General features: G+C 56.0%; 5 protein-coding genes across 9 annotated transcripts; 3 read left to right on the top strand and 2 right to left on the bottom strand.

The window, feature by feature from the left end:
* Positions 1-4267: 4267 nt before the first annotated feature.
* On the top strand, positions 4268-10415 carry SPINK8 (serine peptidase inhibitor Kazal type 8 (putative)). Its single transcript, XM_028133696.2, has 6 exons — positions 4268-4397; positions 5258-5336; positions 6504-6550; positions 7624-7745; positions 9245-9287; positions 10210-10415. The coding sequence occupies exons 2-6, from the start codon at positions 5270-5272 to the stop codon at positions 10219-10221; spliced, it is 291 nt and encodes a 96-aa protein (XP_027989497.1). The 5' UTR covers positions 4268-4397; positions 5258-5269; the 3' UTR covers positions 10222-10415.
* A 447-nt stretch (positions 10416-10862) lies between these two features.
* On the top strand, positions 10863-17663 carry NME6 (NME/NM23 nucleoside diphosphate kinase 6). Of its 4 annotated transcripts, none has more exons than XM_054729636.1 (6): positions 10863-11080; positions 12364-12460; positions 15569-15671; positions 16372-16411; positions 17017-17177; positions 17449-17663. In XM_054729636.1, exons 2-6 carry the CDS (start codon positions 12371-12373, stop codon positions 17631-17633), a joined length of 579 nt encoding a protein of 192 aa, XP_054585611.1. In that variant the 5' UTR covers positions 10863-11080; positions 12364-12370; the 3' UTR covers positions 17634-17663. The 4 variants fall into 4 exon arrangements, with proteins under 4 accessions (XP_054585611.1, XP_054585612.1, XP_054585614.1 ...); XM_054729637.1 differs by having other exon boundaries at positions 12358-12460; XM_054729639.1 differs by lacking the exon at positions 10863-11080 and adding an exon at positions 11162-11390.
* Positions 17664-21939: 4276 nt separating this feature from the next.
* CAMP (cathelicidin antimicrobial peptide) lies at positions 21940-24332 on the bottom strand. Its single transcript, XM_008155908.3, has 4 exons — positions 24116-24332; positions 22964-23071; positions 22775-22846; positions 21940-22230 (listed from the first exon to the last, which is right to left on the bottom strand). Exons 1-4 carry the CDS (start codon positions 24317-24319, stop codon positions 22087-22089), a joined length of 528 nt encoding a protein of 175 aa, XP_008154130.1. The 5' UTR covers positions 24320-24332; the 3' UTR covers positions 21940-22086.
* Positions 24333-38037: 13705 nt separating this feature from the next.
* LOC103299047 (LYR motif-containing protein 4-like) lies at positions 38038-38373 on the bottom strand. The gene has a single exon (XM_054729943.1). The coding sequence runs from the start codon at positions 38354-38356 to the stop codon at positions 38081-38083; it is 276 nt and encodes a 91-aa protein (XP_054585918.1). The 5' UTR covers positions 38357-38373; the 3' UTR covers positions 38038-38080.
* A 2178-nt stretch (positions 38374-40551) lies between these two features.
* CDC25A (cell division cycle 25A) lies at positions 40552-60432 on the top strand. Of its 2 annotated transcripts, XM_054729873.1 has the most exons (15): positions 40552-41159; positions 43038-43111; positions 44371-44413; positions 45628-45664; positions 46280-46381; positions 48106-48216; positions 50886-51020; positions 51362-51436; positions 52997-53170; positions 54915-55013; positions 55507-55569; positions 55663-55761; positions 56325-56455; positions 58369-58480; positions 58704-60432. In XM_054729873.1, the coding sequence occupies exons 1-15, from the start codon at positions 40987-40989 to the stop codon at positions 58842-58844; spliced, it is 1569 nt and encodes a 522-aa protein (XP_054585848.1). In that variant the 5' UTR covers positions 40552-40986; the 3' UTR covers positions 58845-60432. The 2 variants fall into 2 exon arrangements, with proteins under 2 accessions (XP_054585848.1, XP_054585849.1); XM_054729874.1 differs by lacking the exon at positions 48106-48216.
* The last annotated feature ends 3282 nt before the right edge of the window (positions 60433-63714 follow it).

Genomic DNA, 63714 nt, shown 5'->3' with positions numbered 1-63714 from the left:
CCCTACTTTGAGGAAGTTGGGAGTCAGCGTTTCCATCCTCCCGGCTCTCCCTCCTCCGCCGTCCGGCCCAGCAGCAGACAGGGGACAGGAGGCCGCACAGCGGGCCCGCCCGCAGTGACCTGCTGGCTGGCGTCCGGCGGGTACAGCTCCTCCTGGACACTCACCTCTGCTCTGGGTTTGTTTCCGCTCCCCACGCGGCAGCACGCGGCCCCGGGGCCGGACACGGGGACCTCGTCTCCGCGGTGAGAGCCATTTGGCGGCTCACAAAGACCTGCTCACGTCGTTACGTTCCCTTTGTAGCCATGCTAGGACCGGACACTGAATTCCAAGCATTTTCATTTATTGTTGTTTTAAAAGACAAATCATTATCCCTTATGTGTAAATGTTCTAATTTTTTTAATTGTTCATTCCTCTCCTCACATCGGCTAGGACAGAAAAATAGTAAAAAAAACATATCGAAGTGATAATGCCACTCAGCTTTGTTTCTGCCTTTGTTTTATGACCCTAGTGTCGCAGGCTTATGTAGTCTGGGGACAGTTTAGTTCTCAGTTTAATATTCCTTTACGTCTGTTTTAACCTTTCATGGTTATTCAACAGTGAAATGTGATCTTTCATAGACAAGATGAATTAAAACACCAACAGCAACAGAAGAAATAAATAGTCAACAAAAGAAAGAACAGCCGGCCCCGCGTGGCTCAGTGATTGACGTCGTCGTCGACCCGTGAGCCAGGAGGTCACCGTTCGATTCCCGGTCGGTCGGGGCCCAGGTTGCAGGCTCGATCCCCGGGGGGGGGGGGGGGGGGGGGCGTGCGGGAGAAGCCGATCGATGGTTCTCTCCCATCAGTGATGTTTCCATCTCTCTCTCCCCCTCCCTTCCTCTCTCTGAAATCAATAAAAACATATTTTAAAAAATAAATAAATGGCCCTCACCAGTTTGGCTCAGTGGTTAGAGCTTTGGTCCGAGCACCGAATGGTGGCGGGTTCAGTACCTCGGTTGCAGGTTCGATCCCAGCCCCAGGCGGGCACGAGTGGGAGGCAGCCAATCGATGTGTCTCTCACCTCGATGTCTCCCTCCTCCCTCCCTTCTACTCTCTCTAAAAAAATTAATGGAAAAAATATCCTCAGGTGAGGGTTAAAGAATAAGTATAATAAACTAGAAAGAATGCAGTATTTTCCTATATTTATAAGAAACTGACAAAAATATGGCATTTCTTTATAGTAAAAGATGTTAAATTTGATAGATGGCTTCATCATAATTCTGTGTCTGTAAAATATGAAAAAACAGCCCTACCTTACACCGTATTTAGAACTAAGCTTCCGATATTTAAATTAGAAATATCCAGATAACTTAAGATTTAATGTAAAAACATAAAACAGAATTTTACCAAAAAAACACACACAAAACTGTGTGACTACATCCAATGCTTAGGGACGGGGTAACCATATCAAACAAGACATGAGGCGGAAACCCGGTAACAGAAAATATAATTATTTTGTCAATTACAAAGTCAAACCGTGTGACACCACGTCCCCCCAACACAGGTACCTCACGCAGCTGGGTCAGGGGGTGCACTGCGGTTACCAGGTTTTCTTAGGGAACCCCAGGAAAAGGGGGGGCACGTGGACTCGGGAAGAGGGAGCCGGTCACCGCCTGGGGAAGAACATCGCGCTCCCCACTCCCTCCCCCTCCCCCCTAACCGCCCACCCCCATCCCTGCACCCCGCAAACCCCCTCCCCACCCCCCTAACCCCCACCCCCACCCCATCCCTGCACCCCGCAAACCCCACCCACGCGGTCCCGCGGCAGGTCCCCGCTGCTGCGCCCCAGCCTGTGGTCGCCCCCCTAGAACAAGGGTCCCCATCCCTTCCTCCCCCGCCTCCCAGCCGGGGCACCAGGAATCAAGGAGAACGTGCCCCCCGAGGCCTGGGTCCGAGATGCGGGGGGCGGGGGGGGGTGAAGCTCAGGCGGCGGACCCCCCAGCAGCTGCCGGAGCCTGAGAGCCGGGGCGGGGGGGAGGGGCGGGGGGGGGGTGCGGGGTGAGGGGCGCGGGGGTGCGAGCCTGGAGTGGAGGTGCCCCCCCCCCAAGGCCGCTCCGCTCCAGCGCCCGGATCCCCGCCGTGAGGACCGAGGGCAGAGCTCGGCCTTGGCCTTGGCTCCGGGGAGGACCTGGCGGACTGGGGGGGGCGGGGGCGGGGAAGGGGGGCAGGATGGGGGGCAGGGCAGGGCAGGGGGAGGAGGGGGGGGCAGAGTGGGGGGCCTCTTCCCAGCCCTCCCGTTGGGGGAGGGGGTGGGGGAGGAGGAGCCCAACCTCCAGGGCTCGGCCCCCCACGGGCAGCCCCAGGGCTGGGGCGGTGGGAGTGGGGCGCAGGGGCCCCTCCGGCCGCGGTGGACCTGAGACGGGGGAGCCGAGGGGCCGATGGGCGGCCCGCGGTGGCGGTTGGGCGGTTCCAGGTCAGGCTGAGGCCACGGGTCAGACCCAACCCCGGTCCGGCTCAGGGGTTCGGGGTTCGGGGAGCGAAGGAGCCGCAGGGACCCCGCGGGCCGCCAGCCGCAAACCCCGCAGAATCAGCGAGACGTGAGATGGATTCCACATCTTTAACATTTTTTTAAACAAAATTTAAAAAACTAAAATGTATGCCCTGGCTGGTGTGGCTCAGTGGACAGAGCAGCGGCCTGCGGACTGAGGGGTCCCGGGTTCGATTCTGGTCAAGGGCACATGCTGGGTTTGGGGGCTCCATCCCCAGTGGGGGGCGTGCAGGAGGCAGCCGGTCAGTGATTCTCTCTCATCACTGCTGTCTCTGTCTTTCCTTCTCCCGTTTTCTCTGAAACCAATTAAAAAACAAACAAACACTAAAACCAAAATGTGAAAAGCAAGACCCAGCCGTCCATCGGCCGGAGTGACACCTGCTCCCCTTTGGGGCTGTAACTCCCCAGAGCCCAGCCACCCAGCAGGAGCCCGCTGCACCCACCTGGCTCCTGCGACCCCTCAGCCCCCACTCTCCCCCGCACCCCACTCTCCCCCGCACCCCTCTCTGCTGGCTTCCTCACTGAGCGCCCTCTCTGTGTGTGACCTGCATGGGACGCTATTGGCTTCCTGGGGAGGTCTCCCCCTGAGACCCCCGCGGATGCGGAGATGGACTAGTCTCATTTGTGTAAATATGGGTGCAGTCCTGAGGACAAGCCTCGCAATCGCGATGACAGCGTAGGGTGAAGCCCCGGCCGGTTTGGCTCAGTGGACGGAGTGTCGGCCAGCGGACCAAAGGGTCCTGGGTTTGATTCGGTCACAGGGCACCTGTGCCGCGCCAGCACCATCAGGGGCGGAGGATTAAAGCAGACAGACAGGAGAAGAAAGCGGGGGCTGGGTGGGACGCCGCCCTCTGACTAGAGAGACAGCGCCACGGCCTGCAGGCCGATCCCACGAGGCACAGTGAGGGGGGCCAAGAGGTTTACTTCCTTCTCCCGGGTTCCAGTCTACTCAATCACAGGCACCTGAACTCGATCAGTTTGTTTTGGCAGCACTTGCTGCGCCTCCCGCAGCCCACCTCACTCAGCCAGTGGGACCACGGGTTCGGACCATAAGGTCAAGCTGACAGCCACAGCCTCCGGCTGTAACTGTGCTGGGACGTGCCGTGGCTTTGCCACGAGAGCACCGTGTCCTCTCACTAGCCCGAGGCTGAACCTGTCCAAAGGCTGTGGCCGCTGCCCACAGGCCCTGCCTGGGCTGCAGGCTCCTCCCCGGCCCCGGCCCCGGCCCAACCCATCAGTGTGTGTTTCTCTCTGCCTTTCCCTCTCCTCCATGCTCTCTAAAAATCAATGGAAAGCCCTGGGTGGTGTGGCTCAGTGGATAGAGCGTCAGCCTGCGGACTGAAGGGTCCCGGGTTCGATTCCGGTCAGGGCACAGGCCTGGGTTGCAGGCTCGATCCCCAGTGTGGGGCGTGCAGGAGGCAGCTGATCCATGATTCTCTCTCATCATTGATGTTTCTCTCTCTCTCTCTCTCTCCCTTCTCTAAAATCAATAAAAAAACATTTTTTAAAAAATCAATGGGAAAAATACCCCCAGGTGAGGATTAACAAACAAAAAAAAAAGTCGGACTTCAAACACTGGCTATGACGTTGCCGAAGTGGTAGGTTTGGTTTGGCAAGGACACCTGGCTTCTGGGGTGGAGGTGGACAGTGGGGACCCGCTCAGAAAACTGCGGCAGGAACGCCGAGGTCAGCACGCCGAGCTTGGCGGGGGAAGGGCCAGCTTCTAACTTTAAAGGTCATTCTCGTCCGCTCCCAGGCAGCAGCCCCGGAGACTGGTCCTGCTCGGCGGTCACGCTGTCGCTGCCTGACAAACACCCGAGAGGAAGAATCCCGCCCAGCCAGTTCCCGAGAGCCTGTGGCAGCCGCAGCAGGTAACGTGCTTTGAGGAGGAAAACAATTATTTATTTTTACTCAGGGAAGGTCTTGGGTAGAAATGACCTGGATAGGTAATTTAATCGAAAATGTATAGAAAAATGTACAGAAACCTGCAGATAATGCCCATCGGCTCGTCCCATAACATTTTCCATGATGCAGGTAAGCTGTTGGTAAATAGGCTATGGTTCTCATTGCAATCATGTTATTAGTTACTAAATATTAACCCCAAAGTAATCGTGTGAAGGAAGATTCGAAATAGGGGGCAGTTTGTTGTTCCGTCCGTTCCTGTTACTTGCTGCCTGGACTTCCCTGTGGCACGGAACTTTCTAGTGCCCACCCTTTTTATCTCAGAGAGAAGTACCAGCGTCTCAACATTTCACTGAAACATTTTTGGTGCTTATTCTTTTTTAAAATATATTTTTATTGATTTCAGAGAGTTAGGGAGGAGAGAGAAAAACATTAATGATGAGAATCATGGATCGGCTGCCTCCTGCACGCCCCCCACTGGGGATGGAGCCCACAACCGGGGCCTGTGCCCTGACCGGAATCGAACCGTGACCTCCTGGTTCATAGGTTGACGTTCAACCCCTGAGCCAGCCGGCCGGGCGAGGCTCCCTGGCAGATATTCTTTAGGACGTCTTTTTCTGGCATCTTCTGAAATCCTGTGGAGATCCTTTTTCCCTGTTTATCCTTAGCAAATAAATGAGGCCAGTGCATTGCCTGACACCGTGCATTCCCAGTAACGCCAGGACAGGGCCGCCCTGAAGCGTGTGGCTCCGTGTCCTGACCGGCGAGACCTCTGTGCGTCCGCACTGGGCGCAGCGTGCCCGGCTCTCACCAGCTCCTTGTTCCCCAGCTCCTCGCCGCCATGCCGGGGGCCCTCCTGAGCGCCGTCCTCCTCCTGGCCATCTCCGCGCCGGCTGCCCTGGCGGTGGGTGAGTCGCCTGTCCTTGCTCTGCCCCATTGCTGCCGTCTATCCGGATCGTGGGGAGGGGAGAGGTGGATGTGGAAATGCCATTTGTCTTATTTACTCCTGATTCCACATGTTACAGATGTAGCCTGAACCCCCCGCCCCGCCCCCCAAAAAAGGAAGAAATAGAGCTATCTAGGAGCAACATTTCTAAATGTCACTGAACTTACGAGTATGAATCGGAGGCACATTCTGATAAGTTAGATATATGTGGTAAGGAATAATGCAGCCACTACAACTATCCAGGCCCTGGCCAGTGTGGCTCAATGCCTCGAGCGCTGTCCCACGCACCTGGAGGTCGCTGGTTCGATTCCCGGTCAGGGCACATGCCTGGGCTTCGGACTTGATCCCCAGGAGGGGGCGTGCAGGAGGCAGCCGATGTTTCTCTTTTCCTCTCCCTTCCTCTCTCTCTGTTTCTCTCTCTCAAATCAATTTAAAAAATCATTAGCCCTAGCCAGTTTGGCTCAGTGGATACAGCGTCAGCCTGGGGACTGAAGGGTTCCGGGTTCGATTCCAGTCAAGAGCACAGGCCCAGGTTGAGGGCTCGATCCCCGGTAGGGGCCGTGCAGGAGGCAGCCAGTCCATGATTCTCTCTCATCATTGATGTTTCTATCTCTTTCTCCCTCTCCCTTCTCTCTGAAATCAATAAAAATATATATATTTAAATAATATAAATATATATATATATATATATATATATATTCTGAAAAATGGTGAAAAAATTATTATGGGAATTCCAGTGTTACACTCGATTATATTCACTTAATGCAGCAAAAGAGGACTAGGGAAGCAAAAAGAGAGGAGGCATATCGAAAACAAAAAGTAAAATGCCAGATACAAATCTAACTAGATCATGAAACTTTAAATGTGAATGAATCCCACAACCCAGTCCAAAAGGTAGAAATTATTTGGCTAAAATATTAAAAACAAGATCCAAGTTTAGGGAGTCTCCTCTCACATGGGTGGCGGGCGGGAGCTCCCCACTTCTCCAGCCTCCGGGCACCGGGCCTGGGGCGAGGTCAGCCTCTCCTGAGGGATCGCAGCTCCCGGTGGCCGGCCAGGCCCCCTCCCCCAGCGCTTCCCTGAGGCAGAGGCAGAGCAGGAACTTTCTGAAGCGAGTTTTGTCTTCCAGACTTCCTCGTTCCCGCCGGCGAAGGGGCGAGCCTCCCAGAGACAAAGGTGAGCCTGCCTCCTGGCCTCCGAGGAACAGCAATGGGGGAGCCCCGTGCCCGGGCCCCAGCTTTCTGCCGGGGGTGGGGGGCCGGAGGGGGCTGGCGTGGGAACCGTGTCCCCATAAAAGCCGAGTCGTCAGCTATGCGTAGCACGTTTCCTAGTCCCTGAGCCCTCTTCCCATTCCTCAGCCCGTCGCTTCGCACAGCGCTCTGTGGGCTAGGAGGCAAGCATTTCCATCCTGCAGTGGGCGACGCAGGCCTGGCTGACACTCAGGTCTGACCTCTGTCACGGGGACATTCCGCTGGCCTGTGCGAAGGCACACAGCCTGCCTCCCACACAGCACGGCCGCGTCGTATTCGCTCGGGCCCTTTCCGTCTCCATCCTCACGCCACCGTGCGGAGTTTGAGCCCCCGCTGTCTGAAGCACCCACACACGCGTCACTCAGTGATGCTCCTTCGGATGGTCCAGCCTTGAGAGACACTTCCCTTCTGTGACCGAATGTTACCCGGAAACCCCCGGGGGCGGGGGCGGGTCAGGCTGCCGTCACTGTCACTGTGTAAGGCGTTTACTGGGAAGGCCAGCCAACCCAGAAGGCCGGGTGCTCACCGCCGCTCAAATCCGTCACCCTGTAAGGGGAAGGGGCGGGCGAGGCTGGGGACGGGATGCAGCTGCGTGCTGGCCCGGAGGTGCGCAGACGGCAGCTCTGGTCCTCAGGCGCCAGGCGATGAGAGGATGGTCGTGAGATGAGATCGGTCTGACCGAGCTGATCAGTTCGACGTGCTGGAGTCACCGCTGAGTCACCTCCTCCATCGCCTGGCTCAGGCCTTGGAAAGGAAACCCTATTCACATATAAGAAACGTAACCCCCTACTCATATATATGTTCTAAGGTTTTAAAATTAGCATTCTCCCGATTAATCCCGGTGTCCTAGCTATCAGATTACACCACCATCACCACACCCCCCGCCCCCCTGTCACTAACAGCCACCACTCGGGGGGGGGGGCTGCGCCTCCCTCTCCCCCAGCAGCAGTGCTAACGGTCGGGGGTGGGGGCACCCACGTGTCCGGGTCTCACCTTCAGGTCATCTGCATCAACAACATCAACCATTGCTGGTTTGTCTCCTACATCAAGCCAAGTGAGCCCATCTGTGGCAGTGACCAGATCACCTACAGCGGGGAGTGCCACCTCTGCTTCGCCGTTCTGTAAGTCTCCTCTCCTCCCTCCTCTCACGGCGGAGACCAAGGCGGCTACGATAGGCGGGACCTCCTCAGAGGGCTTCCTACTCATCCCATCTTCCCTCCAGAGTCTCCACGACTTGCTCCCCAAAGCGATCCCATTCACACAATGCAGAAACAGAACCCCCTGGAGGTGAGGGTGCCCTGTCTGCCCTGGACAAGGATCAGCTGAGAAAAACAACCCGGCCGGTGTGGCTCAGTGATTGAGCATCGACCTATGAACCAGGAGGTCGTGGTTCAGAATCCTGGTCAGGGCACATGTCCCGGGGTTGTGGCTCCATCCCCTGTAGGGGGCGTGCAGGAGGCAGCCAATCAGTGATTCACTCTCATCATTCATGTTTCCATCTGTCTCTCCCTCTCCCTTCCTCTCTGAAATCAATTTAAAAAAATGTTTTTAAAGAGAGAAAAACGTATTTTTCCCCTTTGTTTGACTAATATGTTATTACACTGCTCCATAACTTTAGGTTGAGTCACAGTGCACTCATGGGTAAAAAAAACACTTGATCAGAATGTATAATCTTTTAATATTCTGTTGGCTTAAATTTCCTAGTATTTAGTTGAGAATTTTTGCATCATATTCATGAGGGACATGTGTCTGTAGTTTCCTCTTTTTTTTTTTTTTAATATAACTTCTTTATTGATTTCAGAGAGGGAGAGAAACATCAATGATGAGAAAATCATTGATTGGCTGCCTCCTGCACGCCCCCTACTGGGGATCCAGCCCACAACCCAGGAAGGAGCCCTTGACTAGAAATGAACCTGGGACCCTTCAGTCTGCAGGCTGACGCTCTATCCACTGAGCCAAGCCGGCTAGGGCTGTAGCTTCCCTGTTTTATGATGTCTTTGACTAAATTCTGGCTTCATTAAATGATTAGGGAGTTTTATTCCTCTTTTCATATGGAAGAGTTTGAGAAGGATTGGAATTAAATCCTCTTAAAATGCCTGTTAGAATTTACTAATGAAAACATCGGATTCTGAACTTTTATTATTAGTTTATTGATTCGATCTCTTTACCTGATACAGGTCTGTGGATTTTGTTTCCTCTTGAGTCAGATTAGGTAATTTGTGTGTTCCTAGGAATTTGTCTATTGCATCTAGAATATCTAATTTATTGATGTGCAATTGTTCATAGTATTCCCTTATAGTTATTATTTCTTTAAGGTCACTAGTAACACCTTAACTTTCATCAAATGCATACTTTAATGTACATTCTCTAATACTGTGTACTATTATTAAATATTCAAGATGACTTCGAATTTTCTATATTTGACTTAAGGCTGAGTATATTTTATATGTTCAATCTCTTTGACAAATAAAGATCTATGTAGTAGATATTTTAAATTACTAATTAGATAACAATTCACTATTAGCAGAAGGTTTTCTTCTCAAACTTAAGATTATCAAGTAAAAGTCATAAGTTATATCATAGAGCAAAAATAATCGTTTCAAAATATAATTTCTTTCAGATATAAAAAGCTTAACATAACTAAACTGCATGATGGACCATGCGTAAGTAAAGTCACTTTTATTTTTAATTTTTAGGAGTAAACCAAATATAGTTAAGAGCTCACCATAGTAGAGAATTTTAAATATTTTGTTATGAAAAATCTCAAGCATAGAGACAATAACAGCATAAACCTCATATGCCTACCATGTAGATTCTACAAAGTGCAAAGTGTTTGCCACTTTTCCCTCCTCGTTTCCTTTTTCTTTGCTGAAGTTTATTAACACAGACCTCAGACATCATGGTATTTCACTCCTACATACTTCAGAGCACTTCTCTAAGTGTGGACACTTTCTTGCACACCAAGGCTGTTTTATTTACTTAAAAATATATATATATATATATATATATATATTATTGATGTCAGAGAGGAAGGGAGAGGGTGAGAGAGACAGAAACATCAATGATGAGAGAGAATCACTGATCGGCTGCCTCCTGCACGCCCCCCACTGGGGATGGAGCCTGCAACCCGGGGCGTGTGCCCTGACCAGGAACTGTGACCTCCTGGTTCCTAGGCTCGGCTCCATAACTTTTCTTTACAGCGGTAACACCCAATTGGAAAATAAAATGAGAAATATTACGTCACTCAAAACAGAAACAAAAACTTAAGTATCTGGAAACTAACGTTTTTCCTCAAGACTCACAAAAACTTTCAAAATTCCAAGGACATTTAAGATCCTACGGCGAGTCCACGTCCCTAGATTATGATCTAAGTTTCTGACTGCCCCCCCCCCCCCAGGAGGCTCCTCTCTGCCCACTTCCACTCGGTGCCGTGTCCTCTTCCCGGAAGGAGGCAGGTCCCGTCCGCCGTCAGTCAGAGGACCGGTTCGGCGCCTCCTGCGGGACGATGGCTGTGCTGACCCAGCTGGTGGTTTCCCTCTTCCTTTTCCCAAGGCCGGTTCCACTGAGCAGACGCTTCTCTTGCAGAAAAGCTCGTGAATTTACCATGAAGAACGCTGGACCCGCGGAACCGCAGACCAGCACGGGAAACACCGCGGCCGCCGCCTCCAGCTGGTCCCGCCGGGGAGTGCTGCCGCGGGGCGTCCCGTCCCCGTGGGTCCGACTCCGGCTCTGCTTCTTCAGTAAATGGTTCCCAGCGGAAACCGTGGCTGGCGAACACTTTTCTTGGCGAATCGGAATCTTTACAAAAAGTACCAGGTGCCTTACAAGCCGAGGGCTTTGGTCCCTGCGAAGCGGAACACACGGCGGGCGAGTGGCACGGCTGTCAGCACCCCGGGATCTGGTTCGAGAAACCGGAACCGAACCACAGAGGTTCGGAATGTACGGGCCGGGCCGGGGGCAGGCGGGTGGCCCCGCAGGCACTGGGAGCACGGCCCTCCGCCAGGCCGCCGCCTGGACCGCCCATCCGGCCCCGTCCCCCCCGCCCCGCCCCGCCCCGCCCGGCCCCGCCCGGCCCGCTCGCCCTCCCGCCGCAAGGGGGCGCCCAAGATGGGCTCGAGGGGTGGCTTCCTCCTCGACAACGAGCGCGGGGGAGCCACCGGGGCCCCGCAGTCCACCCGCCCACTGGCAGCTGTCCCCACCGGGAGCCCAGGCGAACCCCACCGCGCAGCCGCCGCCCAGGGCTTAGCACCGCCCCTCCGCTTCCGGCTCCGCTCGCGGCGAGGACCCCGTGGGCTGCCCGCCGCGCGCCTGAAGGACCCCGCGCGGGCCGCACAGGCTGGCTAGCCCGGCGCCTGGTGGCCACGTGACGCGCCAGGAGGACTAGGTGGATCGGACCCGAACTCCAGCGGGACTGGGGCTCCGAACAGCCCAGAATCTGGGTGGACTTAGTCCCCGGGTACAGGGGGCAGGGGTCCCGCGGCTGCAGGCCTGGGGAAACGGAGGGAGCGAGGGCGGGACGGTGCCCCGCGCTGAGACCGGCAGCCTCGGGCTGAATGGCGGTGGAGCGGGTGCAGCCGGGACCGTGGCCGGAACGCAGTGATCTGTGGACGGGAGCAGGGCGGGCGGGGCCGGGGTGCCAGACCCAGCGCCACCCGAACGCGATTGTGGGGCGGCTTCGGGGCTGAGAGAAAGGAGCGCGTTGGCCCGACTGTGCGTGTGTCCCGGACGCCGCCTCCATTCGGTGGCAGATGTCGGGGTTCCACCAGGTGCCTTTGGAGACCGCGTCCTGCCCCTGCAGAGCGATCAGTTTCTCACAGAGAAACAGAACTCACGGCTGGAGGAGCCCGCAGGTTCTCTTCGCCCAGAGACTTAAACTATGAAATACCGTCTGTCCTTGTTTCATCCCCACAATTACTCGCTGGGCTCTCCAGCTCGTTAGGCGCTAGAAATACAAAGATGAATGAACGAAGACCATGTAGGTTCCCTTAGTCCATGGAATTGATCAGGCAGGAAAGTGAAAAAACAAACACAACAGACATGGATCAAGCCCCGCAGGCACGCTTTGAGCTGCTTGAAATAGGACATGGTTGCACGTCTGTCTGTCAGCCTTGCCACGGAGGACAGCCAGGGTTTGGTGTGGGCAGGGAAGATCCTGGATAAGAGGTGGTGTGTGTCCAGCAGACTTGGTGGTATCCTGCCAACATCCCAGTTCTTGTCCACCCGATCTTCCGGTCCTAGAATGGATGGGAGGGCAAACTCAGATAGAGGGCCTTTGGGGTGGAAATCCTCCTTCTGCCCTCGTGGCCTGGCTGTTGAGAAGTATACATTGTGAACTCTGCTCTGTAAAACACACAGGACAGGTAGGAAGGGAAGGAAGTAACTGGAAGAGACGGGTAGTGTTTAAACTTGAATTTCTTTTGAGTGGGTAGCTCCTTCATAGGCTTACAGGGGCACAAAGCAGATCATGCACTCCACAGGGCAACCTGAGGGCCCCCTGCTACCTCCCACAGCCCCATGAGCACAAAGGGGGCATTAAATACAACAAGGTAGACATGTGTACAGTAGCCGTGGATGCAGTCTTCCTATGTAGCTGTCATGTGCTTTATGAGTGTGTGTGTGTGTGTGGGGGGGGGGGGGGGGGGGCCTGGTTAGCTTGCAGAGCTGCTTGGCCTGGAGGAGTAGGAAGCCTGGGGCCTGCAGCTCCGATGGGGCCCTAATCCAGCTCTGACGCAGGAGCAGGAGCGAGATGACCTCGATCTTGCGAAGCCCTCAGGCTCTGCAGCTCACCCTGGCCCTCATCAAGCCTGATGCCGTCGCTCACCCACTGATTCTGGAGGTAAGAACGGATCTAAGCCTCTAGGGTGTGCACCCGGCATCCCTCAGTTCCAGGTGCCAAACGGCCACTAGTGAGGACTGACGCCGTAGTCCTGTGCCCGGTGCCGTGGAGGCAGCACCGGGAGCAGGAACTCGGACCCGAAGAAGACTAACAACCCGTGGGCGAATTGGGGGCAGAAATAAAATAGATACGAGGAGCCCACCCTCAGGACGTGTCTGTGTATTAGTTCTCTGGCTGCGTAGCAGTTACCGTAAACAGCAGCTGAGAGCAGTACTTGTTTAGTATTTCACAGCCCTAGAGCGCGAGGTGCGGGAGGCTCGGCTGGGTTCTTCCTCTCACCAGGCCCAAGTCCAGGTGGAGCTGACTGGGGGTCGGGAGAACCCACTCCCACACTCATTCGGGCTCCTGTGGTTTAGGACTGAGATCTCTCAGGTCCTTGCTTTTTTTTTTTAAAAAATATGTTTTGATGGATTTCAGAGAGAGAAACATCAATGATGAGAGAGAATCATTGATCGGCTGCCTCCTGCACACCCCCTGCTGGGGATTGAGCCTGCAACCCAGGCCTGTGCCCTGACTGGGAATCAAACCCGGGACCCTTCAGTCCACAGGCCGACGCTCTGCACTGAGCCACGCCGGCCAGGGCTCCATGTCCTTGCTTCCAGGCAGGACAGCCCTCAGCCTCTAGAGGCCCCGAGGGTCAGGCGGCCGCTCCACCTTCAGGTCAGCACGGGAGCAGCTAAGGCTTCTGTGCTCTCTCTCTCTCTGGCTCCTCCTTCAGCTCCCGTGGCACAGCTCTGCTTCTTCTTTTTTTTTAAATATACTTTATTGACTTTTTTACAGAGAGGAAGGGAGAGGGATAGGGAGTTAGAAACATCGATCAGCTGCCTCCTGCACACCCCCCACTAGGTATGTGCCCGCAACCAAGGTACATGCCCTTGACTGGAATCGAACCTGGGACCCTTCAGTCCGCAGGCCAACGCTCTATCCACTGAGCCACACCGGTTAGGGCCACAGCTCTGCTTTTAAAGATCGGATGCATCATGTGATGCGCTAGGCCCGGCCAGATCCTCTCCCTTTTGATGAAAGCAGAGTCAGCTGATAGCGGCCTGCATCACGCTGCCGAGCCCCTCTGTCCCGTCATGTGACAGACTCGTTCTGCATGGTGTCCGCAGTCCTGGAGGTTTGGGGGAGGCTCGTGCCTGCATTCCGCTTACTGTTGTTCATATGTCGTCGCCGGCAGCACCGAGTGAGCCCCTGTGGTGCAGGGCAAGACCAGCGCCTGCAGGTGGTCTGCAGGTATTGGGACCAGGCCCGGCCTCAAGGAAGGACGGGCTCCCCCTAGTGCCCAGGTGGAGGACCAGCGGTCTGCAGAAGGGAGAACGAGGCAGGAATGGGAGTGGGAACCACTCCAAAGCTAATGGCCAGGGTGGCCGAGATGGTGGCCTGTCTGATTCATCAGGTGTGCTGGTAGAGTGTTCACCGGGTGTGCTGGTAGAGTGTTCACCGGGTGTGCTGGTAGAGTGTTCACCGGGTGTGCTGGTAGAGCGTTCACCGGGTGTGCTGGTAGAGTGTTCACCGGGTGTGCTGGTAGAGCGTTCACCGGGTGTGCTGGTAGAGTGTTCACCGGGTGTGCTGGTAGAGCGTTCACCGGGTGTGCTGGTAGAGTGTTCACCGGGTGTGATGGTGGAGTGTTCACCGGGAGTGATGGTAGAGTGTTCACCGGGTGTGCTGGTAGAGCGTTCACCGGGTGTGCTGGTAGAGTGTTCACCGGGTGTGATGGTGGAGTGTTCACCAGGTGTGATGGTAGAGTGTTCACCGGGTGTGATGGTAGAGTGTTCACCGGGTGTGATGGTAGAGCGTTCACCGGGTGTGCTGGTAGAGTGTTCACCGGGTGTGATGGTGGAGTGTTCACCGGGAGTGATGGTAGAGTGTTCACCGGGTGTGCTGGTAGAGCGTTCACCGGGTGTGCTGGTAGAGTGTTCACCGGGTGTGATGGTGGAGTGTTCACCAGGTGTGATGGTAGAGTGTTCACCGGGTGTGATGGTAGAGTGTTCACCGGGTGTGATGGTAGAGTGTTCACCGGGTGTGATGGTAGAGTGTTCACCGGGTGTGCTGGTAGAGTGTTCACCGGGTGTGATGGTAGAGTGTTCACCGGGTGTGCTGGTAGAGTGTTCACCGGGTGTGATGGTAGAGTGTTCACCGGGTGTGATGGTAGAGTGTTCACCGGGTGTGCTGGTAGAGTGTACACCGGGTGTGATGGTAGAGTGTACACCGGGTGTGCTGGTAGAGTGTTCACCGGGTGTGATGGTAGAGTGTTCACCGGGTGTGCTGGTAGAGTGTACACCGGGTGTGATGGTAGAGTGTTCACCGGGTGTGATGGTAGAGTGTTCACCGGGTGTGCTGGTAGAGTGTTCACCGGGTGTGATGGTAGAGCGTTCACCGGGTGTGATGGTAGAGTGTTCACCGGGTGTGATGGTAGAGCGTTCACCGGGTGTGATGGTAGAGTGTACACCGGGTGTGATGGTAGAGTGTTCACCGGGTGTGATGGTAGAGTGTTCACCGGGTGTGCTGGTAGAGTGTTCACCGGGTGTGCTGGTAGAGTGTTCACCGGGTGTGATGGTAGAGCGTTCACCGGGTGTGATGGTAGAGTGTTCACCGGGTGTGATGGTAGAGTGTTCACCGGGTGTGATGGTAGAGTGTTCACCGGGTGTGATGGTAGAGCGTTCACCGGGTGTGATGGTAGAGAGTGTTCACCGGGTGTGATGGTAGAGTGTACACCGGGTGTGATGGTAGAGTGTTCACCGGGTGTGATGGTAGAGTGTTCACCGGGTGTGATGGTAGAGTGTACACCGGGTGTGCTGGTAGAGAGAGTGGGAGGCGGCAGGCAGGACCACCAGGGAGAGGCTGTTAGGATGGCCAGAGCGGAGGGGCAGCCAGCACTTTCTGCCCCCTCCACCCCAGGCTCACATGCTGGTCACGTGCCCGAAGGTCTTCCCCTCACCCCACCTTCTCTCCTGGCCCGCCTTGGGCTCCAGGGTCCCGTGTCCTGCGGGTCCGGCTCCGGGCCCCTCCCCGCCCGTCTGACCCTGTCTTTGCGGTGCTTGCCAGGCTGTCCATCAGCAGATTCTGAGCAACAGGCTCCTCATTGTGCGAAGGAGAGAGCTGGTGTGGAGGAGAGAAGACTGCCGCCGGTTCTACCGGGAGCACGAAGGTAGGACCCGCACCTGTGGGGCTGCTCCCTCCCCCGCCCGGGAGGCCCACGAGGGATTGACCTGGACGCGGGTCGCTCCCCCCCCCCCCCCCCCCCCCCGTGAAACTCGTCTCTTCTAGGAGGTGCTGCTTCAGTCCCAGCCGGAAGCTTAGTTTTCTGTCCCAATGACGTTCCCGCTGGCAGACCTCGTCCTAACGCTCAGTTTCTTGGTTAATCCTCACCGGAGGGTATCCTTCCATGGATTTTTGGAGAGTGTAAGGAAAGGGGAGGGACAGGGACAGAGAGAGACACATCGATTGGTTGCCTCCCGCACACGCCCTGACCAGGGCTGGGGGGCTGGGGATTGGAGCCTGCAACCGAGGTACGTGCCCTTGACCGGAATAGAACCGGGACCCTCCAGTCTGATGGCCGACGCTCTCTCCACTGTGCCCGTCGGGCTGGGCCGAGCTTCTAATTCCATGCAATTCTCCCAGCCGCCCTCGAGCGGGTGTTGTCATGTCCCCAGTTACAGGTTAGGAAACAGCTGGGGGCGTTGATGGCTCGTCCAAATGGCGCAGGTGGTAAGGGGCAGAGCCTGGCTTCAGACCCAGGTGCGCCAGGCTACACGGCCTGTTCTTTGTTCTGAAACCGTTTATCCTTCCAAGCTGGGGCACGTGCAGAGGCTCCGGGCACGGTCCTGACGCGGGCGCTCTCTCTGCAGGGCGCTTCTTCTACCAGCGGCTGGTTGAGTTCATGGCCAGGTACGTCCAGCTTTGGTTCCCCCATCTTTACCGACTGAGACAGGCCCCTGCCCCTAAAGAGATGCATTAGTGTCACTGGCCACTCTAAGTTGTAATGAGTGTCCAGAAACATGAACTCGGGGCCCGGACGGAGCCACGCTGCCCTGGTGGCCGGTCCCGTGCTGGTGACTGGCCCAGCGGCCATAGCGGCGTATTGCTGGATGCTGCCTAGCAACGGCTGACCTCCCTGGCTTTCTTGGACATGAGCAGTTGCCCTCGCCACCTGTTGTGCAGCATCGTCGACTAGAAAGTCACAGAGACGCTCAGGATGTACAGCGCACCTTTTAAAAAACGTATATTTTTATTGATTTCAGAGAGGAAGGGAGAGGAGGGGAGAGAGAAACATCAGTGATGAGAGAGAGTCATTGATCGGCTGCCTCCTGCACACCCCTTACTGGGGATCAGGCCCTCAACCCGGGCATGTGCCCTGACCGGGAATGGAGCCCTGACCTCCTGGTTCATAGGTCGCTGGCCGGGCTACAGGGCGCCTTGATCTGGGACACGCTCGCGGCATGCCATCCGAGCCCCGGTGGCCAGATGCCTGACAGGTGCCCCTTGGTTCCCAGCGGGCCCATCCAGGCCTACATCCTCGCTCACCCGGATGCCATCCAGCTCTGGAGGACGCTGATGGGGCCCACCAGGGTGTTCCGAGCTCGCCACGTGGCCCCCGACTCCATCCGGGGGAGTTTCGGCCTCACCGACACCCGCAACACCACCCACGGCTCCGGTGGGTCTGCTCCAGCCCCACGGCCCAAACGGGTGGAGGGTGTGGGGGGGGGCAGTGAGCTTCTTCCCTCCTGCGTTTCTGGCCCTTCGTGGCCTCAGCCACGGGATGTGGCCCCAGGACTGAGGGCAGAAGAGGGTCGGTTTCTGAACCTGAGGGCGCCCGCCTCCTGCCTGCACTCTGCCCTCCTGATAGACCCCTTCTCTCTCTCCCTCTCCCTCTCCCTCTCTTCCTCTCTCGCCTCTCTCTCCTCTCTCCCCCTCCTCCTCTGCAGACTCCGTGGCCTCCGCCAGCAGAGAGATCGCGGCCTTCTTCCCCGACTTCAGCGAGCAGCGCTGGTACGAGGAGGAGGAGCCGCAGTGGCGCTGGGGTTCCGTGCGCTACAGTCCGGAAGGGGGTGTCCACTGCGCAGCCAGCACAGGCGGCCAGGACCGGCCTGACACCGGCCTGTCGGTCTGAAGGCTGGATCGGGGGGGGGGGGGGGGGGCCTGGGGCTCATGGCACCGTGGCCGCTAGGCACCGCCCTGCCTGAGACCTGGCTCCTCACTGCCACCGCCGCCGAGCCTGGCACTCATCTGCTCTTCGCTGGCTGGTCCGGGGGGCTCAGAGGAACGGAACGGGGGCTCCTCCTTTTCCTGAAACTGGTCATCCTTTTCGGGGAGGAGCCTGCCTGCCTGGCTGGTGACTACGCTGCACTCGGCCCTCTTGCTCCGTGCGAGTCCGTATCCGACCGACTCCTCCCCGCAGGCGGCTGCTCCGGGGCTGCTCGTCCTTATGGAGTCATTGAGCTTCCGGAGGCCCCCCCGGTCCTGTGCTCCGTGAAGGGGGAGCCCTGCAGACCTTCCCAGGGGTCCACACAGTGAGGCTCGTGCGTGAGCACCCAGCAACGGAGCCGAGTGTGGGCTCCCGTCCCGGCTGGGCACCCGGTCCCGGCCTGCTTCCTGAGGGGAGGGGCTGCCGATGAACCAACTCAAAATGTAGGTGCTTAAGAGAATAATCACGCCCTGGCCGGTGTGGCTCAGTGGATAGAGCACCAGCCTGCCGTCTGAAGGGTCCCAGGCTCCGTTCCGGTCAGGGGCACGTGCCTGGGTTGCAGGCTCGATCCCTAATGGGGAGCATGCAGAAGGCAGCCGATCCATGATTCTCTCTCATCATTGATGTTTCTGTCTCTCCCTCTCCCTTCCTCTCTGAAATCAATACAAATAGATTTTTAAAAAGAGAGAGAGAGGAATCGTTTGTTCTGATGTGTCTGTCGATCGGCAGGATCTCACTTGGACTCACTCATGGCTGCATTCAGCGGTGGGCCCCACGGGCTTTCATCTGGAGCTTCTTCCCGGCACGGTGGTTTCAGGGTCCCCGGGGGCCAGCCCCCCTTCACAAGCTTACCAGGTTTCTGCTCCTGTCATGTTTGCTAACACCCCATTGGCCAAAGCAAGTCACATGACCAAACGCAGCGTCCACTTGGCAAAGGCCTGCATAAGGGAGGGATACTGGGAGGTGTGAATTATTGGGGCCATACCATGACAATCTACAATAGTGAGGAGCCTTGAATTCATACAGAATTTGTGAGAACAAATATTTGCACAAGCCAACAAAGGAGATGAAGAAATAGCCCTAGCCGGTGTGGCTCCGTGGATAGAGCGTTGGCCCTCAGACTGAAGAGTCCCAGGTTCGATTCCAATCAAGGGCACTTACCTGGGTTGCTGGCTCCATCCCCAGTGCGGGGAGGGCATGCAGGAGGCAGCCGATCCATGATTCTCTCTCTCATAGATGTTTCTCTCTCTCTCTCTCTCTCTCTCTCCCCCCTCTCCCTTCCTCTCTGAAATCAATAAAAAAATATTTAAAAAATAAAAGCAATGAACAAATAACTTGTGTTAGGCAGTTGAGAGGAATTGGTTTACAATAAATGAAATTTGTGATCACTAATAGGAAATTCCCGAGAGGCAGGAGGGACTTGGATCTCAGAAAACAGGAGTGTGAAGACCCTGAGGATAAAGCAGGGAAGGGAAAGCCAACCCAAGAATGGGGTGCTGAGCTGGTCACCCCTGCGGACACCTGGCCCCAACCTAGAGGCCCGGAGGCTGGGCATTGGCCTGCTGGACTCCATCGCCATGGCCTAGCCTTCCTTCCAGGCTTCCTGCACCTGCGGGGAGAGCTCCCGGGAGGAGCCGGAGAAGTGGAATCCTGAAGGAGCTCTCTCCTTTCCCCAGGGTGCAGCTGCCTGCTGGAGGGGTGGGGGGTAGAGGGGTGTGGGGGTGTGGTCTGATGGTCGCCCACGGCTGTCCTCCCCTGGTTGAGCGTGGCTGTGCACATGCTCTGCATGGAGCTCAGCGTATCTACCACAGCCAGGGAGCTGGCTCAGCCACAGCTTCTAAGACTCAGCATAAGCCCCAGCTGGTGTGGTTCAGTGGATAGAGCATCGGCCTGCAGACCGAAGGGTCCCGGGTTCGATTCCGGTCAAGGGCACATGCCTGGGTTGCAGGCTCCTCCCTGGCCCAGGCCCTGGTTGGGGCTCGTGCAGGAGACAAGCAATCGATGTGTTTCTTTCACATAGATGTTTCTGTCTTTCCCTCTCTCTTCCACTCTCTCTAAAAATCAATGGGGGGGGGGGGATAAACAAATAAAATAGAGTAAAATAAAAATAATGGAGCGAGAGAGAGGAGGAAAAAAATCAATGGAAAAATATCCTCGGGTAAGGATTTAAAAAAAAGACTCAACATAAGTGCATTATTGGGAAACGCATTCTGCTTCAACTAGACCTGAGGCTATAATGGATTCTTGTTTTTTGTTTTTTTTTTAAGGAAGAGTTATTTTGCCGAAACCGGTTTGGCTCAGTGGATAGAGCATTGGCCTGCAGACTGAAAGGTCCCAGGTTCCATTCCGGTCAAGGGCATGTACATTGTTTGCGGGCACGTCCCCAGTAGGAGGTGTGCAGGGGGCAGCTGGTTGATGTTTCTAGCTCTCTATCCCTCTTCCTTCCTCTCTGTAAAAAAATCAATAAAATATATTTTAAAAAAATAAAAAGGAAGAGTTATTTTATTTTATTTTTTAAAATATATTTCTTTATTGATTTCAGAGAGGAAGGGAGAAGGAGAGAGAGATAGAAACATCAATGATGAGCGAGAATCATTGATCGGCTGCCTCCTGCACGCCCCCCACTGGGGATCGAGCCTGCAACCCAGGCATGTGCCCTTGGCCAGAATCGAACCTGGGACCCCTCAGTCCGCAGGCCAACGCTTTATCCATTGAGCCAAGCCGGCTAGGGCTATTTTTTAATATTTTTATTGATTTCAGAGAGGGAGAGAAACCTCAGTGATGAGAATCATTGGTTGGCTGCCTCCCGCACGCCCCCTACTGGGGATTGAGCCTGCAACCTGGGCATCTGCCCTGGACTGGAATCGAATCTGGGACCCTTCAGTCTGCAGGCTGACGCTCTAGCCACTGAGCCACACCAGCCAGGGCTTGATTCTTTTTTAAAATAAATTCTTTATTGTTGAAAGTATTACATATGTCTCCTCCCCCCCCCCACCCCATTGACCTGTCCCAGCCCCCTACAGACTGTGTCCATTGGTTACGCTTATCTGCACGCAGACAAGTCCTTGGGACGATCTCTATAATGGAGCCTTATCGCCATCCTTTATCGATATAACTCCTTTCCCTGGAGCCGGCGCTTGCAGGTCTAAGGTGCTCCCTGCCGGGGCCGCGCAGCCCTGTCTCTGTCAACGGTCGCCAGGCGGTGGCCCCCGGACGCCGGGGTTTGGTGAGCCCGCTGTGCTAGGCGGCCTGGCCCCGGCTGCCCGCCCCCGGGAGGCGCCGGCGGCTGAGCACACGCTGCTGGCGATCCCCGTGGGGTTACACTGAGGGTTACCCCTGGGTGGGGAAGCGCTGCACCGAGTCCCGGGGCTCAGGGGCGTTCCCCCTGCTCCTCAGCGACTCCCGGTCATCGTTTGAGTCTGGGGCTCCCTTCCCGGTGGCTCGTCATTGTGAGAAGCCCCGAACGGCCCCGGTAGTCACGGCAGTTTAGTGGGTGCTTTCTGGGGTGCCCCCCTGCACTCCTTCATCCTTCCTTCTCTCCCCCCACCCCCACATGAAGTGAGAAGGAATCCTCAGCAGAAGGGCAGGCCCGTGTCTGCAGCGCCTTCTCCCCGAGGCTCCCGGAGGCCAGGGGGCCAGGGCGGGCTCCAGGCAGAGCCGCCAGGGTTCTGTCTTGTTTCGTCCGCTGAGGATATGTGCTTATCGCTTCTATTTATTTATTTTCATATATTTTTATTGATTTCAGAGAGGAAGGGGGAGGGAGAGAGAGAGAGAAACATCAGTGATGAGAGAGAATCACTGACCGGCTGCCTCCTGCACGCCCCCCACTGGGGATCGAGCCCACAACCCGGGCCTGTGCCCTTGACCAGGAATCGAACTGTGACCTCCTGGTTCATAGGTCGACACTCAACCACTGAGCCACGCCGGCCTTAACCCTCACCCAAGGGTTTGTTTTTATTTTTATTGATTTTGAGAGAGAGAGAGGGAAATGTGAGCGAGAACCATTGCCTGGGTGCTTCCCAAAGACACCCGACCAGGGCTGGGACCCGAGACCACGGTGTGTGCCTGCCCGGGAGAACCCTTTCGGCACAGGATGCTCTCCAATCCACGGAGCCCCCGCCCAAGGCCCCCCCCCCCCCCCCCCATTTACGGATTTTCAGGAAGAGAGAGAAACACAGAGCCCACAGAGCTCATGGCGGTGACGCGAGACAGGGGCAGTGAAGGCTGAGGGTTGCTTTCCAGGATTTATTGTGGGAGCCCAGAGGCCGGAGCCGGGGCTGAGCTCTGTAATGGATCCTCTTCTCCATCGGATCCGGGTCCGGGTGAGGCCTGGTGTTGTGGTCGGAGCCCAGGGGCCGGAGCCGGGCCACACGGACCCTCAGGCCTCTTCTTCCCGGGGCGCGAGGTTCGTGAAAAACTCCTTGATCCTCCTGCCAATCTTCTCGACCTTCCTCCCGAACCCCTCTCCGCCTCTCCTGATGAGTTCGCCCAGCTTCCGGGCGTTGAACTTGACATTCCTGATCTGTGCACGGGGAGGAGACGGGCTCCTCGTGGGGCTGGGCCAGCGTCAGGAGCCCCCCCCTCCCACCGGGGCTCCCCTTTCCTGGGCCACCCGAGGAGCCCGGCTCACCCTCTGGCTGTGACCTGGGAGCCTGTGCTTGAATCCCTACCCCTTAAACAGACGAGGAAACAGGCCCAGAGATGGCTACTGACTTCCCCAGGTCACACAGCCCCTCCCAGCAAGCCTAGGCGGAGCAGGGCTGAAAGCCCGTCACTCTCCCTGAGCAGCTCCCCAGCCTCAGCAGGAACCTTCCGGAAGGTGGTTGCATGCCAATTGCTGGGCCTCACCCCGGAGTCTGAGGCAGCAGGTCGGGGGAAGGGGGTGTGGGGGGGGACTGGGAGGGTGCCTTTCTCACAGGTTCCTGGGCGAGGACCACACTCGGAACCAGGCTGGGGAAGGGGGGGCGGGGCAGGAGCGGGGGAGGGGGGCTCCCTCGGCCAGGACGGGGCAGCGGTTCATGGTCCCCAGAACCCTCCAGGCGCCCCCCCCCCGCCCCCCCGCTCACCTCGTCGCAGGTGACGTCAAAGAAGCCGTCGTCAGGGTCCAGGGTGACCGCCCCCGCGCACTCTTTCACCAGCTGCAAGGGGCGCAGGTCACACCCGCCCGGTGCTGTGCCCTCCCAGCCGCCCGCCTCTGGGAGTGCGCCCCGAGGCCTCCTGTTTGGCATCTGTGGGAGCCCCAGCCCCCAGCTCACCCCGTTCTCCTTGAAGTCACACTCCTCCGGGGGCCGCCGTGTCGTCCTGGGGCACACCGTCTCCTTCAGGGTGAAGCTCACGGGCTTCGGGGTGAATGGGTTCGGGTCCTGGCGGGGAGAAGCGGGGAGGTCGGGGCTGGGCCTCTGCTTGCTTCCTCTGGTCTGAGCCCCCCGGCCCTGCCCCCTCCATAGAAGACACCCCTCAACAGCCCCTGCAGCGGGGGTACTGGTTTGGAGCTGGGGGCCGGGGTGAGAGGGCAGAGCCCGCTCCTGCCCACACCCACACGCAGCGGGGAGCAGACCCTGCCCAGTTCCAGGGGGCCCCGGGCTCAGGCCTCCTGGGAGAAGGGCCCTGCCCTGGGCACAGCCCCTGCCTGTGTGGGAGGCAGGTGAGCACAGGACACTCGAAGCAGGGACGTGCCCCGGTCATTTTGGCTCAGGGCACCTTCAGTCCCGGGTTCAATTCCCGGTCAAGGGCACAGGCCCGGGTTGTGGGCTCCATCTCCGTAGGGGGCGTGCAGGAGGCAGCTGATCAGTGATTCTCATCATGGATGTTTCTATCTCTCTCCCTCTCCCTTCCTCCCTGAAATCAATAAAAATCTATTTTAGCTCTGGCCGGTGTGGCTCAGTGGATAGAGCAGACCGAAGGGTCCCGGGTTCGATTCCGGTCAAGGGCACAGGCCTGGGTTGCAGGCTCCTCCCTGGCCTGGGCCCTGGTCTGGGCTCCTGCAGGAGGCAACCCATCGATGTGTTTCTTTCACATCGATGTTTCTGTCTCTCCCTCTGTCCTCCACTCTCTCTAAAAATCAATGGAAAAAGATCCTTGGGTGAGGATTTTAAAATAATAATAAAACAGAACAAAAACAAAATATATTTAAAATAAGTAAATAAAGCAGGGAAGTCACACCCCAGCCCCGTGACCCCGTTCCTCCCAGGGACTCCCTGAAGCCTGAATGGGGGGTGAGGAGGGGGGGGCACCTCATTGCACAGAATAGAGTCCCAGGTGAGGGCGGCCCTTTGGGAGGGGACACAGCCCTGGGAGGTGCCCTGGAGGAGGGGGGACCCCTGGGAGGGAGCAGCCTTCCTGAGGGCGGCCAAGCAGAAGCCAAGGGACAGCAGGAGGCCAGAGCAGAGCCCCTCCCCCCAACTCACGCCCTGCGGCTGCGGCTCCAGCTGCAGCAGGCGGTAGAGGCTGGCCTCCAGGGAGCGCTGGTTGAAGCCCTGCACAGCCAGGCGCACTGCCTCCTGGTAGCTCATGGCCTGGGCGGCGGTCGGAGGCATGGGCATGGCCAGGCCCAGCAGCAGCAGCAGCAGCGACCAGCGCCCCCAGGACAGGCTGTTCCTCTGGGTCTCCATGTCCCCGAGTCGAGTCCCCCCCAGCACGCAGGGCCCTCCTTTATGCAGGCGGCTGGGCTTGGCTCAGCTCCCTGTTGCCTCATAGGCTTGCTGCACGGTGGGCGAAGTCGGCTCCTGTGCAACATGAAGAAATGGTTTCCCCATCTCCCCACCTGCTCCTTCTTCCTCCTGGGACGCTCCCCTCGGCCACCCCCCACCCCCTGCACCGCCTCGCTTCCTCTCCTCTGAAGTGCAGCCACAACCTCCAGACGCCACCTCCTCTAGGCTCCAGGCTGCCCCAGACACAGTCACCATCGTCACCATCCTCACCATCCTCACCATGGTCACCATCCTCACCATCCTCTCACCATCCTCACCATCCTCTCCATCCTCACCATCCTCTCCATCCTCACCATCCTCTCCATCCTCACCATCCTCTCCATCCTCACCATCCTCACCATCCTCACCATCCTCACCATCGTCACCATCGTCACCATCCTCACCATGGTCACCATCCTCACCATCCTCTCACCATCCTCACCATCCTCACCATCCTCTCCATCCTCACCATCCTCTCCATCCTCTCCATCCTCACCATCCTCACCATGGTCACCATCCTCACCATCCTCATCATGGTCACCATCCTCACCATCGTCACCATCCTCACCATCCTCTCCATCCTCACCATCGTCACCATCCTCACCATCCTCACCATCCTCTCCATCCTCTCCATCCTCTCCATCCTCACCATACTCACCATCCTCACCATGGTCACCATCCTCACCATCCTCATCATGGTCACCATCCTCACCATCGTCACCATCCTCACCATCCTCTCCATCCTCACCATCGTCACCATCCTCACCATCCTCACCATCCTCTCCATCCTCTCCATCCTCTCCATCCTCACCATCCTCACCATCCTCACCATCGTCACCATCCTCACCATCCTCTCCATCCTCACCATCGTCACCATCCTCACCATCCTCACTATCCTCACCATCCTCTCCATCCTCACCATCCTCTCCATCGTCACCATCCTCACCATCCTCATCATCCTCACCCTAATTTATTCCTCTCCAGCCAATCCCACACATTGTCACCATGGCCACGGGGCTCCTTTGGCTGTGGATGACCCATTTCACCCCCCCACCTTGCCTTCTGGAGCCCCCCACCCTCCTCCACTGGCATCAGGGCCTGGAGTTTGTTTTATGTTGTTTATTTTTTATGTATTTTTATTGATTTCAAGGAGGAAGGGAGAGGGAGAGAGAGAGATAGAAACATCAATGATGAGAGAGAATCATGGATCGGCTGCCTCCTGCACGCCCCACACTGGGGATGGAGCCCACAACCCGGGCCTGTGCCCTGACCGGGAATGGAACTGTGACCTCCTGGTTCCTGGTTCCACACCGGCCTGGCAGGGCCTGGAGTCTCAGTCTCGTTGCTCCCATTGCCCTCGCCCACAGCCCTGCATGCCCCAGGCGGCCACACACCCCACCACAAGGCCCGCGGAGCCTCCTGCTCGCTCCCCTCTGCCTGGCACGCCCGGCCACCAAGGACGCTTTCCCTGACCTCCAGCCAGACGTGGCCGCCATCTCCTCTCACTGCCGCCGCCGTCGGGAAGTCTCTTCCGATTGGATCCCAAATGGCTCCCGGTTAGTGCTCTAGTGGAGACAGGCTGGGCGGCTGGAGGGGAGAGAGCATCCTGGGAGCGGTGAGGCCAGCGTGCCGGAGGGCCCAGCGGCAGCATGGACATGCAGGCCAGCTCCCTGGGAGTGGCCGTGTGGCCGGAGGCCCAGGTCGCTGTCGGCCTCTTGGCCTGGGGGCCTCTTGGGGCCTGGACAGGGCACTTGGAAGGGCAGCGGGGTGAAGGGTGCTATTGCGCACTCTGCCTCGGGAGAAGGAAGGAGACATGGGCTTGTGTGCAACCTGGTTTCACAGCCAGGATTGCCCCAGCGGCTCTTGATCAAGCCGGGCTTGCACATGGCGCCCTGGAGAGTGGCCGGGAGGAAGGTCAGCCCAGGACACCGGACCCCTAAGGTCTCTCCTGGGTCCCTCACCTTTTGTTCTGGCTTCAGGGTCCCCAAGGAGCCAAGCCAGGAGAGAAGAAGGCATCCGTGCTCGTCCTTAGATGAGGCATGGGACCTGCCAGTCCCGCTTCCTCCAGGCCAGACCCCACCCCTCAGCGCGCCTTTCCCGCTGGCGAAGGGGCCTCGGCCTCGGCCAGCCCTGCACACGCCTCCGCTCGGAACCAGCAGAGCCGGGGCGTCCACAGGTCCTCCGACGGCTGCACGTCGGACTGGGGGCCCGGGGTCGCCTTCCCTCTGGGCCACAGCACAGGATCCAGGCTTCCCAGCCTCCAGGACTGAGCCCCAGCCAGGCCGGTGCGTGCGGCGGGGTGTGTGTGTGTCCGCCAGAGAGGTAGGGAGGCTGATCAGACCCTCCGAAGCCATGGCCACCCTCTCTCCTGGGGAGGGAGGGGGCTCCCCAGCTTGCCTTTTTCATAGTGGCTCATCTCATGAACAAGGTGACCAGAAGATTCTAGGGGAGCCCAGCCGGCGTGGCTCAGGAGTTGAGCATCGACCTATGAACCAGGAGGTCAGGGTTCGATTCCCAGTCAGAGCACGTGCCCAGGTTGTGGGCTCAATCCACAGTGTGGGGCGTGCAGGGGGCAGCTGATCAATGATTTCCTGTGCAGAGCGACTACAGTGTTTGGACAGGTTCAAGCCTGGGCTAATGAGAGGGCACGGTGCTCTCGTGGCAAAGCCACGTGTAAGTGTCAGCACAATTACAGCCAAAGGCTGTGGCTGTGAGCTTGACCTTATGGTCCGAACCTGTGGTCCCACGTGGCTGAGTGATGTGGGCTGTGGAGGTGAAGCAAGGAAACAAAGCTGGATCAAGTGCCTGAAACGGAGCAGATTCCAAACCCGGGAGAACGTCGTAAACATCTTGACCCGCCCTTCCTGTGCCTCGTGGGATCAGCTAGAGAATAAGGACTCGGCCTGCAGGCTGTCCCACCCAGACCTGGCTTTCTTTTCTTTTCTTTTTCTTTCTTTTTTTAAAAAATATATTTCTTTATTGATTTCAGAGGAAGGGAGAAGGAGAGAGAGATGGAAACATCAATGATGAGAGAGGATCATGGATCGGCTGCCTCCTGCATGCCCCCTACTGGGGATCGAGCCCGCCACCCAGGCATGGGCCCTTGACCAGGATCGAACCTGGGACCCTTTAGTCCGCAGGCTGACGCTCTATCCACTGAGCCAAACCAGCTAGGGCCGGACCTGGCTTTCTTCTCTTGTCTGTCTTTTCTCAATCCTTCACCGCCCCCTCAGGCTCACCGAACCTGGCTGTGCCGGATTGGCACAGTTTCTATGTCCCTCTCTCTTCCTCTCTGAAATCAATAAAAAAAATATTTTTAAAGAAGATTCTAGGGGAGTCCAGATCAAAAAGGGGGACATCTGACAGCTCCCCAGGAAGCGTTCACACAGTGGTTCTCAAAGTGTGGGCCCTAGACCATTCGCATCACAACTCCTGGGAACTTGTTAGAAATGGAAATTCAACACACGCACACACGTACACACGCACAGCAACAACAGCTCAAAGAAATGGCGTCCTGGCCGGGGCTCCATGGTTAGAGCGTCGGCCTGCAGACCAAAGTGTGTGGGTTCGACTTCAGGCCAAGGACACCAACCTCACTTGCAGGTCCCCCAGCCCTGGGGAGGGGAGGGGAAGGGGCGGCAGGCGGGTGCGGGAGGCAACCAATAGATGTGTCTCTCTCACGTCAGTGCTTCTCTCTCTCTCCCTCTCTCTTCCCCTCTCCTCCCTCCCTTCCACTCTCTCTAGAAAGCAATGGAAAAAATATCCTCAGGTGAAGATTAAAAAGGAAAGAAAGAAACGGAAATTCTGGGGCCTCGCTCCAGACCTACCAAGTCAGCCACTCTGGTGGGGCCCACGTCCTGGCTCAAGGAGCCCTGCCTGCAGGTGGGTCAGATGCACAGTGAAGTGTGAGGGCCAAGGCCAAGGCCTCGGACGCATCGGAGCTGCGAGACACCAGCTTGGAGAGGAAGGAAAGGCTCCGAGAGGCGACCCGATACCTCAGGGCCACCTACAGAGACCACAGCCCGGCTGGCGTGGCTCAGCGGTTGAGCCTCAGCCCGGGAACCAGGAGGTTCCATTCCTGCAGGGCACATGCCCAGGTTACTGGTTCAATTCCCCAGTAGGGGGCATGCAGGAGGCAGCGGATCCATGATTCTCATCATTATTGTTTCTATTTTTTAAATATATTTTATTGATTTTTTACAGAGAGGAAGGGAGAGGTAGAGAGAGTTAGAAACATCGATGAGAGAAACATCAATCAGCTGCCTCCTGGGATGTGCCTACAACCAAGGTACATGCCCTTGACCGGATCGAACCTGGGACCCTCGAGTCCGCAGGTCGATGCTCTATCCACTGAGCCAAACTATTTAGGGCCGTTTCTGTTTTCTTTTCTTTTCTTGTTTTTAAATTTATCTTTATTGAAAGTCTCACAGATGTCCCCCTTTTTCCCCATGGACCCCTTCTGGCCTGACCCCGCCCCCCCACCCCAGCCTTCACCACACTGCTGTGCCCAGGGGTTAGGCAGATGCACATTTAAGTTCTTTGGTTAATCTCTCCCCACCCACCCCACCCTCCCTCTGAGATTGTTTTTCATCATTATTGTTTCTCTCTCCCTCTCCCTTCCTCTCTGAAATCAATAAAAGTATTATATTTAAAAGAATAAAAGGGTGAGCTCTCACTCCATGCACCCAAGGAGTTCCACTCCGGGGTGTTCACGGCCAAGTGCTGAGAGCGTCCGTCCGTCCGTCCACACAAACACCCGTGCAGGGGTGTGCGAGCAGCTCCACGGGACGCGGCCACCCACGCCCGTTCCCGGAGTGCTGCCTAACCGGGGAAAGGAAGGGGCTGCGGGCTCCCGTGCAGCTCGCCACCACGAGGCCGAGTGCCAGCAGCCAGGTGCCCACGTCAGGACCGTAGGGTTCAGCTCCTGTGAGAGCTCGGAGAAGGCAGAGCCGCAGGGAGAGGAAGTGGGCCCGAGGCCGCCGCGGCCGGGCTGGCAGGGGTTGGTTGCGAAGGGCCGTGTTTTGGGAAATGGAAGCGTCCCGCACCTCGGTGCTGGTGGCGACACACGGCCTGCACCGGTCAGCGCGCGTGATGGCCCCGAGGATGGAGAGCTTCGTGGCGGATGCACTGCCTGTGGTCAAGGCTGCAGAGTGAGCAGCTAAGCGGTGGCCACGTGTGGGCAGGTCTTCCCCCAACTCTGCGACCTGAGCGGGGTCGAGGGGTCACGGGGTCACGGAGGCGGGTGGCGGGGGGGCCGTGAGGAGGTGAGGGAAAGGAGGAGCCCTGTGGGGGCGCTCTGAGTGTGCCCAGGGAAGGGAGGCCGCCCGCGCTCAGGAGCCCCCCAACAGGGACCGGGCCACGCCCTCCTGTCCTGCTTCCCGTCTGTGAAGAGCGTGGGGCCTCATTGGGTTAAGTGGGGGGCACTTCTCAGACGGGCCTCTCTTCACAGAACACACAGGCTCCCGAAGGCCCGGCGTGCCCGGAGTCTGGGGGCCAGGCTGGAAGGATTGGAATGGGTCCAGCCCCCACACCCCGGAGGGCAGGCGTTACCGCCTTCAGGCCTTTCTGGAAAGCAAGACCCGCCCGCCCCCACCCCGGCATCTTGCCTAATGGGGGCCTTTGTCAACCCGCGAACAGGCGGCTGGTGCAAGAGGCTGTAACTCATCCCCAGGAACAAGGTTACCTCCGGAGGCCCGGGCGGAGGAGGCCTGGACGGGCAATGTCACCACAGGCCCACCCTGCTGGCCTCCAGCCCTTCCCAGCCCCGCACAAGGTTCCCTTTCCTCCCACTTCCTTCGGGGATGGGGGTGGGAGGGAGACCAGCACCCCAGTGCAAGCGGTAAGGAGGCGCAGCTGCTGTCCAGGACCTCTGTCCTCCAGAGGGAGCACCCCAAGAAACCTCACAGGAAAATGGGACCCTTTGGAATGCAGTGCGCGCCCTGCTCCAGAGCCTGCTGTGACTCCCCGTTGCTCCAGTGCAGTGGTCAGCAAACTGCGGCTCATGAGCCACATGCGGCTCTTTGGCCCCTTGAGTGTGGCTCTTCCACAAAATACCACGGCCTGGGCGAGTCTATGTTGAAGGAGTGGCGTTAGAAGAAGTTTAAGTTTAAAAAATGTGGCTCTCAAAAGAAATTTCAATCGTTGTACTATTGCTATTTGGCTCTGTTGACTAATGAGTTTGCCGACCAGACCACTGCTCCAGTGGCTGCCCTGCCCCGCCCTCTGCCTCTGCCCTCATTCAGCCTCAGCACCTCCACCTGCTGGGGAATCCCCTCTCCCAGAATGCCCAGCGCGGGCACTCACTCGCTGTAGAGTAGGGGTGGGGGGGAAGGGGGCAGTGTGACCCACTCAGCAGCCACGTACCACAGGGCCAGGGTGAGGGCCAGCGGACCGGCCACCTCACGTTTCTCCTCTTTATTTCAAACTTCCAGAAAGTTCTTACACACGTGCTCTGTCCTCTCTGCCCACGCCTCTGGTGGCAGATGGTGAGGGGTCCTTCCTCCCCGTTCCTCGAGGGGTAAAACTGAGGGCGAGTGAGGTCCAGAAGCTGACACGGGAGATTAACCACAGGGGTTTGGGGCCGCGGCCCTGAGCACGCCCCACCCTGCGAAAGGCTCTGCAAACAGATCCCCAACACAGGGGCACACTCCCTTTTTCCTTTTTTAAAAAATATTTTTTAAAATTGATTTCAGAGAGGATGGGAGAGGGAGTGAGAGATAGAAACATCAATGATGAGAATCACGGATCGGCTGCCTCCTGCACGCCCCACACTGGGGATTGAGTTTGCAAACTGGGCGTGTGCCCTGGCTGGGAACTGAACCGTGACCTCCTGGTTCCTAGGTCCACGCTCATCGACGGAGCCACACCGGCCGGCTAATCTCTTAATTACAGTGGACGTGCACCATTATGTCCGGTTCAGGTGTGCAGCACAGTCGACGAGACACTCGTGTGCCTTACGGAGGGATCACCCGATCACTCCAGGACCCGTCTGGCGCCACACACAGTCGGGACGTTTCTGAGGACGAAGGCCGTGACGTCCCGCGTGTCCCCTCTGCTGGGCTCACACCGCTGCCCTGCGTCCTGTCCCCACGTGCGCTCAGCTGTCCGCTCCCAGCAAACCTGTCTTTCCAGACGAACATTCTGCTGGAAACCAGTGCCCTCTGGCGGCCTCCTCGGGGATAGCCAATGCCCGCGGGGGCGGGGCGGGGAGTGGCAGAAGAGTCCTGGACTTACTGGTATCGTTTTGGAATATATTTTTATTGATTTCAGAGAGGAAGGGAGAGGAGAGAGGGATAGAAACATCCATGATGAGCCCTAACGGGTTTGGCTCAGTGGATAGAGCATCGGCCTGAGGACTCAAGGGTCCCAGGTTCGGTTCCGGTCAAGGGCATGTACCTTGGTTGCGGACACATCCCCAGTAGGGGTGTGCAGGAGGCGGCTGATTGATGTTTCTCTCTCATCGATGTTTCTAGCTCTCTATCCCTCTCCCTTCCTCTCTGTAAAAAATCAATAAAATATATTTTTTTTAAAAAAAAGAAGAAGAAAAAGAAACATCAATGATGAGAATCATGGATTGGCTGCCTCTTGCACACACCCCACTGGGGATCGAGCCCACAACCCAGGCATGTGCCCTGTCCAAAATCGAACCCGGGACCTTTCAGTTCACAGGACAAGTCTTCAATTTTTTCAGAAGAGAAAAGGGGCCCTAGTCCAGTGGTCGGCAAACTGCGGCTCGAGAGCCACATGCCTCAATCAGGTTGAGGACGTTTATAGCAAAGGCCAGCTCAGGATACCCTAATTAAGTTAATAACAATGTACCTACCTATATAGTTTAAGTTTAAAAAATGTGGCTCTCAAAAGAAATTTCACTCGCTGTACTGTTGATATTTGGCTCTGTGGACTAATGAGTTTGCCGACCACTGCCCTAGTGGCTCCGTGGACAGAGTGTCCACCTGCGGACCGAAGGGTCCCGGGTTCGAGTCCAGTTAAGGGCAGGAAACTTGGTTGCGGGCTCCTCCTGGCCCGGGGCCTGGTCAGGGGTCATGCAGGCGGCAACCCATTGGTGTTTCTCTCCCATCGATGCTTCCCTTTCTTAGAGAAAAGGGCATCTAGAGGATGGCCTCTGACCTCAGGTAACCTGCGAACACTTAGTCCTCAATCGCTCCACACACTCCCTCCTCCTCTAGAGCCGGGCTCTGTGCTGTGCTGGGAGCAGGAGGCCAGGACACTTCCCAGGAGGCCCGAGCGTCCTCCCTCCTCCCGCCTGGTCCTCACCCTCGGGGGCCTCATGGCCTCCCCTCACGCCTCTCAGGAGCAGCTGGAGGGGGGTCATCTGGAGAAGGGTGCCCTGAAGGCCAAGCCCGCTGCTCTCTCTAGAAGGGAGTGAGCGCCCGTGGCCAGAGGCATCGGCTGGCTGCCGGGCAGGGAAAGGCACGGCTGTGGTTGGTCCCTGGATCCAGCAAACGAAGTCCCTGGAGAACTTGCCGAAGCCGGTTTCTTTGGAGCGGGAGTGGGATATCTGGTTGGATTGGCTTCAGGAGAAAAATGGGAGGAGAGAAATCAGAGTCAGCTTTTTTTAGAGCTTTACTGTGAAGGGAAGGAATGTGCTGGAGGAGAAAGTGGGGGAAAGGGAGGTTGTTTTATTAGTAGTGATAAACATTTCATTGAGCCCAGCTGGCATGGCTCAGTGGTTGGGCGTCGACCTATGAACCAGGAGGTCACAGTTCCATTGATTCTCTGTCAGGGCACAGGGACCAGTTGCAGGCTCCATCCCCAGTAGGGGGCGTGCAGGAGGCAGCTGACCCATGATTCTCTTTCATCATCGATGTGTGGTGTTTTTTTTTTAATATATATATTTTTTATTGATTTCAGAGAGGAAGGGAGAGGGAGAGAGTGATGGAAACATCCATGATGAGAGAGAATCATTGATAGGCTGCCTCCGGCATGTGGCATTTGCCCTTGACTGGAATCGAACCCAGGACCCTTCAGTCCACAGGCTGACGCTCTATTCACTGAGCCAAACCAGCTAGGGCTCATCATTGATGTTTTTATCTCTCGTTCCCTCTCCCTTCCTCTCTGAAATCAATACAAATATATTTAAAATGAAAAAATTAAGCCCTAGCCGGTGTGGCTCAGTGGATAGAGCGTCGGCCTGCGAACTGAAAGGTCCCAGGTTCGATTCTGGTCAAGGGCACATGCCTGGGTTGCGGGTTCGATCCATAGTGGGGGACTTGCAGGCAGCAGCCGATCCATTATTCTCTCTCATCATGGATGTTTCTATCTCTCTCCCTCTCCCTTCCTCTCTGAGATCAATAAAAATATTTTTTAAAAATTAAAATAAATAAACATTTCATTGAAATAAACATTCAGACGGAAGATCGAACAGACCATGCGGGCAGAGCTCAGCGAGTTCCCACCAGGTGACCATCATGAAACCAGCACCCAGATCAAGAAACAGCGCGATCAGCTCCCACAGCCCTCGGGGTCACCCCCCAAAGACAACAGCACCCTAACCTCCATCTCCAACAACGTAAAAGCAGGACTTGTTCTTTTTTTAGAATTTAAACTTTATTTTTATTTTTTTAAAAGAGATTTTATTGGTTTTTTACAGAGAGGAAGGGAGAGGGATAGAGAGTTAGAAACATAAATCAGCTGCCTCCTGCACACCCCCTACTGGGGACGTGCCCGCAACCAACGTACATGCCCTTGACCGGAATCGAACCCGGGACCCTTCAGTCTGCGGGCCGGTGCTCTATCCACTGAGCCAAACCAGCCAGAGCTAAGAGCAGGACTTTTCTTTTTTTAAAAAAAAGTCAGCATCTGCTTTATTTATTTATTTTTTCATCCTCACTCGAGGATTTTCCCCATTGATTTTTAGAGAGGGTGGAAGGGAGAGGAAAAGAGAGAGACACCGGTGTGAGAGAGACACATCAACTGGCTGCCTCCCGCCTGCCCCCAACCAGGCCCGGGAGCCTGCAACCAAGGTACTTGCCCTTGACTAGAATCGAACCCGGGACCCTTCAGTCTGCGGGTCGGTGCTCTGGCCACTGAGCCACGCCGGCTAGGGCAGGACTTCTCCTTTTTTAAAACTCGGTCTCCAGGGGCTGGAGTAGCATGTCCTTCCTGTGTCCGGCTTATGTTCAACACCAGTTGCAACAGCCACCCATAGGCACCCATTCTCTCGTCCGTCCATCCGTCCGTCCGCAGCTGTAGATTGTTCTCTGCTTGGGGCTGAAGTGAATGCTCAGAGGCGCTCGGGGCACTTAGGAACCAGCTGCACTTCGTGTCCCAGAGCGGGCCCGTGGCTACGTCCTCCCTCTGACCTCTCCCACCCTCTCCGCACGACCTCCAGGGGCACCTGCAGGGCTCCCTTCCTGGGGTGGGAACCTCGGACCGGCCACCCCCCTCCCCCCCCCGCCCCCGTTCCTTCCCCAGAACCACCCCCGGGGCCTCTGCTGCACCCAGGCTTGCATGCTGGCGCCCCCCCCCCCCGACCCTAGGACACTGCACACCCTCAGGGACAGTCCCACCCCCGGGAACGGCCCCGAGTCCCTCTCCCGAGCACCCGCCCCACGCAGCAGCGAGCACAGAGCTGAGCCCCCTCGGCGCCTCCAGGAGCGCGGCCACCGGACAGGAGTCTTCCCCTGGCCCCTCCAGGCCCCCTCCCGCCCCGCCTTGCCTCAGCTCCGCACTAGCAGCGGGCGAACTCGCTGTAACGGGACACCCCAGGGGTCCTGGTGGCGGTCGCGGCTCCAGCCAATGCAGCAGAGACAGGGCTGGCTGAGTCCTGCAGGAGCGTTTATTCCAATCCTGCCCGCAGCCTGGCGAGCAGCAGGTCACCCACAAAACTCTGCCCGCCCCTAACGCTGCCTCCCCGCCCGCCCCCTAATCCCTCCCTTCCTCCAGTGGTTACCCACCCGCCACTGTTTGCACAGCCCCCACCTCTTCCAGGAGGCAGTTCAGATCCCATCATCACACCCTCTCCACACCCTTCACTATCTACGGGACGAGGCCAAGCCCCTGGGGAAGTTCTAAGTCCGTCAAGAACTGCCCCCTGCTCCCCCTCCCAGGGCCCGGGGCTCAGCAGCAGCTCCCAGGAAGCGAGGTCGGCCTCCCCGGTCTCCAGGGGCTCTTTCCTCTCCTTACAAAGCGCCCCACCTCTTTCAAACAAACAAAGGAAAACGAAGAAAAGAAAGACAGACAGACAAGCACCCCACCCGACCCGAATTCCCTTTCCCAGCAGCCTGGGCCCGGGAGCTTCAGCAGCTTTAATCCCCTTTTGGAAATTGCCCCCCCCCACAGCCCCCCTCAGCATTCCCAGTCTCTATCTCCCGCCCCTCCTCCAAGTCCCAGCAACCCTGCAGGTGGCCCAGCAATTACCGTCATTAAAGGAAAGTTCCTGACCTGGCGTGTGGCAGAGGTGAGCGCCTGAGGGTAGGAATTGTGGGGTTTTGATCCGAAATGAAGAAGCATTCCTTGAATGAATGCCTTCAAGAACAGGGATGTTGCCCTAACCAGTTTGGCTCAGTGGATAGAACGTCGGCCTGCAGACTCAAGGGCCCCAGGTTCGATCCTGGTCAAGGGCGTGTACCTTGGTTTTGGGCACATCCCCAGTAGAGGCAGCTGATCAATGTTTCTCTCTCATAGATGTTTCTCTCTCTCTCCCTCTCCCTTCCTCTCTGTAAAAAAATCCATAAAATATATTAAAAAAATAAAAATAAAGAACAGGGATGTTGAGTCCAGCATTCAAGGACCTGCCCATGGCCCTAACCACTTTGACTCCGTGGATAGATAGAGCGTCGGGGGGTCGGGGGTGTGCAGGAGGCAGCTGAGCGATGTTTCCCTCTCATCGATGTTTCTAGCTCTATCCCTCTCCCTACTTCTCTGTAAAAAATCAATAAAATGTATTTAAAATAAAAAATAAAATGATAAAGGACCTGCCCAGCCCTAGCTGGTTTGGCTCGGTGGATAGAGCGTCAGCCTGAGGACTGAAGGGTCCTGGGTTCGATTCCGGTCAAGGGCACGCACCTCGGCCTCCTGCCCTAGTCGGGGAGAGTGCAGGAGACAACCAAATACTGTGTCTCTCTCACATCAATGTTTTTCTCTCTGTGTCTCTCCCCGTCCCTACCACTCGCTCTGAAAATCAATGCACATATCCTGGGGTGAGGATTAACAAAAATAGAAATAAAATAAAGGAGAGGGAGGGGCTATGGGGGGATAGACACATATGTAATACCTTAATAAAGAAAAAGAAAAACCTCAAAAAAATAAATAAAATAAAATAAAGGAGAGGGGAAATTTACAGTCAAACTGTGTGACCAGACGCCTAAGAGCCAATTAATTAGGAGTCGTTTATTGCTCGAGGCCCAGAGGGAGGCATCTTTTCCAAATCTCTGAGCAACCCATACAGGAAGTCTCCCGTATTTATATGTTTCGAGCCTCTTTGTTTGCAGATATTACAAAGGGCTCCGTGTGAGTTATTGTTACAGACAGCTGTAACCTTGAATACATAATGAGTTTGTAGCTGGCATAATTATTATCAGTATTAGTCTATTTTAGTCTATTTACATTGGATGGCTAGCTTGCAAGGTCAGACCGTTAAGTTTATCTTTTTCTATTATTTAAACTAAAAAAACAAAGTCATTTTACAGAACAACAGTCTGTCTTAAAGTGACAGAGTTTATAATGACAGAGTTTACAGGACTAGGGACTCTAACAAAAGCAGAGAGTTTCAAGATGGAGGTTACTCTGCTTCAAAACCTCGCTTCAAGACCGTCTCCCATCTTGAACAATTTCGGCTCTCGGTTGTTGTCACAGAAAAATGTCTCGGTTGTCGACCAAAACTTCAGTTTTCCATCTGGCAACCCTCTCAGGCTGATACCGCAGCAGGACGGAACGCTTCTCCCGGGTAACAAACCAAGGAGAGAATGCCTTTGTTGCTGACAATTTTGAGCCACAAAGAGGCCATCAAGAGTGCTAATGTCGCCAAGGACGTGAACGTGCTCACAGAACAGCAATCTCGGGGCTTGGACGAGGCGGAAAAATTGATTGGATGAACGAAAAGCCGTTAGCCGGCGATCGCATTTCAGAGGCAGTGATGTGTGCAAAATCCCTTTAAGGCTAGTAGGGGGTGGTCCGGTAAATTTAAGAAATGTTTATTTGTGAATGAAACAGCACAATAGCCATGTGCTGCATGTAAGAAAGGTTGAAACAGGGCATCATCAGAAGCGCACTAATTCAACTGACATTATTTCTGCTGGGAAAAAGGGTTGCTTCCGAGCAAATCGCTTCTCGGATTATGTCTGAGCAAGGAGGGTCCCCTGCGTGTGTGTATGGATATTTATTTTTATTTTTTATTTTTTTAGGGAGTCAATCCTGTTTATTGTTGAGGGCTAAGAAACAAAGTCTGGAGATGCTCTGTACAAGTGGTGATGAGATTATTCAGAGTGAGCACCGGCTCTTCATTCTAACACTGAACCGAGGAGAGACAGCCACCCTTGCCACTAAGGCTGCAGGAGAATGGAAGCCTCACTCAACTGACTGCATCAGTCTCTACAGGGCCGGCTGAGCAGGAGGTTCTTATTTGAGGCTGATGCAAGAAGCCACTCGTGGCCCATTGGGGTCCCAATCCCAAGCACAGCGTGGGTGCTGGGGGTGGCCTGTGGTGGCTGATGGTGCTGGTCTTTAGGTCTTGGGCTTCTCCTGACTCTCCATGATAAGCTTGTCAGTCGAATACAGTTGGCCAACGTGGACCTGTCGATGAATAATTTCCAGGTCTCTCTTGGCTTTATTCACTAGAGTCTGAATTTCTACAGGATCTTTCACATTCTTATTTTCTCTGAAGGCATCTCTCATCTTCCTGATAGCACAAGTTCTGTAATTGTAGGTGCTGAATTGCTTGCTCTCTCTCAGCATCACTCGGTACAGACCTAACACTCCTGCTCGGCTGGAGGCTGCCATTTTGGAAAGAAAAAAATAAGTGGTCCTCTTCGCAGAGGTACCGAGTTTAACCGAATCACAAAATTTCAGCGTATGGAAAACCACGCACGACCTCAAGTGCAGTGCGGTTTGGTTAGGCCAGCGGCCGGGCCTCCGCCTGGGCGAGCAGCGCTGCGGCCTGGGGCCGCAGGGGCCCGGAGTCTCTCTGTCTGTTTATTTATTCTTGCTTTTGTTTTTAACGAGGGGAATCCCTTCTCCAAACAAAAGACACAGGGCATTGCGAAACGTAATGCAGAGGTAAAAGCCACGTTTTATTTTGGTGGCCACGGAGAGGCAGGGAGGAGCCAGGAGCCAGGAGCCGGCCGGGTGCCGTACTGAGGAGCACAGTGGAGTCCAGCTCTCTCACCCCCACAGGTGGGACCCGAGGTCTCCTTTCTCCTCGGCACCGTCCCCTCCCCTCCCTAGTTCGTAGTAGGACCACGGGATGCCCTCCAAAGGGGTCCCCCAGCTCTACCCACTGCTGCTCTCCACTCCACTCTCCACCCTGGAGTCAGGGTTACCTTCTAAAATGTAAACATCAGCTCTTCCACGGCTTCCCGTTGCCGGTGAGAGAGAAAAGTGTGGTCTGCCAGCCCCGGGGCGTCTGGGCCCTTCCCTGGCGCCTCTCTTCCCACTGGCTTTCCGGCACCCTCGGGGGCTTCCCCCTAGACTCAGCCTGCACAGCCTTTCCTCCCCACCCCGAGGATTGGGCCGGCGCCTCCTCAGAATTCCTGACATACCAGGTCAGACTCCCTTGTTAAACACTCAGAGCTCGCACACCTTTTCTTTGCAGTGAGCATCGGTCTCCGTGTCCCCAGGGGTCCCCTGACCCAGGCGGGTACTGGGTGGTACCGGGTCGAGAAAGGGAAAGGCAGGGCCCTACCCTTTCGAGTTTGCAGTCATTGGGAAATAATCACAGAAACGAAAGTGGAGCCTGTGGCCCCAGGAAGGTAGATGAGAACAGGGAGTGTCAGTCAGGGCGTTGGAGCAGAGACGTCCCGGGAAGCTCAGGGGTTTGTGCAGGGGTGTGAGGGGGTTCTTCCAGCATTTTCCAAGGACGTGTTGACCCAGTCGGTGTGGATCTAGCCAAGTGGTAGGCTCTCGGGAGCAAACCGACCTGCCCCAGAGCAGCATCCAGTAACTCAAACCGCCCCATTCGCAGGGCAAGGCCCGCCCGCCCCTCCTGCTGCTCCGGGGCCTGGGCGAGCAGACCCACAGCGATGGGGGAGGATGTGGCCAAATTAGGCTTTTCCTTTTGCTCCCGTTCACAACGGAAGATGGCCCCTACAGTACAAAAATCACCCTCCACACTTGCGTCAACCTTTAAAAAGAAAAAACAAACAATAATACAGATAACGCGCTTGGAAGAGGGCCTGGCACAGACGCACTGCCTGCGTCAGCCACGATGACAGTGATGGCGTAGCTAGGAGCTCCCGGTCGGGGAAGAAAGGGTGGAGGAGAAGGAAGTGACTCTCAGAAAACATAGTCAGAGCTAAAATGGAGGCGAGCAAAGGATGCTGAGGCCCACAGCCCGCGCCTTCCTGCAGGGCCAGCTCAGCCGCAGGGTGTGGAACGGGGGTTGGGAGGGCAGCGCCCAGTCCAGGGGTCATTCGCGTCCCTCCCTCGTTATCAAACATAAACCCGGGGCGTGGAGACCCGTGCGGCCGAGCGGGGCCCGCAGTCCTGCCAGGCTGGGCTCAGCCGGGCCTTCGAGGGCCCGGAAGGCCGCCTCCAGCCTCCCCGCCCCGGCTCAGGGGGTGGGGTGCCGAGCCCGGGGCCAAGCATCTGCAGCCCAAGCCGGGCAGGTAGCAACGGGACGGCCGCGCGGGCTGAGAACTACGCTCCCCAGCATGCAACGGGCCAAGAGCGGCCATTCCGTCCCGACCGCGCCTCGCAAGGAGCTGCTGGGACTTTTCATTGACCTCGGAGCTCGCTCCCGTTCGGATCCGCTCGGGTCTCCCCGGAGCCCCGCCCCTTTCGGCGAGCACGTGACCTCGCTGGGTCCCACGAGCTGCGTCCTTTGCCCCCTCTTCGTGGTTCCGCCCGGCTGCCAGGGGGCGGGGCCGCTCGCTGATTGGTGGGCTCCGTTTGGCGCCAACTAGGAAAGGGAGCGGGGCGGGGCGGAGGCGGGTCCTAGGGAGCAGCTATTAGCGCGAAAGGGCTCGGCGCCGCGACAGTCCACGAGAGAGGAGGCAGGCGAGGCGGCGGGTCTGTGCGCGGTCCGGGCGGGCGAGGGGCCGAGGACGAAGCGAAGGCAGGGTGGGCCCGGGCTGCGGCCTCTCCGCTCCGGCCGCTCTCCCTCCCCGGCCCGCCGCGTTTGTTTGGATTTAACCTTCAGGTTGCCGGCGCCCGCCCGCCCGCCGGCCTCGCGGGGTGAGCGGGAAGCACCCGTGCGTGTGGGTGGCGCCTGCTGGGGCCGGACACCCGCCCGCCCGCCCGTCCGCGCCGCTTCTTCCGCGGCAGCCGCGTCCCTGAACCGCGGGGTCGTGTTTGTGTTTGAGCCGAGGGCACCGACGGCGGGGCGCGCGGCCCAGGCCAGTGCCGGCGGGGCGGACGGGCGCCGCGGAGGCAGAGGGAGCCGGAGTCCCCCCCCTGGGCGGCCGGGCGCGGCCATGGAACTGGGCCCGGAGCCCCCGCACCGCCGCCGCCTGCTCTTCGCCTGCAGCCCCCCTCCCGGGCCGCCGCCCGTCGTGAAGGCGCTTTTCAGCGGCGAGCCGGCCGCCGGGGGCCTGTCGCCTGTCACCAACCTGACGACCACCATGGGCCAGCTGCAGGGCCTGGGCAGGTGAGGAGGGGCGGGCGGGGGCCCTCGGGGGGTGATCGGGCCGGGAAACGGGCCGCAGGAAGGGCCAGACCTGTCGCCGTCCGGGGGCGGCCCGGCCTGGCGGGGGCTCGCCATGTGCACCCTCCCCCCAGGCGGAATGCGGGGTGGGGGAGGCCGTTCGGACCCTCCAGGGCCGCCGTCAGCCCTGAGCCAGGCCCGGCGGGGTGTCGGGGCGGCCTGGCCCCCCGACTTTCGCTGCCCTGGCCTTTCGGATTGCCCTGCCTTGCCCGCTTCTGTCCTGGTCCCAGGAGGCTGTTTGGACCCTCCCACCCCCCATGCCGGGACCCCTCTGGGCAAAGACAGGCCCTCCGAGGCCCACTCGCACCCTTGGCCGCACCATCTTGCAGGATCCTCGTTTCCTGTGAGCTTGGTTCCTGCTCAACAAAGGAACGTGGCATTTTCTCTCTCGGGGTTTTGTGCAAAACCCTGGGGATCCCTCGCTCCCTGCACATTCCCGATGTCCACCCGCATGCGTGCCTAGAGCCGGGCCTTTTTACTCAACTTCCTGTACTCCATTCTCTGGGCTTCTCGGAGAGAAAAAACAATTAAAAAGAGCATCCCACCGTGTTTTCGGGAAGAGAAGCTGCTTTCCCTGCGACCTTGGACGTGGGCTTCCTGAGGAAGCACGTGTCCTGCAGGCTTGTTTTTTTTTTTTTTTTGTTTTTAATATAATTTATTTAATTGTAAGTTAATATAATTTAATTTTTTTTTTTTAATTTCTTTATTGATTAAGGTGTCACATATTTGTCCTCATCCCCCCATTCCCATCCCACCCCTCTCCCCACGCATGCCCCAATCCCCTGTTGAACTTAACCATTGGATAGTCTTATATGCATGCATACAGGTCCTTTGGTTGAACTCTCCCCCTCCCCCCACCCTCCCCCTACCCTCCCCTATCCTCCCTCTGAGGCCCGATAGTCCGATCGATGCCTCCTTGCTTCTGGTTCTGTTCTTGTTCCTCAGTCTATGTTGTTCATCATTTCCCCTAGATGAGCGAGATCATATGTCACTAGATATATACTAATAAGAACTGAATGTGAGACGAACAATAATAGTTATGCTGACAGGCAAATGAATCAATCTGTAGCGAGCTTCCCCCTGGACCAACAGTTCTTTTGAGACCCAATTTCAATGTCCAGTAGTTCCTTATGTGTACATGTCAGCACTGACCCCTCAGCTCTGGATGGTGGACAAATGGTGGTAATGGAGGTCCGACTCCCTCTGGTTTGGTCTCGGCCGAACCCAGGGGCACAGCGTCACCCGGACTAAGGGGCACGTGGCCTCACCCATACCCAAGGGGCGCGTGGTCTCACCCGGGCCTGGGACCCAGCCTCACCCGGATGGATCCAGGGGCGCACGGCCTCACCCGGACCCAGGGCCACTTGGCCTCACCCGAGCCTAGGTGCACGAGGCCTCAACGGATCCAGGGACACATGGTCGCACCCGGACCCAGGGACGCTTGGCCTCTCCCAGACCCAGGGCCACTTGGGCTCACCCGGGCCTAGGTGCACGAGGCCTCACCCGGATCCAGGGACACATGGTCTCACCCGGACCGAGGGACGCTTGGCCTCTCCCAGACCCAGGGCCACTTGGGCTCACCCGGGCCTAGGCTGCAGGCTTGTTTTCCGTGTGTTTCGTGGCTGCTCCTAGCTCAGTGCCCACAGAACACAGGCTCGCACCCCGGAAACACTCTGGCACTCATCCTAGTCCCCCTGCCTGCACCCGCCCCTTCCTCATCCTTTCTGCCGGGGTGCTGGGTCCCTGAGGTCTGCCCTGGGAGGCTGGAAGTAGCCCGTAGCTGTGGCCCAGAAACACATGGATTCTTTCTCTTGATTTCAGTGTTGGCGAGCAGCCGCCGGAGGCCAAGAACGGCAGTCTGCAGAGAATGGGCTCCTCCGAGTCCACAGATTCAGGTACTCCATCCTCGACGCTCATCCTGTGCCCGTTGTGTGGGGAGCAGTCTTGCTGAAACCTGCACTTTCACCGGGGAACGTGGCAGAGAGAACACCAGTCAGGCCAGGTCACTGGGGTTCACCAAGGTTACAGGGTGCCGTCCACTTGTCCACGCGATCCGTGGTTGCTTCCCCTGCCCCGGGATCCGACCCAGCAGCCAGTGGATGCCTAGAGAAGTGGAACAACAAACCGATCTCTCGCGCTCTAACATAGATACGTAAATAAATAATCAGTAAATCCGCACCCAAGGATACATGTGGGGAGGGGCCGGCCGCTGATCCGGGCCATGCCGGGCAGTGGTCCCACCGCCGCCTCTGGGGAGATGGGCACCTCCCTTGGTGGTGATTTTGTCCTATGGCATGGTCGAGTTTCCCGAACCTCCGAGTGAGGCATGATGGTCTGACAAGATAAGGTATTTGAAATCAAAACTATGCCAGAACATTGGTGTTGGAATGTTCTCTCCAGGGGCTGGAACTCACAGAAAGTTACTGGGTAACTTTCTGAGTAACCAAAGTGATGAGAGGGTTTTGGGCTAGTTCACGCCCTCAAATCCCATTTTCCTTGATGGTATTTGCAAATAGGCCAGGGAGATTAGTAGATATACCATGAAAATGTGATGTTTCTGACAATCGTACTAGTATAAAGACTCGATTTTATTTTTGGCATAACGTCCAGGCTGTCTTTGTGGACTGGTCTAAAGAAACAGTACTAGGGAGTCTTATTTTTTTTTTTAAGATATATTTTATTGATTTTTTTTACAGAGAGGGAGAGAGAGTTAGAATCATCAATGAGAGAGAAGCATCGATCAGCTGCCTCCTGCACACCCCCTACTGGGGATGTGCCTGCAACCAAGGTACCTTTCAGTCTGCAGGCCGACACTCAATCCACTGAGACAAACCAGTTAGGGCTTAGGGCAGTGATGGCGAACCTATGACATGCGTGTCAGCACTGACACGCGTAGCCATTTCTGATGACACCCAGCCGCATGCCGAGGATGAAACATTTGCTGCTCCTGAGGATGAAACATTTGCGACTAGAATTTTGGAGTTAGTTTTTTCCTCAAAGTGACACACTACCCGAGTTATGCTCAGTTTTTTGGCGAAATTTGACACACCAAGCTCAAAAGGTTGCCCATCACTGGCTTAGGGAGTCTTATTTTAATGACAAAATGGTGTTTTGTGTACTTGTTCCTAAAAGATACATTTTTTATTTCCCACAGGCTTCTGTCTGGATTCTCCTGGGCCCTTGGACAGTAAAGAAAAGTATGTATTCACTGCTTTTAGATGTTAGTGCTTAGAAAAAACTTCCCTTAATTTTTTTATGAAATTGGTCATACTCTGGATTTAGCTGTCCCTAGTAAGACTACTCCTGGATCCTATGAACAGTTTGGTATCTTACCATTATTATTATTACTACTATTATTTTTTATTTTTATTATTATTTTTAAAATACATTTTATTGATTTTTTTACAGAGAGGAAGGGAGAAGGATAGAGAGTTAGAAACATCGATGAGAGAGAAACATCGATCAGCTGCCTCCTGCACACTCCCCACTGGGGATGTGCCCACAACCAAGGTACATGCCCTTGACCGGAATCGAACCTGGGACCCTTCAGTCCGCAGGCCGATGCTCTATCCACTGAGCCACACTAGTTAGGGCACTACTGTTATTTTTTAAATCCTCACCCAATGCCCTGGTGGGGGGATAGCTTAGTTGGTTTTAGAGCATTTTCCCAATACACCAAGGTTGCTGGGTTCAATCCCGGGTCATGGTGAAGCAATTAATGAATGTATAATAAGTGGAACAACAAATCGATCTCTCTCTTTAAAATAAGTAAATAATAAGTCGTCACCCAAGGATATGTCCATAGAGAGGAAAGGAGGGGAAGAGAAAGAAACATGGATGTGAAAGAGAAACATCTGTCAGTTGCTTCCTGTATGTGCCCAATCCAGGGAATCCAACCCTTGACCTTTTTGGTGTATGGGACAACGCTCCAACCAACTGAGCCACCCGGCCAGGGCAACAGTTTGATTTTTTATTGATTTCAGAGAGAGAGAGAAAAACATCAGTGATGAGAGAGAACCATTGACCAGTTGCCTCCTGCATACCCCACATTGGGGATCAAGCCCAAAACCTGGGCATGTGCCTTTGACCAGAATCAGACCCAGGACCCTTCGGTCCACAGTCCTGATATGCCTGCCTCTTTTTTTAAAAAAATATATTTTATTGATTTTTTAGAGAGGAAGGGAGAGGGATAGAGAGTTAGAAACATCGATGAGAGAGAAACATCAATCAGCTGCCTCCTGCACACCTCCTACCGGGGATGTGCCCGCAACCAAGGTACATGCCCTTGACAGGAATCGAACCTGGGACCTTTCAGTCCACAGGCCAATGCTCTATCCACTGAGCCAAACCGGCCAGGGCATGCCTGCCTCTTTGCTTTATTCTCATGATTTACCTTCTGGTTTCATTGCAGCCTTGAAAATTCCATGAGGAGAATAAATTCCCTGCCTGTAAGTTAGTCCTCTAGTATATTTTGAACTAATACCTGTTTCCTCCCCACAGCTGCCAGTATGCTCTTTTTTTTTTTTTTAAATTTCTTTATTGATTAAGGTATCACATATTTGTCCTCGTCCCCCCATTCCCATCCCACCCCCCTCCCCACACATGCCCCCACCCCCCTGTTGTCCTTAACCGCCGGTTAGGCTCATATGCCAGCACACAAGTCCTTTGGTTGATCTCCCTGCCAGTATGCTCTTAATCGTAGACATGAATTTAGACAATGAAGTCTTTTCCTTAGTTTCAAAAGCATTCGAACATTCCTAAAAGCTACTTCAAATCTGCCTCTTTTGCCTGCACCTCTAATTACCAGCTTTATGGAACCGGGAGGGGTTCTTTTTGTGCAGACGATGTTATTGGGAAGGGGTGACTTGTCAATCCCAAGTCCCTGCTGAGGGCTGTAGACCTTTGGGGAGTCCATGTGAAGCCACGTAGTGGGAGCTCACGTTCTGGCCACATGACTGCAGGGAGAGAGGGTGGGTGCCCCACGCATGGCTTGTCTTTTCTTTCGAGAACAGTTGCCATTGCCTTTCTTTTGTGTTCCTGACCTCCCTTTTCCACTTTGGCAGCTGAAGTTTTTGGGATGTAGTCCAGCTCTGAAGAGGAGCCATTCGGATTCTCTGGACCGCGGGGCCTTTCAGCTGATGGACCCGGAGGAGAATAAGGAAAACGTGAGTGCTGCTCCGGGGCCGAACTTGGAGCAGAAGCAGAGCCCACAGGGCAGTGGCTTGGGGCCGGGGCCGGGCTCCTTCCGGGGAGAAGGCACCGTGGGCCTGGGCGGCAGAAACGTGGGCGTGCATCCTGCCGCGAGCGCGCCCTGGCGAGTGGTTTCTTCCTGTAGGGTTTGTCTCTGAGCAGGAACAGCCGCGTCCTGTAGGGCTGTTGTGGGAACTCAGTGAGCTGACCCAGGCCTTTCACATGGTTCAGGAAAGCAGGCATTGCTCTGCCGGGAGCTCTTAGGAGTCCTTACATCCATGGAGAGCTTGTCTGGAAAGGTCTGCCCAGGACTTCCTTTCCTCCGTGTGCGCTGACCCCGGCCTGGGCTGTCGGTCGCCTTAGGAAGAGCGGCTTGATGGCGTTTGAAAGGAGAGCGGGCAAGTCCCTGGGAGTTTAGTCACTGAAACGGCCGCTGAGAGGCTGAGCTGTGCTTGCCGTCCGGAAGTCCAGGCTTCTTGCTGTATCTCCCCATCTCCTCTCCCCTCTCCTTTCCCCACTAAACTGCCAGTTCATCCTCCTCACAGCCTGACACTCAGTGGGAGACCTGCTTCCACGGGCTCTCCCATGATGCCTAGGCCAGCTGGTGAGAGACCCGGAAGAGAATGAGCTCCTGCCAGGCTGCGGCCTCGGGGGAGTGGCTTCTCCCTGGACCAGGTGCAGACCTGGACCAGGCCCGGTGTCCCGGGTCCCCTCTCCCTCCCAGCCTTGGCTTCTCCCAGGGTGGCCTGCTTGGAGCCTCGTTCTAGAAGGGAAATGGCATAGGTTAGAGTTGTCCTGGCTGGCTGTGAAGCCAGATTTCAGGCCATCACAGCCTGTAAGGTCTCGCCCAGTCGAAGGGGGACGATCGGGTTGATGAGCTGATGCACAGACAGCACTTGGCCCAGTGCTGGCACCCGAGGCCTCTGGTGTCAGCTGTCACTGCCCTGAGCACGGGAACGCGTTGTTAAGTGGGCACCTTAGGGAAGTGCTTTTAGATGAGCAGGAAATGGAACCACAGCGTGTATTCTACCACTTCGGACTTCTTTCCCTCCGCATTTTGTGAGATTTGTCGTTTGGTTTTTCCCCCATTGCTTTTAGTACGGAACACAGTAACTTTATTTTAAAATGCGTTTTTATTGATTTTAGAGAGAGAAACATGGTTCAACTGCCCTCTGCGTGCCCCCTACTGGGGATCTAGGGATCAAGCCCCCAACCCGGGCATGTGCCCCAACTGGGACTCGATGCTCAACTAACTGAGCCACTCTCTCAGGGCCGGGATGCAGTAGTTTTACGCTCGGAAAAATTTGTCTTGTGGGGAAGAAGGGGGGAGTGGAAAGCTCTCAAACAAATGTGCAGTGAAAAGCTTTGGCTCCCAGGCATGTTGACTTGGCTTTAGATTTTAAAAATGGTTGACGAGCTTATAAGTCAGTGTTTTGTGGACTTGGCAGTGACGTGCTTGTTAGGAAATTCCGCCTGGTGAGAAAAACAACGCTGTGCTAGAAGTCAGCTGTCGACAGCCTTTGAGGTGCTTAGCTGCCCAGACCAGTGTTGGAGTTAGGTCAGAAACGAGACAGTCCTTAGTTGGAGGCGTTTACAGAGTGACCAGGGCCCACTCCCTTGTCCGTCTGCCTGAGGTATCGCGAAGGCCCTGGCTGGTGCCATAGACCGTGGAAGATGTCTCGACTGTACTGTCTTGCAGGAAGCCTTTGAGTTTAAGAAGCCAATCAGACCCGCATCTCGTGGCTGCCTGCGACGTGAGGAGGGTAACGATCTCTTCACCCGGAGGCAGAGTTCTGCCCCAGCCCGGATGGTACGTGCTCTGGCTCGTAGGGACGCTTCTCACGGGAAGAGAATCCAAGCACCGTAACCCGGAACGGAAGACACCGCAGCAGCTCTTGATGCCTTTCCTTGGATCTTGTCTTTTGAAACTAGTTGGTCACATTTCTTGGTGTTTTTGCTGTGTCTGGAGAGGAGACGGGCAGAAGCTGAGTGAGAGACGGTCTGTTTGAAATACTGGACTTGAGCAAAGGCTGTTTGACCTGGTCATTCTGGGAAAGGAATGTGCAGGCTTCCTGGGTCATTCTGTGGTGGGCTCCATGTCTCACGTGAAACCTGCTCTTTCCCAGAGCATCCTGGTGCTGAGGCACTGACTGCTGTTTGCAGGGAAGACCTGAGCTTCTCTCAGAGGCGCTGAGTACGAGTTGTGGGTCTCAGGGAACCACTGTCTCTGGGCTGCTGGGTAGTGAGGGGCCACTGGCCCAAGGGCACTCATTTGCCGGACAGAAGCTGTCATCCCTTCCGAGGTTTTCTCCTGGCGATCTGCCCGACGTGGACAGAATGACATTTGTTTCCAGGTTTTGCTGGGAACATGCTTCTGAAAATACAACTCCCCAGACTGGCTTGTGGTCTAAGGAATGAGTCAGCCAGTATTGCTCTAACATTAGCACAGAGCATTTTTAAAAATGATTTTATTGATTTGAGAGAGAGGAAGGGGACGGGGAGAGAGAAACATTGATTGGCTGCCTTCTTCACGCCCCTTACTGGGGATCGAGCCCACAACGCGGACATGTGCCCTGACTGGGAATCGAACTGGTGATCTCAACTGTGCCACACGGGCCAGGGCAGCACAGAGCACTTTCATGTTTTGTTTGTTCGTTTTTTCAAATGATAAGAGAGTTTATTTGAAAGTTACGGAGGTGGTAGAAGTGAGCCAGTGGGCTGCCCAGGCTCAGGAGACAAGTTACCGAGCAGAAGGCCCCGGAGCTTAGGCGAGAGAAAGGGGAAGTGCCGGGCACTGGGGGGAGGGAAAGGCATGGCGCCCGCGGAGGGAGAAGGCCGTCTTCTCACCTTTCCTCTCACAGGCCTGTGAAGGAGCTGAATTGCCTGTTACACATGGGAGAGTGGTCCGGCTTTAGGTGATGTGCCAAGGGACACGGTAACCCTTTGAGAGCTGGGTACCCAAACTGAACATGCTTCGTGTATGTGCGTGTGTGTGCATGCGTGCTTGAAGCCAGCATTTCCTGTGATCACCTGGCTGCCCTAATTGCAGCCACTGCGGTGTAAACACGAGGACAGGCAGTGCTAGCCTCATGGGGTGGATTTGCTCGTGTCAGAGGGTGTTTGCTTTGTATCCTTTTAGTCTGCAAGCACGGCTTTCTTTCCTCGTATGGTAGAGGAATCGTGAAGGAAGGTGATCTGTTCAGAGATTTGTGTGTCATTTTCTGTAGCACGTCTGCATCTAGGGGGGTCAAGAACCGAGGTCACAAACTGGTGTTGTACCCAGTGTGAGCATCAAAGGGTGTTGTCCATGATCGCTGCCTACCCTGCGTTCCGCTGGGTGAGACCCGAGACCCTGCAGTGCGCCCGGGGTGCTCAGGCGCCTGTGGACGACCAGAGAGCGCCAGGACTTGTTTATGTTGAGAAGCAAAGCGAGGGCCAGCACAGCAGGCTGCTGCAGAGGATGCTGGGAGTGGTCTGCCCAGGGCCACTGGAGGATCACGTACTCATGCCCCAAAGGGATGTGGGTCTCAGCGATACTTGTAGGGCTGATGTGGGGCCCACCTGTTCCTGTGGAGGGAGATATGTCTGAGCTCCCTCCCTGGCTTTGGAAAGCACGTGGAAAAGAAGTAAAGTGTCCGCGATGCTCGCTGACTGGCTTAAGTTTCCTGTGTCGAACACATGGGTTGCCTGTGTTCACTCCAAGAGGTCTCTTTCCTGGGGAGGGCGTGGCGGGGAACTAGTGAGCCCTGTGACCTTTAACCTGCATAAGCATTGCTCCTGGTTTGTTCAGTACAAGGGAGGCTCACCTTAGAGCGTTGGGCGACTTAACTGGGAACATGCAAGTGGAGATGAGATTGCCTGTCGGAACGGGCCTGACCTGAGCTTTCGCTGGGCCACGTGGTGGTCTCCGTGGACGGCACCTTCTCGCCCTCCTCATTCTGGCAGATGGTCATCTTGTCACAGCCCTCGGCGTGCTGTGTTCACTGGTTACAGCTGCTGATAAGCCCGTCTTTCCAAAAAGGCTCTCCGGGTCCTGCTGGCAGGGAATTGCTTCGGGGAAGGGTTCTTTGTGAAGGCTACTTGGCCTCACACGGCTTAGTACTGTATGTGGACAGCGAATCACTATTTTTTCAAATATATTTTTATTGATTTCAGAGAAGAAGGGAGAGAGAAACATCCATGAGAGAGAGAATCATTGGCCAGCTGCCTCCTGCACACCCCCTGCTAGGGATTGAGCCCGCCACCCAGGCATGTGCCTTGACAGGAATTGAACCCGGGACCCTTCAGTCCACAGGCCGATGCTCTATCCACTGAGCCAAACCAGCTAGGGTGACTCAGATTTATAACCTGGGGTTCATATTCCTTTGATGAGTAGTGCTAAAATTTTACTTAAATATTCTGTGTTTTCTCATAACTAATGACCCATCCGAGGAGATCAGAGCTGATGGCTTACTAACAGGCATGACTTCTGTCTTGTAGCTTTCCTCCAACGAAAGAGAGAACAGCGAGCCAGGGACCTTCGTTCCTCTCTTTATGCCCCAGTCCCCCGTGACTGCCACTCTGTCTGATGAAGATGATGGCTTCATGGACCTTCTTGATGGAGAGAATCTGAAGGTACGGGGTGTTTTCCTGTCGGTTCCACTAACTGCCCCGGGAGAACCCGTGTGAACAAGTATGGTGGGGAAGAAAGGTCCAGCGATTCCCCAGGGCCTGAATTAGCTGATGTTTTTGTTTATTTGGTGAGGATTTGAAATGTCCTTCTGGATTAAATTCCGTACCTCCTCCTGTATGCATAGGGGGGTGCTGCGTTCAGATGGACTCTAAAATGTGATCCTCTTCTCGCTGTACAATGTCGGGGAGTGGGGAAAAGAACATTAGATGGTATTTAGGCAAAGTCACACCAGCGTTTAAACCAATGCTCATCTCTGCGGACCTTTGTCACGTTCTCTCTCTAGAATGATGAGGAGACCTCCTCCTGCATGGCAAGTCTCTGGACAGCTCCCCTGGTCATGAGAAGAACCACAAACGTGGTGAGTGGGTCTGGTGGGTCATTGGGCCTCTGACTGGCTGGACTAGAGCAAACAGGAAGTTAACCCGCTGCTCACATCACCACAAGAACCAAAAATGGCTTCATTTGAGGTTCTGTTTTGGGGTCTCTGGGCCTTGACTGGTCACTAGTATTTTCTCGTTAATGCGCTCTGCCTTTTATTTCCCTTCAAGTTTTTTGTCCTCGTTAATGTGTGAGGAAGTATCAGTAATGTGTGTGCTTGCAGTTCTTGTTTTATAATTTCTCGTTCATCCCAACCTTCTTGGTCAGCTAATGCCCTTTCTGTACAACCCTGGCCTCTGAACTCTGGGTTAAGATCACTGGATGATATCTGGACAGTATCTGCTAAATCGCATTTAAGAAATCAGTTGTTCTTAAGCGACATACGGACACCATCCACACCCACTCCCCCAGCCTGAGCCGCAGCCACGGCTCCTCCTCCTCGGAGAGCCCTGGCCCAGCAGAGAGGATGCAGCCTTGCCCTGTTTCACCAGGAGAGAGCGCCTGCTGGATTGCCCTGTTTTCTTTAGGGTAGAGAGGGCCTGCTGGATTGCCCTGTTTTCTTTAGGGTAGAGAGGGCCTGCCGGACTGCCACGTGCTTTCCTGTCCACGGAACGTGGAGAGACGGCAGCACACGCGGAGCACAGCCAGGAGAACACGGAGACTCGCAGCCATGAGCGAGGGGTGGGCTGACGGGTGGAGCGCTGGGACAGGGCTTCCTGGGAAGAGGAATGGGCCTGGTTCCTCCTGCGGAAAAAGAGCAGCTGGTGCGGGACCACACGGCCTGAGCCGAGCGAGGAGCCGGCCCTGCAGGAGCCGGCAGGGCTGTGTGTGGAGCAGGAAGAGCGGAGGCATGGGCAGTCAGAGGGTGCCTCACGGGTGGGCAGGGGAGGCTGGTGGTCACCCAGGAAGGAGTGCTGGAGGGGGACCCAGCGACAGTGACTGATGGCCCTCAGCACCGGCTGTGGGTGCAGGTGGGCGTCGGTGTGGCCCTGCGGAGCGGCGTTCACGGGCGGTGGCCCTGGTTAGCCTCAAAGCAGCCTTTCCCCGGAGCGCTGAGGAGCGGGCCCCTCTGGCACTCGGCTCTCAGGCCGCTGCTGTCTTCTGTCCCGGGGTCTCTTGGACCTTTTTTTAAAATCCTCATCCAAGGAGGGAGGAGACATTTCCATTGACTTAGAGAGTGGAAAGGAGGGAGGAGAGAGGGAGGAAGAGAGAAATATTGCTGTGAGAGACACAGCGATTGGTTGCCTCCCACACACGTCCCAGCCGGGGGCAGGGATGGAGCCTGAGACACTCTGGTATGTAGGCCGGTGCTCTGACCACGGAGCTGCAGCCGGAGCTCCTGGACTTCGTGTCCAGGCTTTTCAACATTTGCACACAAAAATCTGCCCAGCATCTGGAACACGGTTTATCTCGGCTTTGTACTCAAAGATTCTGTTTTACTTGTAGGTATCCCCACCTGGAGTTGCGTTAGGACAGTTGTGGAGCGGGAGGTGCTGAGAGCATGGCTTGTGGATAATGGGTTTTATGTGTTTTCCCAAAGGGCAACCGGTGCAAGCTGTTCGACTCCCCTCCCACGGGCAGCCCTGCCCTGCGCTCCTTGCTGAAAAGACCAGACCCGTCCCGAGAGCTGTCCCCGCCCGGAAACACGAAGCGGAGGAAGAGCGTCCCCAGGGCCAGCCCCGGGCCGGCAGCCAGTCCAGAGAAGCCCCGGGAGGTGGGTGCTTCAGGGAGAGCGACGCCGGGCTCTGCTGAGGCCTGCCTTCTGCTCTCGTTGGCTGAGGGGTGTTGGTAATCGCCGCTTGACGCGTTTGGATGACGGCTGCTTTCAAATCTTTCTCAGGCTTCCAGCATCTGCCATGGGGTCGGCTTCTGCTGGTTGTCTTTTCCATTCCGGTGGAGGTTTTCCTGGCTCGTGCTCTGACAAGTGGTTTTTCAGTTGCATCTGTACATTTTGGGTGTTTTCGCAGGTCTCCTCTGACAGTGTGGGGAAGGTGGGATGGAAGTTCAGGTGTAAGTCACTGCCCCAGCTCGGCCTCGGGGCATGTGTGTGGGGTGGAGGAAGCCTCATTTTGCTGGGCAGCAGTGGGATTTCCGCTCCCTGCTGGCCTCCATTGACATCCTCCCAGTGGAGTGGAGATTGGGCCACTTTGTTACAGCTAGGCAGAGGTACAGCTCCAAGCTGCTGTTAATCCTCACCCGAGGATACTCCTCCAAAGGTTTTTAAGAGAGTGGAAGGGAGAGGGAGAGACACATCGATTGGTTGCTCCCGCAGGCGCCCTGACCGGGGCTGGGGATCAAACCTGCAACTGAGGTACCCTTGACCAGAATCAAACCCTTCAGTCTGCGGGCTGACAGTCTGTCCCCTGAGTCAAACTGACTAGGGCTCGTCCTTTGGACCAGTGACCCGTCTTCAGAGCCCTGTCTCCGGGCAGAGGCCCCTGCGCCTCTGCCTCCCTCCCTGTTTCCTCCATGAGCTAAAGCCTTGGGGACGGGATTGCGTCCCCGCTGGGAGGCTCCATTTTCATCAGCTGTTTATATATGTTGGCTTCATAGACTTCCTGGTTTGAAAGCTATTTTTCTTCCTGAAATGCCCTGTTTGGCTTACTTCCAATTGCTTTTATTTATATAATTTCCTTGCATCGCACTGTCCTACATCGGTTTTGGTATTAGCATTAGACAATTAGCTGGGAAAGGGCCGTATTTTCTGTAGCATGAAAAGGTTTGAACAAACAGCCATCGTCTAAAAGGCTGATCACAGGCATGGGAACATCAGGCCTGATGCCTTGTATTTTATAATTACTCTAGGTGCCTGATACTTGAGGAAAGTTTGTTTTTCTTTTATTTTTTTTTTTAAATATATTTTATTGATTTTTTTACAGAGAGGAAGAGAGAGGGATAGAGAGTTAGAAACATCGATGAGAGAGAAACATCGATCAGCTGCCTCCTGCACACCCCCTACTGGGGATGTGCCCACAACCCAGGTACATGCCCTTGACCGGAATCGAACCTGGGACCCTTGAGTCCGCAGGCCGACGCTCTACCGGTCAGCGAAAGTTTGTTTTTCTAATTAAAAGCAGAATTCTAGGTTAAAGGGCAAGAACGTTTATGAAGCTGTGTTGTGTACATGTCAATAAATTGCCTTTGTTTTTCAAATCTGGGTCTAAAGAAGTTCTGTATGTTGCAGTTGGTTGAGAGGCCTCTTATCTAGACCCAACCTCACTTTTATTCCTGCTTGGGGGAGGGGCAAGGAAAACTTGGTTTCAGGGAAATTCGCTGAAAAAAATAGGCCTAGTTAGTGGGCCTTCTTTTTTCACTCTAGATTCAGTCAAATAGGAAAAGTCTTCCTTTGTTAAGTGTAAACATGGACACTTTAGTCTCCTTGTGCCGTGTCCAGGGGAGTGTTCTCAGAAGCCCTGTTTCCAACCCTGGCCTCACTTCCCACCTTGGATTCGTTACAGGTTCTACATCTGTCTCCCGCCTTGGCATCTCCCCCAAAAGGGACCATTGAGACTATTTTGGATAACGACCCAAGGGACCTCATAGGAGACTTCTCCAAGGTAATGGGAGCCTCTGGCTATAATGCAGGGTGGATGGGGCTACCTACCCCCCCGCCCCCGCCTTCCCCTCTGAGGTGGCTCCTGGGTGTCCCCACGGGACACAGCTTGACATTTTTAAAGGTCTGTGGGATGGTAGACCTCACCGGTGCTGATCAGAGTCTAAGTAGGAAGCCATTCTCCAACCCAAGGCAGGCTCTCAGGGAGCTGTGTTGCTTATTATAAAGACAGAAATGCAGAAGAGCGTAAGCAAGCAGAAAGCTATAGCCTCCCCACAGATCTGTGTCAAAAGGTTTTTCAGAAGGTCCAGGATTAAAACGGAAATTCTCACCTGGACATGTGCCCTGACCAGGAATCGAGGGTGGCCCCTTGGTTCCGAAGTCGATGCTCAGCCACTGCTCCACACTGGCCGGGCGCGGTAGTGTTTTAAAGCTGCCTCTCCAGCAGGAGCGCAGCGTAAACATGTGCTGAGTCTCTCTCTCTCTCTCTCTCTCAGGGCTATCTCTTCCACACGGTCGCCGGGAAGCATCAGGATCTCAAGTACATCTCTCCAGAAATTGTAAGCCATGCTTTCGGAACCTGCCTCGCGTGAACTGTTTGATTCTCGTTATTTCCTGCAGCCAACGCTAATTCTCCTGGCCTTTCTCCACAGATGGCATCTGTTTTGAATGGCAAGTTTGCCAACCTCATTAAAGAGTTTGTGATCATTGACTGCCGGTACCCATATGAATATGAGGGCGGCCACATCAAGGTAAGGGTTCCTGAGGCCGGGGGTGAGCCCTGCTGTCGTGGGAGGCATAAAAGGGGCCCTTGGCAGCGTCTGTGACTGACGCGGGGGTTGGGACCCCTGGCTGCTTGTGAGCTCACAGGCTGGTGTAGAATTGAGAGGCTGCTGTGGAAAAGGCACTTGCCTCCTGGGTGCTCACAGGATGGTTCCTGGTCTGCACGGCTGCCACGCTCCGTCACCCGCTCGGCATGTCCGGGCGGTGCCCACTGCTCCGAGCCGGGCCTGCAGACCCCGGGCCTGGCACAGGGCTCAGTTAGGCCACCTGTGGGAAGGGGTGTTGGGACACACTTTCCTGGGAAGGAAGTAGCTGCTTGTGCATTTCAATCCTTTAACCAGTAAAACAGTGTTGACATGTGGTGAGGGAGCTTTAAAAACGCTGCTCCTGTTTGTCACTGTCTGTGGCTTTTGAAAGTCCCCGAGTTCACACGTAGCACTCGGGAAGTGCGCGCGTCGTGGCGTGTTGAGGCGCCCGTGTAAGAGCTGCGTGTGGGACCGCGGGAGGCGGTGCTGAGTCTGTGTCTCCGCAGGGCGCCGTGAACCTGCACATGGAGGACGAGGTGGAGGACTTCCTGCTCAAGAAGCCCATCTCCCCCGCCGACGGCAAGCGCGTCATCGTGGTGTTCCACTGCGAGTTCTCCTCCGAGCGGGGCCCGCGCATGTGAGTGTGGCCGTGCTCCCCGCAGCCCCGATGGCCGGCCGCGGGCCATCCCCAGGCTGGGCGGGCACCGGGCACGGGGCTCGGGGTGTGAGAGCACGGATCCCCGCCCGTGTGGTGGTGTTCTCTGAAATGCTTCCCCACTGAGCAGCCACCTGATGCCGCAAGCAGCTTCCTGGCGTGGAGCGAGTGGGCGGGGCCTGGCCGTCCCGGTGCAGGGCTTGCGGGCTTCTCCGGTCCCGCTGCCTCTGGTGCTGGACGTGCCCCTGCCTCTGCCGGCACCCCCTCCTGAGTGAGCCCCCGCCGCTTGAGGTCTGGCTCACTGCTCAGCTTCCTTTACATGGCGGTCAGCCCCCGCCTTCCTGTGTCCCCGCTGTCCTTCCCTCTACCTGGGGCTACTGTCCCCCGGGGACACCTGAGGTGCCGTGTGGTGGCTCTTTGTTCACACGCCAGCAAAGTGTGGCGTCCTCACTCGGAACTGGATGTGGTGCTTGAAACGCGTCCAGTCCGTGCTTGCGCAGGAGTGGGTTGTATGCTCGCACGGTATTGCCACATTGGGGGGAGGGGCGAAATGCCCCATACATCCCCCTCATTGGCACACACTTCCGCTGGGGCTCTGGTGTCTAAGGCCCTGTTGTTACCAAAGCATCTTTTATGCCAAAATAGGTGAAAGTGATTACAGTAGAGCAACATTCACTTGAGGTTGGAAGTAATATCGGCCGCTCACCAGCATCCTCCGCACTCGCTAACGGAGCGGGGCTGGAGCTGGAACGGCCCGAGGTGCTGCTATTGAAAGGCTGGGGGAGGGGCAGACAGCTGCCCAGCCATCGTCCGTGTCCCTTCGAGAGGCCTGGGACCGGCCAGGTGCGCGGAGGCAGAGGGCGTGGCCGTGGGCAGGTCTGACGGGACCCGCTGCAGGGCATCCCAGTAGGGAGACAGGATGCCAAGTGCTGACAGATGAGCGGTGGCAGGGGGGTGCAGCTCAGTGAGGAGGTTCCGGGAGAGACTTCTACGCCATGGTCGTGGCCACCTTTTTTATTTATTTTCAGTAAGTTTAAATCCTTGAGGGGTACAGCATTACACGGATTCTGTGTCCAGTAGCCTTAGCGGGAAGGTTGCTTCGGAATTCTCCGTGAGCACGAGTTACCTCTCCCCAGATGACTCTGGTTCTGTTTGGGTTGCCACCAGGAGTCACTGTGTTGCTCCACAGGGTCCAAGATGGCGGGAAAAAGCGCCACCTTTTTATCTCGGACCATTGCAAAGCCTTGGCCGAGTTTCACCTGATCTCATCAGCTGCTAGCATGTCGATGCATTTGCACACACAGAACCACACACAACCACAAGCACCTGGCAGGTGTGACCGTCCTAAGTCTGTCGGCAGCTGTCTCCCGGGGGCGGGACTTTGCCGTGCAGCACACAGAACCAGGGTCACCCGCAGCGGTGGCGTCTGAGCAGACCTGACGCTCCTCCTAGTGGGACTGCACTGCAGGTCCTCGCTGTCCCTCTCCGGTGCTGTCAGGGGTGGGAGGTGGCAGCGGACAGGACAGCCCCTGCCTTTGAGGAGCCTGCGTTTCAGGATAGTCCGGGACCAGCCGGCATCATAAACGTGTGGACTCTGCCGTCCGTAGGAAGTGCTTCTGGGAACGAGCAGAGGCGGGGCTCCCGGCTGGGGGGGGAGGTGGAGGCCGTGGCCGAGGCAGAGGCTGGGCGTGCTAGGGCTGGTTCACTCGGAGACAGGGAGTTGGGGAAGACGTGTCTGCCTTCAGTGCGGAGCCGTGGCACTGGCTGGGACACTCGGCTCCCACGCGGCGGCCAGGGTCCCGCTCGGCACTGAGTGCTGCGGCCCCGCCCGCTCTGCCAGGAGCGGGCTCCTGTTTCTCTGCTGGAAGCGCTGACCTGCGCCTTCTCCTTTGCAGGTGCCGCTACGTGAGAGAGAGAGATCGGCTCAGCAACGAGTACCCCAAACTGCACTACCCTGAGCTGTACATCCTGAAGGGCGGGTACAAGGAGTTCTTCCTGAAATGCCAGGTGAGGTGGCCTCTGGGAGCATGGCGGCCCCTTGCCAGGCGGGACGGTGGGATCTGCCTGGTGGTCACGGCTGTTTTGCCGGGTGTCTGGGGATTTGCCCGGCGCAGGAGGGGCCTTAGAACCCACTGGCGGCTGCATTGCTGCTCAGTCTCCCAGCCCCGGGGAGGGAGCAGGGTTAGGAGAGAGACAGATGTACCCTGACCTCGCCCCCCCTGTCCCCTAGTCTCACTGCGAGCCCCCCAGCTACCGGCCCATGCACCACGAGGACTTTAAAGAAGACTTGAAGAAGTTCCGCACCAAGAGCCGGACCTGGGCCGGGGAGAAGAGCAAGAGGGAGATGTACAGCCGCCTCAAGAAGCTCTGAGTGGCGGCCGGCGGAGAGCAGCGGCCGGCGCCTGCTCCATCCCCTCCCCTCTTCACTGCAGAGAAACCAGCGAGGGCGGTTTGGAGAGAGGCCTGGGGCTTCCCTGTACGCCTTCCCTCCGCACCCCGAGGAGGGAGCCAGAGCGCCCTGCTGGCTGCACCTTCTCCGTCCCTGCTTCAGCACCGTCTCCCAGGCCGTCACCGTCCCAGTGCCGAGCACGTCAAGCCCAGCTCTGCCTCTGGGTCCCTCAGCTGGAGGAGCACTGGGCCTTCCTGGGCACTGGACCCCGCGTGAGGGGAGGGGAGGAGCGAGTGGAGAGAAGTAAGACCACGGAAGCGCTGCTGGCAAACTCCCAAGACAGCTGGGAAGGGATAGGCCACGTCTTAATTTATTCAACCTCATCAATCACTTTATTATTACTTTTAACTCTGGAGACTTATTTAACTGCTTCAAGTCACAATACTGCCGTTTTATCATCCCAAGACTACCTCTGCTTTTAATTAAGAAGGAAAAGGAGGGGGAAGAAGAGGCAGCCTGCGTGCGGACAGAACTCGCTCTGTCACCCAGGAGGCACTGCGGTCCTGGCTGCTGCTATTGAAAGCCAAAGACAGACACGGTGGGAGCGGGCACTGGACTCGGCCTTGGCGACGGGGCGTAAGCTAACCCGCCGGACCTACCTCGAGGGCACAGATCCACTTGGGGTGGCCCTGCCCTTGCCCCCGTTCCCGGGACGGTGCCTGGTCTGGGAGTCAATCGGGAAAGCACTTCAGGCAGCCTCCGCTGGCACCCCTGGTTCGTGGGGAACATGGTAGCGAGAGTACCCCAAAGTGGGGGCAGGGGTGGGGGGGCTCTGGGACGGGGGAGTGTGTACTGAGTGTCTTCCTTCTGGCACTCTGGTAGCTTTGGACTTTAAGAAGAGTCATTTTATGAGTCAAGGAGTATCAAATCAGTGTTAGCGCGCCCCCGAGGGTGGCAGCGGGCTGGGAGCCCTGGCATTGAGGGCGTGGGTGCTGGCGTGCGATGACTGGAATGTTTCTCGGGCGGTATGGTGGGTTGGAAGGTAAAACTCCGAGTTTATCATGTTTTCCCTGAGGGGCAGGGAGTGATGGGCCACGTTGCCAGCTGCCTCCTCATCCAGCCCCACGGAATGGGGGTCTCCAAGGAACATGCCGTCCTGGGAGCTGGGCCGACGAGACCGATTCTGGACAGGCCCCGTTCGGCTCCTCTGGTCCCCACCCTCAGACACCAGCCCCTCACCACCTCTGCTCCCTTGGGGTGCAGCCAAGTTTCTTCTGCACGAGTCAGCCCCCCTCTTGCCTCGGCTGCCTGTTGGGGTGGGAGGGAACCAGTGATGCTGGGATGGCTGGTGTGTTCATGGGTTTGAGTTGCATTTGACTATAAAACAATCTTGTTAGAAAAGTATGTATGTGGGGAGCAGGAGGGGACCTCCACTCGGTCTCTGATCTTGTTCGTGGGGATTCTGTTGGTTGAATGCCTGGGAGGAGGTGGTGGCCTCCGGGTTGTACGGCGTGGCTAGCTCCGCTGACCAGCCATCGCAGGCTCTGAAGTAAACCAGTCTTGAACCACGCTTGGCTTCGTGTTTTTTTGTCGAATTGATTCAAAGGGATTGTTTGCCTTTAAGGTTCGGGGACTCCACGTGATGAAAACCAGTGGCTGGGCAGCCACATTCCTCGAGGCCACAGGGCTCCATTAGGCCCCGAGTCCAAAACAAACGGGTTGAGGTTGCATGGCCTGAGGAACAGGGACAGCCGCAGCTGACCGTGGGCACTCCCCACGAAGCCAGTTCCCGTGGAGGAGGCAGCAGCCAAAGGGCCCTGAAGAAGGGGGTTTGGACCGTTTTTGGTTGACTAGAGGCCTGATGCATGAGAATTCATGCACTGGAGGGGGGGTCCCTCAGCCTGGCCTGCCCCCTCTTACAGTCCGGGAGCTCCCAGATCACTGGTGGGAGGAGACCCAGCGATCAGGGGAAGACCACACCCATCACACCTCTGCTGCTGCCACTGCTGGCAGCGCAAGCCTCGGCGGCCCTGGTTACCTGAGCCTCGGGCAGCCCTGGGCGGCTGGGGGCTGAGGGGAGTGGGCGCCACCATCTTGTGGCTGTGGGCAATGCCAGCTTTGAGGGTGGGACAGTCAATTAGCATATTCCCTCCTTATTGGCTGTGGACATGACAGCATGAGGGTCAATTAGCATATTCCCTCTATTCGATAGGATAGTGTTATAGGTCTCTCCCGTTTCCCTCTGGAGTTTTGACTTCCGCAAGGACCAGCGAGGTAGTAAGTCATGGGCCCCCATGTGATGCTGGGGGTGATTGCCAAGATGGAGAAACGCTGGAGCAAAAGTTACAAAATAAGTGACGCCTGCCCAGGATAGAAAAGAACTATTTTTAAATCTTACATAAATGTAGCAAGTGCTAAAATCTAAGCTATTTCACTCAGCTTAACCGAGACAGTGTGCTCCCTTCTGATTTGTAGGGATAATAGAATAATAGAAGCATTATTCCATCCTTAAAACATATAACATGTGCCGAAACCGGTTTGGCTCCGTGGATGGAGCGTCGGCCTGCAGACTGAAGGGTCCCAGGTTTGATTCCGGTCAGGGGCATGTACCTTGGTTGTGGGCTCCAGCCCCGGTTGGGGCGCATGCAGGAGGCAACCACTTGATGTGTTTCTCTCACATGGATGTTTGTCTCTCCCTCTCCCTCCCACTCTCTCTAAAAACCAATGGAAAAATATCCTCGGGTGAGGATTAACAAAACAAAAAAGTTTTAATTAATATAACCACGTAAACTCCGTCTTATGGTGGAAATAGCCAAATATCTACTTATGATTAATATCTACATACTTAAAAGCACATATAAGATGTTAATTTAAACATGCTTAAATCTGTCGTGTAAGTGTCTGATTTCTGCAAGATCGCTGCCTTTTTTAATCACGGAGAACTTCAGACGTGTGGATGGGAAAGCGGTGTGTGATCACACATTCCCAAGTGGGCAGGTCACGTGGACAGTCACGCCCGGCCCGCCATTTCCTCCGTGAAGGGTCTAAGCAAGCCCCGCCATTGTTCTCACATCTAGGTGAACGCGCCTTGGAAATGCTGGAGGTGAAACCTCTGGCAGGCAGATCACATAATCTTAACATTCCTGAACCCAGTGATTTCCAACCTTTCTCATCTCGTGGCACACATAAACTAATTACTAAAATTCTTCGGCACACCAAAATTATATTTTTTAACTTTTTTTTTTTTACTGATTCCAGAGAGAAAGGGAGAGGGAGAGAAACAATGATGAGAAGATCATGGATTGGCTGCCTCCTGCACACCCCTACTGGGGATCGAGCCCGAAACCCAGGCATGTGCCCTTGACCAGGAATCGAACCCGGGACCCTTTAGTCTGCAGGCCGATGCTCTATCCACTGAGCCAAACCAGCCAGGGTGGCTGTTGTTATTTTTTACTTATTTTTAAAAATATACTTTATTGATTTTTTACAGAGAGGAAGGGAGAGGGACAGAGTCAGAAACATCGATGAGAGAGAAACATCGATCAGCTGCCTCCTGCACACCCCTACTGGGGATATGCCCGCAACCAAGGTACATGCCCATGACCGGAATCGAACCCGGGACCCTTCATTCCGCAGGCTGACGCTCTATCCACTGAGCCAAACTGGTTAGGGCTGTTATTTTTTAAATTTGACAATCTAAGGCAGTGGTTGGCAAACTCATTCGTCAACAGAGCCAAATATCAACAGTGCAATGATTGAAATTTCTTTTGAGAGCCACATTTCTTAAACTTCTTCTAACGCCACTTCTTCAAAATAGACTCGCCCAGGCCGTGGTATTTTGTAGAAGAGCCACACTCAAGGGGCCAAAGAGCCGCATGTGGCTCGCGAGCCGCAGTTTGCTGACCACGGGTCTAAGGGAAAAGAGATCAGAGCCCCCGGCTAAGTAGTCAGGTGTTGCATGTTGCCAAGGCCCCCGCCACAGCACACCGGCTGGAAATCGCTGCCGCAATCCGGTCCGCGCCTGGCTTCCTCCCACTGCACGCAGCAGCCTCCCTGAGTTCCCTCCTGAGTGCTTGCTCTTCCGCGTGTCATCGGTTTGGAAACCTCTACAGGTTTGCACGTTTCTGGCTTATTTTGTTTTTTCACTTTCAGAGAGGGAGAAGGAGAGAGAGAGGAACATCAACGATGAGAGAGACTCATGGATCGGCTGCCACCTGCACACCTCACACTGGGGATCGAGCCCACAACCTGGGCCTGGGCCCCGACTGGGAATCCAACCGTGACCTGGTTCATAGGTCAACGCTCAATCACGGAGCCACACGGGTCGGGCGGCTTGGACTTTCCTTATGTCGACATTATACCCGACAAAGAGCGGCTGGGAAACTGGTCCAGGGCACAGGAGACTGAAGGCACGTGACAACCAGCGGGGAGTGGGGGAAGGGCGATGTGATACATTCAACAATGAAGATAAAAAAAGACACATGGCAGCTAACTGAAATAAGGATCCTAGACCAAGATTAACAACAACAAAAACGCTGTGGAAGACACTTTGTCTCAATGTTAACTTTTCTGAATTTGATAATTATATAAAGCGAATAAAAATACCCTTATTCTCAGGAGAGGCACTGAAGTTAAGGTTGAGGACTAGTATGTAACGTGTGTGCACCTGCACATTAATGATGAGAGGATCGCTGAGCGGCTGTAAGAGAGACAGGAGAAAGCAAACAGAGTGAAGGCTCAAGAATGAATGACTCTTGCCCTAGCCGGTTTGGCTCCACGGACTAAGCGTCGGCCTGTGTCCTGATGAAGGGTCCTGGGTTTGATTCCCTGGTTCTGGGCTCAATCCCCAGTA

This window comes from Eptesicus fuscus, chromosome 18 (assembly GCF_027574615.1).
Source record: "Eptesicus fuscus isolate TK198812 chromosome 18, DD_ASM_mEF_20220401, whole genome shotgun sequence".
Taxonomy (NCBI): domain Eukaryota; kingdom Metazoa; phylum Chordata; class Mammalia; order Chiroptera; family Vespertilionidae; genus Eptesicus; species Eptesicus fuscus.
This window is presented reverse-complemented; position numbering and strand designations above follow the sequence as displayed.

Excerpts from the sequence above, each read along its gene's own strand:
- SPINK8 (XM_028133696.2), top strand. The coding sequence starts at position 5,270 with ATGCCGGGGGCCCTCCTGAGCGCCGTCCTCCTCCTGGCCATCTCCGCG. Across the intron at positions 5,337-6,503 it reads GCCGGCTGCCCTGGCGGTGG|ACTTCCTCGTTCCCGCCGGC; the intron begins GTGAGTCGCCTG and ends TTTGTCTTCCAG. Across the intron at positions 6,551-7,623 it reads CGAGCCTCCCAGAGACAAAG|GTCATCTGCATCAACAACAT; the intron begins GTGAGCCTGCCT and ends TCTCACCTTCAG.
- NME6 (XM_054729636.1), top strand. The coding sequence starts at position 12,371 with ATGACCTCGATCTTGCGAAGCCCTCAGGCTCTGCAGCTCACCCTGGCC. Across the intron at positions 16,412-17,016 it reads CTGGTTGAGTTCATGGCCAG|CGGGCCCATCCAGGCCTACA; the intron begins GTACGTCCAGCT and ends CTTGGTTCCCAG. Across the intron at positions 17,178-17,448 it reads CAACACCACCCACGGCTCCG|ACTCCGTGGCCTCCGCCAGC; the intron begins GTGGGTCTGCTC and ends CCTCCTCTGCAG.
- CAMP (XM_008155908.3), bottom strand. The coding sequence starts at position 24,319 with ATGGAGACCCAGAGGAACAGCCTGTCCTGGGGGCGCTGGTCGCTGCTG. Across the intron at positions 23,072-24,115 it reads TGGAGCCGCAGCCGCAGGGC|GACCCGAACCCATTCACCCC; the intron begins GTGAGTTGGGGG and ends TCTCCCCGCCAG. Across the intron at positions 22,847-22,963 it reads GTGACTTCAAGGAGAACGGG|CTGGTGAAAGAGTGCGCGGG; the intron begins GTGAGCTGGGGG and ends CGCCCCTTGCAG.
- LOC103299047 (XM_054729943.1), bottom strand. The coding sequence starts at position 38,356 with ATGGCAGCCTCCAGCCGAGCAGGAGTGTTAGGTCTGTACCGAGTGATG.
- CDC25A (XM_054729873.1), top strand. The coding sequence starts at position 40,987 with ATGGAACTGGGCCCGGAGCCCCCGCACCGCCGCCGCCTGCTCTTCGCC. Across the intron at positions 53,171-54,914 it reads GTCCAGAGAAGCCCCGGGAG|GTTCTACATCTGTCTCCCGC; the intron begins GTGGGTGCTTCA and ends GATTCGTTACAG. Across the intron at positions 58,481-58,703 it reads AGTTCTTCCTGAAATGCCAG|TCTCACTGCGAGCCCCCCAG; the intron begins GTGAGGTGGCCT and ends CCTGTCCCCTAG.